Source organism: Chenopodium quinoa, unplaced genomic scaffold, assembly GCF_001683475.1.
Source record: "Chenopodium quinoa cultivar QQ74 unplaced genomic scaffold, ASM168347v1, whole genome shotgun sequence".
NCBI classification, from domain to species: domain Eukaryota; kingdom Viridiplantae; phylum Streptophyta; class Magnoliopsida; order Caryophyllales; family Amaranthaceae; genus Chenopodium; species Chenopodium quinoa.
Genome location: NW_018744582.1, coordinates 2,936,183 through 3,008,271, shown reverse-complemented (window position 1 = coordinate 3,008,271; position 72,089 = coordinate 2,936,183). Strand labels below are relative to the sequence as shown.

Genomic DNA, 72,089 nt, shown 5'->3' with positions numbered 1-72,089 from the left:
TGTTGCTCATATTGTGAATTTGGTTGTGTCTGATGGCTTGAAAATTGTTAATGAGTCTATTACTCGTGTGAGACAAGCTGTAAGATTCATCAAACAATCCCCTTCTAGGTTGGTAAGGTTTAAAAAATGTGTTGTGGAAGAAAAAATCAACTCTAAAAAGTTGTTGTGCCTTGATGTGCCTACTAGGTGGAATTCCACCTTTTTAATGTTGGATGCTGCTTTGGTGTTTGAGTATGCTTTTGAGAGGTACTCTGAGGAGGACCCTCATTATGTGATTGAGTTAAATGAGAGGGAGGGGAAGGGCTGCCCTACTTCTGAGGATTGGGAAACAGTCAGAAGGTTTTCTGAATTTTTACAAGTCTTTTATGATCTTACGTTGCGTGTCTCTGGGTCTTTGCATGTGACTTCCAATTTATTTTTCCATGAATTGGTGAGTGTTGCTGTCCTTTTGAAAGATTTGATGACAAATGATGATGTGGAGATGTGTCTTATGGCTACTAAAATGAAGGAGAAATATGACAAATATTGGGGTGATCCGGAGAAAATAAACATGCTGATTTTTATTGCTGTTGTGCTTGATCCTCGTTATAAGTTAGATTATGTTGAGTGGATGTTAATTGAAATTTATGATTCTAAGCATGCATTTGTTTTGGTGAATAATTTGAAAGAGTCTTTGAATGCATTGTATGAGGAGTATCGTGGTTCTTCTGGTGATGTGATTAGGGAGGAAGTGTCCTCAAGTATGGACAGTTCCCAATTTTCTCCCAAACAAAAGAAGCTTCAGGTATTGAAAAGTAAGTATAAGAAACATAAGTGTGAGAAAGATGGAGAAGCAAAAATTGAGTTAGACAAATATTTAGAAGAGGAAACGGAGGAGGAATGTGAAAATTTTGATATTTTGGGGTGGTGGAAGTTTAATAGTGCTAGGTTTCCAACAATTGGAAGAATGGCCCGTGATATACTTGCTGTCTCTATCTCAACAGTAGCCTCTGAGAGTGCATTCAGCACTGGTGGTAGGGTTCTAGACCCATTTAGGAGCTCCTTAACTCCAAGGGTCGTTGAAGGACTTGTTTGTGCTCAAAATTGGCTACGTTCTTCTCCCTTTCCTAATATAGAAGAGTGTTTACAAGAAGTTGAAGATCTTGAAGAAGGTAACATAAAACAACAATTATCATGTTATTTTTTTTCATTATTTCATATATATTATGTAACTTGTTTATTTTTTTTTAATGTTATTAGACTTGAGGAATATGACAATTGGTGGTCAAAACCCGGACTTGGTTGAGCTTGATTGAGAGTTAGCTGCCAAGAATGAAGCTGCCCTATTGATTGAAGACTTGAAGTTTCTGCCAAGAGCCTAAGAATGAAGCTGCCCTGTTGGTTGAACTAGTTCATTTGTGGACTGTTTGTCTGTTTTATTATCAATTCATCATGTGGACTGTTTTGATAGTTTTAAGACTTGTTAAGTTCTTATGTCTCAATGTGGACAATGTGTAAGTGTATTTAATTACTATGGTCTATGGCAGTATGGCTGGACAATTTAGTTACTATGGCAGTATGGCATATGGTTGTGACTTGTGAAAGTTGTATGTTAAAATTTATGCTTTAATTTTGTTCAGGAACAGGTACAAAATTTAGGCCTTAAAAGGCCCAAAATTATATGCCCAATAAAAAGCCCAGATTTTAAGGCCTAATACAGCAGCCCATAAAAATTCGGTTTGGATTGGATTTAATTCTCAAAACCGAATTATTTCGGTTTGGATTGGATTTAATTCTCAAAACCGAATTATTTCGGTTTGGATTGGATTGGATTGAATCCAAATTCGGTTTGGATTCGGTTTCAAAAATCCGAAACCGAAATAATTCGGTTTGGATTCGGTTTGGGGTGTAATCCAAACCGAATACCGAACTTTCACCCCTAGCCACTTCACATATAAGGCAATTAAATAACTAATAGTGGGTTACGGTGATGAGCAAATAAGGCTACCTTAACGTACGTGGGTTACTTAAATGAAAAAAAGGGGTTACTCTCTTACATAAGTGAAATCATTCTTTCTATTTTTAATACAAAAAATAGAAGTTACTTGAATGAACAAATGAGGTTACCTATTTATAAATTAGTTGATATTATTCATATAATGAATTGGAGTTACTTTAATGGACAAAATAAAGTTACTCTTATGAATAAATAGAATTACTCATATATATAAATAAAGATTATTCTAATAAATTAATGTAGCCGCACCGTATGGCTAGCCACATACAATACTTACTCATCTTTTATGCTATCTTTCAAAAGTATGAAAAAAATGATTAGGAAGACAAGGACTGATTACTAGAAATAAGGAAGACAAGAAGCTGATAAGGAGCATAGAAGAGCTCAACATGAAGAAGCATGTGATCCATGTACACTTGTTCCTTAATATTCGCATTATCATACGGTGGATTAGATTAAGATTACTTAAAGAGTCATCAATTGAAACCAAATAAATCAGGCCATCAAATTAATTAATTAATTAATGGTTACTAGATAAACTAAAGAAAATACTTGACAAATTTTAGCTAATTGAATAGTTAATTATAATTATTTTTCGAATTTTTGGATCCGCTACTGTCCCTTTCTCTCCCTCTTGTTGGTTCTCACTTCTTAGTTTCAATTCTTTGGTTGTTTCAGAGTAAATTAGACTAATATAGACTTTTTTATATAAAATAAATTGATTCATTAACAAAAAAAATAAATTATATCACATTTACAAAATGATTTTCTACCCTCCTTGTTGGTTAATCTAGTTTTTAAAAGTTTGAATTCAACAAATTAAATTTAAGTATAAAATGAGTGTACTTTGTTATTGTACGTCTCTATTTTTTTTTTGAAGTTGTTCGTTATTAGTAGTCCATCATCCCTAGGAGGATTATCATGATATGTTTTGTTAATAAAAAACTATACGAAATAACAGTACAACTACATTCAATTTAGTGAAATGATATTCGAAAATGTTGTATATTCCTATAATATGTGCTACTAATTTGCTACAATGATCTATTCAGCTATGCATGTGTAGTAGTTTTGAATCTTTTGATCATTGTGTACTGTAAATGATTAGATTTAATTGTTACGTATTAGTTGGATGCTTGGATCCAAATTTCTTTTGTATATATTGTATGACGTTTTATTAATTAATTAAATTTACAATCTATACCGAGCTCAAACCAATTATATGCGGGTGTACATTATATAATCAACGTGTAAACAAAGATAATGCTTTCCAAAACTAATGCAAGGAAATTATTTGGCCAACATGACTTAATTAATGTAGTTTTGTAGGTGAAATTTGCCAATTGTTAACATCAATCCCCGTACAATAATTTAGTAGGTAAAGTTCGCAAATTGCACATTTCATTCCCTTTTGATCCGCGCACTCGCACAACCTTCCACGTATTGAAGTTCGTGAGTTATAGTGGTGGCATAAATAGTAGCTTCGTACAATTATTGTTGAGACTAATGTACTAACCTAGCAATCATATTGGTACTTGGTACGACTATATGATTGAAGAAGAAACTATGCGTGTGGCTCTTTGGAGGGTTCAAATTTTGTTCTTGTTAATGGTATCGTATTGATGATGATACCGTGTTACTAATTTATGGTGATTTAAATTAAACGATATTATGTTTGTAGGATATATAAGAGTGATGTGAACATATTCAATAGTCCTAAAATGATTGAATGATATATAATAATCTTGTTGTAATTTCTTTTTCATTTATCGGTCGTAGAAAAACATTTTTTTTCAAAAATTCTCTTCAATCAAATGTTGAAGTGTTTGTGAAAAGTAAAAACAACGGACAATCGTAAAAACTAAAATGAAAGTTTAAAAATCTAATCATCCAAATACCATACAAATTTTAACGTGAAAGTACTTGAAATTATATAGCAATTGAAATTGAGGCTTCTATAATTTTCTACGTGTATCAATTAGTACTAATTATTGAATACACTGAAAGTTATGATGATTGAATAGAGATTTATAATTGGTATTTGAGGACAGATTTGCGTGTTTTTGATGGAAATAAAGAACATTAATGCAAAATGAGATATTCAGAGTTGAATTAATTATGGATTAGAATAAAAGATCAAGGAAAAGAAAAAAAATTGTTTCGTTAGTGAGTTTTTAGATTCGATCTTAGTTGTAATACAGAGTCTTTGTTGATTGTTCATAACCACACCAACGTCCAACAGAATAAATTTACTCATGCAATATTTATTATTGAAAATAATATCAGGGTCCTATAGTGACTAGTGAGGACATACATAATGCTTAATGCTACGGAGTACATATAATTAGTTTTTGAGTATTTAGCACTTGGTATATGTCATGCATTTGGAAATTATAAGTATTATCTATTTAATGAAATTATACAAGAATATTTATTGGATACATTAAATGTGATAATAACTTATACGTCATTGTTTTAATTATTTTGAAATATAAAGGCCATAAATATGCGATACATAGTATGGTGCTAAACACATTATTTTCTTTAATTTTAATGATTCTCAAGGATTAGACGAAGGATATTGTACAATTGACAATTGATGCCTGAGGAGTGAAGATATATATAAGTTAGGTTGTACACCGGTCTAAAACTGGACCATTATATATGTAGTTATATAATATAACTACATATATAATTGTAAATTGTTAGGTTTCAATGCCACATTTAATCATCTAATTAAATAGACGTTCTTTTTAAATTTGTTCATTGGTCCATTTTATCTTGGATCGGTATTGTCTAATCTAATTTGGATGAATATTTTTTTTAAGGAAATTATGCGCTGCTCAACCTATAGCATAATCAAATTTGTTTCCACCTTTGTGACTAAGCTATTACATGAAAGTATTCAACATGCATATTATAATAACTTGTGGAAAGTACTATTCTTGTAAGCTATCTCATCCTCCCAAAAAACAAATATTGCTGTTTGACATACAATAGGGTCTAACCATACAAAAAAAAAAAAAAAAAAAAAAAAAAAAAAAAAATGTTAGTTGAAATACAATATGGTCTAACCATATAATAAATTAATGAATTGAAAGTGATTTTTTAAAGGGGAAAACGTTACACCATCTTTTTCCAAAACTTATTATGCCCTAAAATAAATTACATGTACGTACAAATATGGTGAACAGTGGCTATCAATTGGATTAATTTTTGTAGGCCCAGAAACTTCAACTGAGGTCCATAATCCATTGAGATTGGTGAGGTTGTTGGACATTATTATTATTCATAGCCTCATGAACTGCATGCAAACTTGATTTTGGTAAGTTTAATTAAATAAACCAGATTTTTTTGTTACAATTATTTTATTTTGTCTTAGTTTAAAATTGTTGTTGTTGTCGTTGTTTATTGACGCCTGCAGTCGTACGTACTTAAAAATTTAAATGCATAGGTGCCGTGAGAGCGTTTTTCCTTAAGGAACACATTCATGATTCAAGACAAGAGACTTTGAAAATGGCAGTTTATTTGCTATTAACTGAGCTTAAGAAACACTCTCCTAAGCAACTCACTGAGGAAAGTCAAGATAATTTGTTATTCTATTGCAATCATCCATATGATCTACCTAAGTTGCGTTAGCTAGGGACTGCTCGTATTGTATTGTATAGGGGTGACGCGTCACACTTTCAGCTTACAACCAATATGGGATTAAACTTGCATAAATTGATACAAATGTGATAACGGAAAATGCTTATATCAAATTACCAATGAGAAACGAATTGGCCATTTGAATGCAATAACAAATTAAGTTTTGTTTGATTCAGCTAATTTTATCCGAAATTAAATTATCTAAATTTATCTAAACTTTTATTATTATCTACACTCATACTACTTATATTAACAAAAGACCGGTTGTTATTATTTCTGTTTGATAATAAGAAGATGTATAATTTAATAAACCCGTCATCATTAGGTCTAATATAGCAAAATTTAGAAACTCGAATTATCAAATTGGACACACAAACTCGATCGCATCACGAATACATCACGACATTACAACCGAAAATGCAAGAATTAAATAGCAGTGAATTTCAGGTTAAACTATGATCATAAAACTTGTACAAAAAACCATAAAATAGATCCATAAGAAAAGGAAAACGGATGAGAATAGTTGCCGAAATCTGCAAAAAACTGCATACATGCATGTGGGAACTATACAACTGCAGACCGTTTATAGATTAGTTTATGCATCATCAAATGCTTTTATGCCTAGCTACTTTAGTACGTACTTGTATAAATATTTTGTGATCCAACAATTTTTATATTGTTTTTTTTGTCATTTATTGTAACCACAATATCAACAACCATTAACCGCATAGCCCCATCTTCTCACCATTACACCTTCATCAATTTAGTTCGGATAACCCCCACTCATTTGTTTTGGTACCTTCGTTCAACATAACTAATTTTGTGCTAGACGTGCTACCTTCCTATGTTGTCACTATGGCCGCGTTGTTAGTCGAGTTGAATTCAACAAGTATTAAGTGAGACGGACATGAGATATTGTTCTTATAAATTTATGAATGTAACAAACTAACACCAACGGGACTAAACTACAATTGTGATGTTAACTAAGGCTAATTAGAAATTTAGTGTTGTGATCGACTGATGCAAATGGTGATGCTCCGTAATGATAGTTGAATCACAAATTCTATAGTACTAATGCGATAAAATGGACTTGTACATTGTTTGTTCATTAAACTATACAAATTCTCATTTACATGTACCTAAAACATTTTTTGGAGCCACGTGCACAGTATAATACTACCCAAAATTCGTGATACACACACATCACTCCTAGTTTAACCTTGTACAAATAACTGAAAATATGATTCATAATAAGATATAATAAAATCTAATAACGTATTATAATTAGCAACTAAAAATTTTATTATTCATCAAAAATTCCAAATAATTTTTTATTACTCCTATAAGCAATACATCCAAAACTTTTTTAAAAAAAAAATCATCACAGGAATTATTTAAAATATAGAGATCTCACTATATATCTAAAATTAAATTCGGACCAAAAAAATATATACACATATCTAAAATTAAAGGATTTTATTAAATGCATAAATGGATCAGTGCCTATTTATTCCGAGCCAAATAATTAATGCAATAAACCCTCACATACATTTATTAATATATTATTTTTATATATATAAACCTACTTCCATGTGTTAGGCCCTTGAAGGTAGGCTCCCCTCTTCTATTTAAAACCTTTCAAAAATAAATATTTCTCCACTATTTCATTCAAAACCAAGATTCAGATCTAGAGAGAGAAAGATAGTAGAGAGAGAAAGCTCAAGAATTCCTAAAAATGGAGCCATTTCCTATGGCAAGGGTATTTTCGTCCAAAGAAAATAAGCAAAGTTTAGAAACAGGTGAAACTTCTTTTAGGGTATATTATGGTGCAACAGGTGCAACTATACCTTTTATGTGGGAATCACAACCAGGTACCCCTAAACATCCTATTTTTAGCAAAAATGACAATATTGTCCCTCCCCTAACACCCCCACCTTCGTACTCGTTACGAGGATCGTCTTGTAATAAAAAAAGCACGAAATATAACAAAATATTTCGTGCTTTTATTTCCTCGTTTAGTCGTAGTAGTAGGAGTCGCTCCTCTCATGTTACTCCTACATCATCGTTGTCTTTATCATTATCGTCCTGTAACTCTTACTCGAGCCCCTTATCGTGGTCTACCTCATCTACGAGCTCATCGTCCCCACGATCATCGCCTCGAGGGAAGTGTAACAAGTCTCATAGGAGAAGCTTCTCATTTGGCAACCCTAGAGAAAAGTCTCCATTTTTTGGTGAAGAAGAGGAGGAACGAAATGTGGGAGGTCTTGGTTCAATTATGTGCTTTGGGTTTAAGAAGCAACAAGCTAATAAGGGTGTTACTTTATGCAATAAATTTATGGTTTAATTAAGGGGTTTATTTGGGAGATGAAATATAATATTTGTACATCATAATATTGAGTGTTTTTAATTAATTACTCCCAATTTAGCTTTGATTAATAGCTTAGCTTGTTTTTTGGCTGAGTTTTTAATTTAGTAAAGGGTTTGTTCGGGTAGTTTTCTTGCTACCGTATACCCTTTTTTACTTGAGATTATGGAATGTATTACTCTTTATGGTGCTCATTAAACCCTTACAAGTAATGTGTTAATGAATGTTTATACTCCTTTAATTAATTTCCCTCTTTTTTTTTTTTCCCCCTTCTCATATACTATTCTTGTGTGTAGTCAAAGTATAAAAATTCTAATTGCATTTTGTAGTTTGTATGCTATATGAGAAATAAATTATATCATGTGTGATTTTATCCAATTGTTTCAAGTATATTTATAAAAAAAATTCATAATCAGCAAATATATTAATGGTCAAAGACGTGAAATAGATCAAAGACCATAAAAAGCACTTCTTTAATTTTATTTCTTCACCCTAGTTTTGAGGTATGCTAATTAATGAATTAGTCTAATATCTACTATCCAGTCCTTAAGACTATAATCATCAACTTAAGAAACTTCCGATGTATTGGATCTAGATATTTGCATAGTAAAACTGAATCTAGAAAAGAAAAAGGAAAGACAACTTCTTGTCAAGTTGTCATGAAAGTCATATTTTACTGTTTAAGTGTTTCTTTTAAGAATTTTTTATGCTCGTTAAGTCAAGTATCTATATATCCTTTAGTTCAACAGCAAGTAGAATAGTTGCTCTGTTTCTGTACTCGCACCACAATCTCATGACATATAATTTGAGAAAGAGATTAGATAATTATGTAAATAGATGAAATATCCAAATAATAATATACACAATTACACACTACATAATCTTTTCCTATTCCCGGCGTAACCTTTTTTAATAAAGTTCTTATCTGTCTCCTATAACCATCTCTTATAATACTTAATAGAGGAAGCAATTTTTATTATATTGTTGAATCATATATATGTGAATTGTTAAGCAACTAGTACCTACTACTACTAAAGATTGGTGTAATTGGTTCAAATCTCACTTCATAACATTGATGTTGTGAGGTCGAATTCTCTTGACTTAAGGTTCTTAAGGTTGAGGATTTCTTAATTTTTATCCTCGCTTTTAAATGCACGGTCCACAAAATTTGACTTAAAGAATAGCAGAAGAGTTGGTCTCCTCCATAATGTTATTTTAAAAAAAAAGTTATTAAACTTCATATGAGCTATAAAAACCAACGTTACATTAGTTGGATGGACGCTACCTCCTTAATCACTGCTAAGCATAACATAGAAATTTTAGAAATAGAAATAGAAAATCTATTTTCATTTAACACCTCAATATAGAAAAATATGAAATTTCAGAATTAAGACAAAGATTAAGAAATTTAAAAAAATATGCAAGAGACCATTATGCTAAAATTAGTACAAATTTAAGGCAACTTAAATTTGAACATGAATGAAGTGCCGTGCAAGGTTGTTTGAGTAAAATTAATTGGTACTGAACTTCAAAGCATATTAATATGTGTAGTTGGACCATTATAAAATTATGATAGTTTTTGATTATTATTGAGAAATTACTTCTTGTGCCTGGGGTGCTAGTACAAAAACAGATTCCGAGTTGGTGTACGCATAAATTGCATATCTTTTTATCAATCTTCTTCAACTACTCATTCACTAAGGAGTTGTGCATTGAAGAATATGAAGATAGGAATGGTTTCTTCACTAAACTATATAAAATATGAGTATTAATAATTGCTACAACGCGAAAAAAATGTGTATATGATGAATTGCTATAAGTAATACAAGTACAAAGTAGTTAATCATTTTAAAGCGTTGGTATATGTTAGATCATATCAATATCATTCACTCGTATAATCTACGTATTTTCCCTCATTAAATGATGTCAACAACTAAAGTTGTAACATAAGGTCAAATCAAAAGAGCTCCCGACATGGCTAAATATGTGTGTGTTAGCCACCCTAGTCTTCTAAACATTTACATATAACCACTAAACTTATTGAACAAAGAACTTTGAACATCAATATAAATAGACACCTAACCAATGCTGAAAATGCTTTTTTCATCTTATTCAATTAAGTAGCTCGAACTCTATGAGTGAGATAAGGTCATCAAAAATAATATGATAGGTGTATTTATACACTTGATTGTACATAGAGTCAAGTTAATACCGCATTACCTCTTGTTTCAAGATTTTGTCAGGCACTTTAGTTTCATCCTGATCTTGGGGGAGCATAAAAAATACTAGTATGTGGTATTCCATATAATATTAAGGCACAGAATTACAAGAAGTATTTACAGAAAAATTAAATACTGCATGCCCAATTAAATACTGGTGTAATTAGCCAGTTAGGCGAGAGAGTTACTTAGCTTGTTTCTTTACAAGAAGGTTTTTTTTTTTTTGGGTGAGAACCAAATTTTAATACTTCGTAGGTTCATTCTTTAGAACACACGTTCAAATCCTGATTTACTTGAATTGGGCATGAGGCTTAATAAGGCTTCAAGACCGTTCAAACTCTTTAAGCCCAGTTTACATTAACTGGGCTATATCGCAAAGTGTTTGGAGATTGGGCTATATTGATGGATTGGCCCAAATATAGGCTTGTAGTTGAAGCAAGCTTAGGGACATGAGGTCCAATAGTAGGCCCATAATGAAGATTACGCATAGTTCAAAGCCCAATCTGAATCTAAATGCATGCTAATTGCAAATTTCATATACCAGGGTTTGAAATACTTGTCTACTTCAAATTTGCATTTATCACAGAAGTTAGCTAACAATTGGCAACATTTTATTGATTGAACATACAATATAACAAATAAACAGTAAACACAATGATTATGAAGTAATTAAAACTTGTAACAAGAAAAGGCGACTAACACAAAATACAAGATATTATAATCAATACTTTAGGACTGGAATGATTTGAAGAGGCTTAGTCTTTTGTAAAGCAATCCCAAATTTCTCATCCATGTCCAAATCTTTTGGATCCACACCTTCTTCAAGCTTCCAATTGAAAAATTGAAGTAGAGTCGCTAACATCAAAGTTAACATTCTAATAGCCAGATTCATTCCGGGGCATATCCTCCTTCCAGCTCCAAAAGGTATCAGTCCAAAATCTCTTCCTTTAACATCAATTTCAGATCCCATAAACCTCTCCGGTGAAAATATGTCGGGATTTTCCCATGCTTGAGGATCTCTTCCGATAGCCCATAAATTAACAAGTATTTGTGCATCCTTTGGCACAACATAGCCAAATAGTTCAACATCACAATTAGCTTTACGAGGCAAGAGAAATACGGTTGGTGGGTGTAGTCGCAATGTTTCTTTGATAATGGCTTGTAAGTAAGGTAGCTTAATAATGTCTGATTCTTGAATTTGTCTATCCTTGCCCAAGACTTGCTCAATTTCTTCTTGAGCTTTGTCCATCATTTTAGGATTCCGAATTAACTTTGCCATTGCCCATTCAAAAGTACTTGATGTAGTGTCAGTTTCGGCATCAAATATATCTTGTCATTCAAAAAATTATACTTAAGCAAAAAACCAAAACAAGTTGGCAATTAATTTAACAGCTTTATAATAATCTTAACCTAATCAATGAATTTTATTTAATTAATTTCTTTGTAGATATTTGTGGGGTCTAATCATTTGCACCCTTCATTTTTGTAGAATATGTGAGGTCTAACACTCTCTTAATCACAGATATCGCTTTTTTAAGTTATTATATTTGTATTTGCCACTTTTAGCTAGAATGTATTTTGTATATATTAACAATGTATACTTTCTTTATCTTATAAAATAATGTTCTTATCAATCATTTAACTGTTCTTAACGGAATTTTCTTGTTTTATTGTGCATGCACCGGTTGCGTTCTAAATTCTCTTATTATTTTGTTTTTTTCATTTAACTACATCAAAATCTTACTCTCACAATTGTATTAATGTTCTCATACTACTTTTTCTCTTCTTTATACCTTCAATTTTCTTTATTAAAATTTAACATGCAAACTTGAAAGTGACTAATTTTTACTGTTTCCTGTTTTTGTTGCAAAGCATTGTATAGTAAGACAATTATTTGAGATGGAAAGAGTAAAAAGTGTAGTTTAAAATTTGATCTATTGTGATTTGTGTCATGGTCCAATAAATAAATGTGGTATATATATTTGTCACATATCCAACCAATGAATCGTTATAATGTAATTTTGTGTTTCTTGAAAAATCACGTTATGCCATGCACAAGCTCATTTTTATTAGATTTAAAAATATTTCGAATTAGTAGATGCTTGATAATTGTAGTAATTAGCTTAATTTGTTAAAATATTTGATGTGAATCTAAGAGCTGGTCTAATATGATATTCTATCTACATTAATATCTCGAATCTCCCCCTAGGCCCCTACACAAACAAAACGTATATTATATATTCAATTATTGCTTGTAAAAAATTATTTATAACATATTGCACCGTAATTGATGGATAAATAAAATTAACTTGCGACTAGAAGATGGTTAATCTCGCCCATGCTAAGCTCCTTCTGTTTGTAGAGGTCGAGAAGAACGTCAAGCACATCATCAGTCTTTGTTGTTGCTGTACTTGAAGCTTCACTACCAAGCCTTTGAGTGATTATACTTTGAAAAACAGCAATTAACTTGTCAAAACTAGAAGCTAACCGCCGTCGAATACCCGAAGGATCGACACATCCTAAGATTGGAAAATAATCAGCATAATTAGGCTTGCCAATATCTTCCATAATATTCCATATAAGTTCTTTGAATTGTTGAGATGTTTGGGATTTATGGTGGGCTAATTCGACCGAAAAGAATAGTTTTGATAACAAATTGAGGGAAGTAGTAAATGCAGCCTTGCCAATATCAACGGCTTGCCCTTTTTGTGCACATTCTTGTACATATTGAAAAAGTTGTTGTACCTTGGCATGCCTAAGGCTTTGGCAAGTATCAAGTCTTTGAGGAGAAAGTAAATGAACAGCCGTGATCTTTCTAAAATTCCGCCACTTAGGGGAGACAGGCAACCATGACATGGTGAGTTTGTGGTGGTCACCAGCAGTGACAGAATTAGGAACAGTACGATTAGAAAGAGGGTAGTCTTTTTTTAAGAATATTTCTTTGGCTATTTCAGCCGATGACACAACAATAGTTGTGACACTGCCTAGACGTAGGGATATTAGAGGGCCGTGAATCTTGGCGAGATTAGCAAATGACTGGTGAGGTTTGTCACCAACTTCAAGAATGTTGCCGATTATTGGAAGTGGTTTAGGACCTGGAGGAAGAAGTTTGGAAGTTTGGCTAGTAAATAATATTTTAATGAAATGAAAAGCAATGAACCAAATTGTAAGTACCATTGCTAGGGTAGTGTTATCCATGATTTGTTCTCCTCCAAAAGAAGTATTAAAAAAATATTGTAATAGAAGTTGGTTAGTTTTTGCTATGTTCATTGTGCATACTTACGTTATGTTTAGCATGTTCTATTTATAATGATTGTATCAGTACATCCGTGAAGAAAGGAATCACATACTATGAAAAGTATAAACAAAATTTCAGATTTTTAACAAGGTAATTTAGCTTTTTTTTTTTTCCCTTATTTTAACAAAAACAAAAAATTATAAAATCGAAAATTTTACTTATTTCATTAGTGTTTGGGTTTTTCATTAATTGGATGGACCGAATTGGGGTTTGGCAAATCCAATAAATCTTTCTAGTTTGAAATATCATGGTTTTGAATACTTGAAACAATTAAACTTAATAATCTACTTATCAATATTTCAAAAAGATATATGTAGGTTAGAAATACTATATCGAAGACATGTATGTAACTTAAGCCAATTAAAGAATTTTCCACCCTTAATAAAGACAATGAACTCAATTAAATTATTACTGTCGTATTAATAATGATTTGACAAATAGCTGTAAGAAATAGCATAGATACTCATAAATCTAAATTTTTCGTTCATGCATTAGAGTATTTTTCTTACTTTGTACTATGTAATATTTTTCCACCAATGTCAAATTTCATAAGTTGGAATTTAAAATTATGAAAGTCATATATGTTCACGTGATTTTGATTTATAGTTCATTTGAACGTATCTAATTTAGTACTCCGTAGAATTTATTTTTTCTAATTTATTTTATCCAAACTTATTAACTCTTATCTGATTTTTCCCCTAAATTAAGTGAAGATAATGTACACATACATGATAGAGCCTTGTAATTCAGAGACTTTATATACCCTTCAAATTAAAACACAGGATTGATGTATAGACTTTGGAATCTAAAATTATTAAATCCCATTTTAATCCAAAAAAATATGAGTACTTCCAATCTGAATCGAATCTACAAGCCAATTCTTTCCACTGAAATGTAGACATTTTTCCCAATCCATATATACCATGTACGGAGTATGTATTCTTTCCCTTAAAAAATAATATTCATTGGAAATCAATTTTAGTTAATAAAATATAACTTTATGGACTAAATAAAAAAATTACAAATAATGCAATGATGTAATTTTAGTTTATAATGATTTTCTTTTGTAAAAATATCTAATTCGATAATAAATTGGGAAATTTGAACAAAAAAGTTTTATTATTACGATATTTTTTTTTTTTAGTTTTGGGTAAAACAGCTTCATTTACTTAAAGTGGAAGAAAAATAATTAGAAGAGTGTACATTGAAAAGGTATAAGGAAAGAAGAATAGGAGAAGGGTTGTAATTTTTATATCTAATGGAAAAAGAAAAATAGGGAACATAAAGGGAACACATGACATCATAATATGCAACCATCCATTAATAATTAATCATTAAAATCAATTAATAACTTTAAAATAAAAAATAACATATGAAATTAGTGGATTATAAAAATAAATTTTGATCAATAAATATTAATTCTATAAATTATAAATAGTTTTTATCGTAAAATAATTACTCAACGAATTCTTTGTATTTTAATAATGTGCACATGCAAATGGGGTATCAAACTAAAACCGGATCTTTAAAAATAGAGACACATTTGTGTGTTGACGTGTTGTTGTTAGGGCAGAAGAGGGCATGTCCCAATCTAACATTTAGGCCTAAAATATAATTACAATGTACGATAAACCCTAGCTAGAAAGGGATGGGTGGATGAAAGATGAAACTATACGAAAGTGATGAAGTAGTTATGAAACCCAATTGGCAATTATTCTGTTACTTCTTTTATTTTATTTTATTTATTTATTTCTTGGAAAAACTTTGGCATTGACTCTAACAAGACAATTATTTATTACCCAATGGGATACTCGGTCCAACATTTTATTTTTGAGTGAGCATATATTGCCTCAATTTTGGGGCCCTCCAATTGATGAAAGTTGAATAAAAAGGAGCGGTTAAATTATATAAACAAAATAAATATTCAGTGTAAAAGCAACATGATGTAATATTTTTAAGGAAAATATTCATAGCTTAGTTTAATATAGACATCGGAGAAATTGAGATAAAGTCATTTTATAAGGTAGAAGGATTTTTTTTACAGTAACTAATTGATTTTAATATGCAACACCCTTTGCTTGTATGTGGATCTATCGAACACTTATCTACATTAGGTTGCTTAAACTCTTTTCTAGCTTCTCTAGACTCAAAATAAATAAATGGGAATTTTAGCATTAAATATTAGCCGTTATTTAGAATTTAATTTACATATTTATTTTCTCTAAAATTAAACTAAATTTAAGATTTTCTTAGCATTGAATATTAGTCGTTATTTAAAATTAAATATACTATTTATTTTAGGTTTTCACAAATTCTTATATGTGGTTGACCACATCATGAGTGTTACTTCGTGAGTGTTATAGGGGTTACTCGGTCAGTGTTACAAGATTTACTTCGTCAGTTTTATAAGGGTCACTCAGTCATTGTTATAGGGGTTACTTGATATATATTACAGGGATTACCCGGTTAGTGTTATAAGGGTTACTTTATTCTTTTACAAGCGATCACATAGTGTGGTCAGCCACACGTAAAACACAATGTTAAGTTTTATATTTTACCAACAAGAAATACAAAATCAGATTAGATTGGTACAAGAAATCATCATTTATCTAAAGAGGCTAAAAATAGTTTGGCAAAGTTGACAAGAAATCAACAAAAGATAGAGTTGCATTGCTGCCTCGTATCAGAGTTTAGAGCCCGTGACAAGTTGATAGTGATAATGATTTACTATTATTTGTTTTTATTAAAGAAAGCTCATGCTACCTAGCTTAATTTTTTACAAGACATTATTTTTGCCTTGTTACAAAAGCCTTAGGGTTTTTTTGAAAAAGAAATTAGTTAATTATTCAATAATTTGCAGTAAAATCTAATTAAAGTTAGGGTTTTTAAAAAAAAAGAAATTAATTTATTATTCAATAGAAAGCGACACAACATTTGCAGTACAATCTAATTAAAGTTAGGGTTTTGTTCTAGTATATATTCAAAAAAAATGTTAGGAAAGTTAGACCTATATATTTTTGGAAAAATTGATTCTAATAATCCCACCTTTAGCCGGTTCGCTGTTAATAATCCCACATTTGGATTATTATTTAATAATCCCACCTTTATAGGGGAACTTCTTCTATTGGTCCCTAACTTGTTGGTAACCGGTTTTGATAGGTTAAAATGCCACATGTCATTTTGTAATTTGTTGAAAAAAAAAATTAAAAACCAAAAAAAAAAAAAAAAAACCAACAAAACCCCATCAGCCACCCCTCCACCCACCATGAAACCCTAACCCTTACCCTAGCCCCACCGAAAACCGGCCGGCCTCCACCATAAACACCCAAAAACGGTCGGTGGGAATAAAAAACCACCCCACCGATCAAATCCACCACAGAAATCAACCCCTGACTCAAACCCACACTCGAAACCACCACAACTAGCACAACTTAATACCCCTGAAACTCCGTCGAAAACCGCCATAAACCCCCAATACTCCACCGAAAACCCCTATACACCCTAGAAACTCCACCGAAAACCCCTATACTCCCCCGAAACTCCACCGAAAACCCCCTCTAACTGCTCTTGAAAGTTTTTTTTTTCTTTTTTTACTTTTTTTTATTGAAAATCGGGGTGGTTTTAGGGGGAGCTGGGTCGGTTGCTGCTGGGAGGGGGTGGAAATGGGTGTTCCTGTGGTAGAAATGGGAGTTCCGGCGGTGGGGATGGGGGTCCAGGGGTGGGGATGGGGGTTCCAGCGGTGGGGATGGGGAGGAGCCGAGGAGGGGCTGCCGGAGGTTGGGGGGTTAGGTGATCGTTGGGGATAAAAAAAAATTAGGTTTTTTTTTTTTTACCAAAATTTGTTATAAGTTTTTTTTTATTTTAAAATTTTTGACCAATTATCTAGTGCCACGTGTCACGTAAATTAAAAAAAAAAATTTACCAATGTACAGGTTACCGGTCAGAAGGACCAATAGATGAAAATCCCCTATAAAGGTGGGATTATTAGCAGCGAACCGACTAAAGGTGGGATTATTAGAATAAATTTTCCTATATTTTTTTAAGGCTACCACGTAAAAGAAATTTAGATGTTGTTTCGTCAATTGAATACAAGATATTATTTAGTTACTTAATTTATTGCATATAGTATAGGTAAAACAATACATAAAATCTTAGAGGTCATGGGTTTAAAGGTCTTTTTATTTTATTGTTGTTTGAAAAGATTTTTGCTTAGTTTAATTATTATGAGTAGTTAGTTGATAATTCTAAACATATTACGGAGTACAAATTAATAATGAGTCTTATTATACTCGTATTTTTTACTCATAGTTTATTAAGAATCATCTATACCATTAGCATATCCTAAACTCGTGCGTACTTGTATCTATTACAGTAGCACACTTATGCTGTCGTGCTTTCAATAGGTACGCAATTCATACAAAGTATAATTAAATACGTTGATATTCATGATTTCATTTCATGAATTTTAATATCACAACATTGGACAATCTTTAATAATTTGAAAACAGACAATTAACACATACATATCGGATATAACAAGATCATACCTGATATGATATGAGTGATATTTTATATATATTATTATTAGAAGAAGATCAATTATGGTGCAATACAACAGTAATCGCTGGGGGTGGGTACCCATGCAGCAAGTGATCTTCAGTTTGCCACGTTTTTTTTTTTTTAAGAAAAAATTTTTACACAGTGAAATTTCCACCAACCATGTTAGACTATCACTTGCAAATGATTAACATTAACAACATGATTGACAAGTTTTGCCAAAAATAAACAAGATCGAAAGTTCCAAAGGTAAAGACAAATGCACATTTTTACATCATCAAATCATCATCCAACTTGTTGTTAAGAAAATAATGCAAATTTTCTATTTAATCAAATTTGAGGGAGAAATAAATTACATAAACAAAATGTCTATTTATACCAAAGTGCAAAAAACACAACCCCTCTTTTCTCTGAGTTATTTTTCTTCTCTCAGATTTTCTCTTGAAATTATTACGTACAAATGAAGGAAATGCTCAATTTATAGTTTTCCTAAAACAACCTAAGCCATTTAAAATTTAGCCTGCAATATTATTACCATTAGTTATTTTTCCCTATATTTGGAAACACCTTTAATTTTCAATGGTAATGCATGGTTATTTAATAACCATTTATTTTTTTTTCTTTATGTTTCTTAATTATCTGCCAACAATCTCCCACTTGAAGACTGATTTCAATCTGTTTTCACACCAAGGAGTAGAACCTCAACTAGTCTTCTGTCATTTTAAGACCAATTGATGTTGAGCACAATTTCAACTTGTCAATCGTCACTGTTTTCGTTAACATGTCTGCTGGATTCTTACTGCCAAGAATCTTTTTAAGAGTTAACACTTCATCTTCTAGAAGAGACCTGATAAAGTGATAACGAATACCGATGTGCTTTGTTCTTGAGTGAAACGCCGAATTCTTTGCTAAATGTATAGCACTCTGACTATCGCTATACAAAATATTATTCACTTGTTTGAACCCCAGCTCATCTAACAAACCTTGAAGCCATATCATCTCTTTACTAGCTTCGGTCACTGCCACATACTCAGCTTCTGTAGTGGATAAAGCAACAATCTTTTGTAGTTGGGACATCCAACTTACGGCTGTATTTCCAACTGTAAATACATAACCCGTTGTGCTCTTTCTATTATCGACTTCACCGCCAAAGTCTGCATCAACGTAACCTTTTATTTTCAATTCACCTTTACCAAAGTACAAACACTTATTAATTGTACCTCGTAAATACCTCAAAATCCATTTAACAGCTTCCCAATGGACTTTTCCTGGATTGGACATAAACCTGCTTACAACTCCCACTGCATGTCCAATATCTGGTCTTGTACAAACCATTACATACATCAAACTTCCAATAGCCGAGGCATAAGGAACCTTGGCCATATATTCTTTATCTTCATCTGTCTGAGGGGACTTATCCTTTGATAGACGAAAATGACTCGCCAACGGTGTACTAACAGGCTTAGCATCACCCATATTAAATCTCTGAAGAACACGTTTGATGTACTCTGATTGTGATAACTGCAAAGTGCCTCTCTGCTTATCTCTTGTGATTTGCATTCCTAAAATCTTCTTTGCTGGACCCAAGTCCTTCATGTCAAATTCCTTTGACAATTGATGCTTCAACTTTATAATATCATTCATATCAGAACCTGCTATTAACATATCATCAACATAAAGTAATAGGATGATATAACTGGATTGATATCTCTTGAAGTAGCAACAGTGGTCAGCGTTGCACTTCTGGAAATCTTCCTTGTGCATGAAGTTATCAAACTTTTTGTACCATTGTCTTGGGGCTTGTTTTAGCCCGTATAAACTTTTCTTAAGTTTGCATACCATCTGCTCTTTCCCACTTTTTATAAAACCTTCTGGCTGGTGCATGTATATTTCTTCATCAAGATCTCCATGAAGAAATGCAATCTTCACATCTAACTGCTCGAGATAAAGATCTTCAATTGCAACAATACTCAACACTGTTCTAATGGTATTGAGTTTCACAACAGGAGCGAATATCTCATTATAATCAACTCCCTCTTTCTGTTGAAAACCTTTGACAACTAGTCGAGCCTTATACCTCTTGGAATCATCGTGCTCCTTTTTTGCTCGATATATCCATTTGTTATGAAGGGCCTTCTTACCTATGGGTAACTCAGTTAGTTCCCATGTCTGGTTTGAAATCAGGGGTTGAATTTCATCTTTCATTGCAAGCCCCCACTTGCTAGCATCTCTGGTCTGGGATGCTTCATAATAATCTTCTGGTTCCCCATCATCAGTTAATAACAAATAATTCATATATTTTCTATTAGGAACATGTGGTCGAGTACTCCTTCTTAGTGTAGGAGTTGGACAAGAAGGTTGTTGTATGTCATTTGATTGCGATGTACTGCCCTGTACAGTCTGTTCTTCTTGTTGCAGAGTACTTATGATAGTGTACTCTTGCATCGTACTGTATGGGACATAATCTTCATCAATGAATGTAGATTCTTTTTGATTTGTTTCATAACTCTCAATTTTATGCCTATCTTTGTACATGACTCTCTCATTGAAAATTACATCTCTTGAACGAATAATCTTTTTGCTTTCATCATCCCAAATACGGTATCCGAACTCATCTTTGCCATAACCGATAAAAGTGCAAAGTTTTGATTTAGGATCAAGCTTATTTCTGCCTTGATCACTAATGTGCACATAAGCTACACAACCAAATACCTTTAAGTGCGACAATTTGATCTCTTTGCCGCTCCATACCTCCTCTGGTAATTTGTACTCCAATGGGGTTGATGGTCCTCGATTGATCAAGTAAGCTGTTGTATTGACTGCTTCTGCCCAGAATTGTTTTGGTAGACCTGACTGTATACAAATGCTTCTGGCTCTTTCTGTCAATGTTCGGTTCATCCGCTCAGCTATGCCATTATGCTGAGGCGTACCTGGCTCAGTTTTTTCCATCTTAATACCATGCTCGTAGAAAAACTTCTTGAATTTGGTGTCCTCATATTCTCCGCCATTGTCGAACCTGAATCTTTTGATCTTCAGACCTGTTTCATTTTCAACCCTAGCTTTCCATATCCTGAAAACTTCAAACACTTTGGACTTGTATTTTAGAAAGTAAACCCATACTTTCCTAGAGTGATCATCAATAAAAGTCACAAAGTACTGTTTTCCACCTATAGACTGGGTGGTTGTTGGTCCCCACACATTAGAATGAACAAACTCCAATTTTTCTTTCATTGGAGTTCTTCCATATGTCTGAAAGCTTACCCTCTTCTGCTTTCCAAGTATGCATTCTTCACACATGTCTAAATTCACAGATTTTAGACTAGGAAGTTTTCCAATTGAATGCATGATCTTCATTCCTTTCTCACTCATGTGACCAAGTCTTTGGTGCCATAACTTGGAATTTTCATTCTCTGTTGCAACTGCAATCGAATAACACGCTCCAGCTGTCAAATAGAGAGTACCGTTCTTTTTACCATGAGCAACTATCATTGCTCCCTTTGAAATTTTCAAATTATCACCTTGAAAGATTATAGTGTAACCTTCACGAGCCAACTGCCCAACTGAGATCAAGTTCTTTCTTAGGTCGGGAACATGTTTGACATCCTTCAGCTCCCAAGCTGACCCATGTAACTTAATTTTGACATTACCTTGACCAACAATATCACAAGGTTGGTCATCACCAAGGTATACCTGTCCAAGGTTTCTATAGACATACTTCTCAAAAAAGTTTTTATCAGAAGTAGCATGGAACGATGCTCCAGAGTCTAATACCCAAGACTCTTCTTTGCTCTCCAATGAGCATATCAACGCATCATCACCTTCTCCAGTAGAAGTGACATTTGCCTCTGCCTTCACTTCTTTGCCTTTTGGTGTTCCCTTGCACTGATTTTTATAGTGCCCAATCTTTCCACAATTCCAACACTCCACAGTCTTTGAGTTTTAGAAATTATTTGGATTCCTGGATTTTGACCTCCTATCTCTGGATTGTCCTCGATAGTTTGATCTTCCGCGTTCATTCCTTCTGATTAAATTTCTTCCTCTTGACTCTGTATGCAATACTGAAGAGGATGAAGATTCACCTGATTCTCTTCGTCGAATCTCCTCACTAAGAACCAGATCACGAACGTCATCAAACTTCAACTTGTTATTTCCCGATGAGCTACTCACAGCTGTGACTGTAGCATTCCAACTATCTGGCAGGGAAGATAAAAGTATTAACGCTAATACTTCATCATCAAATTTGATTTCAACAGAACTCAATTGGGTTGTGACAGAATTGAGTTCATTAAGGTGTTGAGCTACCGATCCACCTTCCGACATCCTCAAACTAAACAACCACCTCATCAAATGAACTTTATTGGAGGCTGATGGCTTCTCATACATATTAGAGAGAGCTTTCATGAGACCTGCCGTTGTGGTTTCCTTTGCAATGTTAAACGCCACATTACGTGATAACGTCAATCGAATAACTCCGAGTGCTTGTCTATCTAAAAGCTTCCATTCTGCTTCTTGCATGCCATCTGGCTTTTTCTCTTCCAGAGGTTGATAGAGTTTTTTCTGGTATAAATAATCTTCAATCTGCATTTTCCAAAATCCGAAATCTTTACCATCGAATTTTTCAAGTTTAACTTCTCCTTTGTCTGCAGCCATTTCTCCCACTCAAATTTGACTTTTCCTTTTAGGATCATTTTTATTTTTATCGTAATGTGGACTAATTGTCAACCAAGCTCTTGATACCAATTGTTAAGAAAATAATGCAAATTTTCTATTTAATCAAATTTGAGGGAGAAATAAATTACATAAACAAAATGTCTATTTATACCAAAGTGCAAAAAACACAACCCCTCTTTTCTCTGAGTTATTTTTCTTCTCTCAGATTTTCTCTTGAAATTATTACGTACAATTGAAGGAAATGCTCAATTTATAGTTTTCCTAAAACAACCTAAGCCATTTAAAATTTAGCCTGCAATATTTATTACCATTAGTTATTTTTCCCTATATTTGAAAACACCTTTAATTTTCAATGGTAATGCATGGTTATTTAATAACCATTTATTTTTTTTCTTTATGTTTCTTAATTATCTGCCAACACTTGTAACTTAGAGACACACACTGTATACCTATAGTGACTAGTAGCCTCTATTACGCACGTAACATTCCAATTTAAATCTCAATATACTCCCTCTATCCTGTAATTTTTGCCCCAATTTCCTTTTTAGTCTGTCTTTTTAATTTTGCCCCATTCTATTTTTGGACATATGGGTCCACATTTCTACTCTCATAACCATCCCATTAACCCCACTACTTTTCTCTCTCATTATTTTTTTCCAACCAAAACTTAATAAAGTAACATTACACTATGGGGCAAAATATAAGGAACGGAGGGAGTATTTCACATTCTCTTGGTCTTTACATGTCAATCATTACTATTCAAAAAAAAAAAAGTCAATCAATAGTTCTGTATAATTGGACCATAAGCAACTAGATACAATGGACAAAAAAAAAAGATTAATGAGATTTAATTAAAGGAGTTGCTAGCTACCACATCGACACTAAAGGGCAGGCAACTAGTAGAATTGAAGTAAACCATGCATCTTTCACCTCCTCTAATTAAAAAAACATGATCCAAAATCGAACACAAACAGGAAGAAGATAATGTATAACACGATGAAAATAAATGGAAATGTTGTTTTTGTCTAAAAAAGATCCGAAATGTCGATTTGAAATTAATAAAGAAGATAATAACTTGATATGATTTAGTGTTTGCTAAACATTATGATGGACTAATGGTGAGCGAGATAGAGTGATTTTTTTTGGCAACAACTGTGAGTTTGTTGTCAAGGGCAAAGTCTATTGGGAGACCACAATAATTAATTTTCTTAAATGTGTACACGATACGATGAAGACAATAAAGATGAATAAAGACTCTCTTGGTTATTTACAATCGTAGCAATACGTGGTTTAATCATTTGACTTGAACAACACTGAAATAAATATTAAATACTCGTAGGTGAAAATGTGTATGATAACACATAGTAAGAATTTCATCTCTTTTAAAGAGAGCTGAAAGTTAATGCGGAGTAATCTTATCCAATTTCACTAAAACCACTCAAAATAATATATCATGCATTTGTATACGTATACTCTAGTTTTTACAGATATAAATTAAGTACATAGTAAAAAAAAATCCTTATCAACCCTAAATCGACTAAGACCACAATGTACAAGGACCTTATTGTATGAGTAGATTACAGAACATATAGCTAGCGAATATTAATTTTCACTCAAATTATATTGTGTACTTGAGAGCATCAAGCACTACGGTGCTCCGAGCTCTTTGATGCTCTAAGCTAGCCAACTTCTGAATATAGTAGCTCACATAGTCATGCATGTCACTCTTTCACCCATGAATAATATCACACATCGAACTTATGATGATACATTGATACATGCACGAAATCTGTGCCAAGCATCAAGAACGCGATACATATGTTTGTCCTTTGTTATTTTTCAACAACAGTATAAGTGTCGTAATTTTGCGTAACATGTACATCCGTGGACTAGCTTATCATTTGTATCATCATTTGAACCCAAAAATATTACATTGTCAATCATTTGGAAATTATCCATGAAAAGGATTTCAATGAAATTCCGATTGGGAATTATCCACGTCTTCTAAATTTAACCATTGATGATTGGCATCAATTACGACATGACAACTGTTTGGGTCCAATTTAGTCCAATTGGGCTTAGGCATTAAATGATCCAATTAAAAGCCCAAGGTCAAGGTTCATCTCTCCAATTGTGCTAAAGTCAAAGATCAGTCCTCAAGGCAAGCCAATTGGGCTAAGGCCCAACTTCTCCATGCATGAAGAGGTATAAAAGCCATCAATATTACATTTATACATTCATTCAAGCAAAGCCTCAAGCAACTAATTCTCTTGCATAGTCTTCTCTTTCAACACACTGTACTGACTTTAGCATCGGAGGGGTCTTCCTCGGCAACACCCCCGAGGCTAGTTTACGTGTGTTTACTGTGCAGGAAACCTTCGGCCCAACATTACTTGGATCGAATCTAGTCTTCTCCGTTTCATCGGACCTTCGGCAAGGTCCCATTGTTTTCACCCGAAACAATTTGGCGCCGTCTGTGGGGAAGACTTTCAAAAATCTTTAAGCCAAATTTCTAACCAAGATCACCTTGCAATTATCTTAGTAGCAATGGCTAAGAACCGCAAGAGCAAAGGCCTCCGTCAAGGAGCGGGCGAAAAGCCTAAAACCCCTACACCATCACCCTCGCCGGACCAGAACTCTCCCAAGGGTGCCAGCTCGGGGGGGGATCATACAGGGAGGATTCCCTTTCTCCCGTAATTCATGAATCTCATCATAGGCCGAGTCACTCTCGGTCTAGCAGGGGTGAGTCCGATCATAGGACACATTCAGTGCCCCAAAGCCAACCATCGACTGTGCGCCCTCATTCCCATACTCGGCCGAGGACCCCTTTGACGGGGCCCAGCTCGGAGGAGGTGGCAAGAGCGCTGGCAGTGCTCATGGAGGCGATGAGGGCACAAAATATGCCACCACCTCGTGATCGAACTCCTCCGCATACCCGGCATCAGCGGAGGAAGCTAGACCATGATGGTGGGAAGCTTCCTTCCTTCCGGGAACTGGAAGAGTGGGAAGAGGATACCTGGAAAAATGAAAAAGAGAGGAAAAAGAACCCTCAATTTTTAAAAGGATCCTCATCCTCCCGACCAGAAACGCATAAGAGCAGCAGCTCAGCTTCTCGGCCAGAATCTACTCACCGAGAACCTGAGACTGTTCGCCGAAGCGTCCTCGACCGACTCGGCGGCAAGGAACCGAGCGTGCGCAGTCGCCTCTCGTTCCCTGCGGCCGAGGCCCAAACTTCCCAGCCAGGGACGAAAACCACTCCTACCTCTCTAAGAGGGCGGAGCGCGGTCCCTTCGGCCAGGAACAAGCGCAAGGCCGTTATGCTACCCGCCAGTTCGCCATTCGAGCAATGGATACTGGAAGAGCACGTGCCCACGGTTAAAATACCGTCGCACATCACATATGACGGGACCTCGGATCCGAAGGACCACGTGGCCTCGTATGAGACTCATATGCATCTTTGCCCCAGATCCGAAGCGACTTGGTGCTAATATTTCCCAACCACTCTCAAGGGGGTCGCGCAAGCGTGGATCTCCAAGGGAGTAAAGCAAGGCTCCATAACAGGGTGGGATGATCTGTCCTCCAAATTTAGGAGCAAGTTTTCCACGGCAAACCGCCGAGAGAAGACTACTGCAGAACTCATGAGTCTGCAACAGGGGGAAACCGAAAGCCTCCGAGACTATCTGACCCGTTTCAGTAACGAGTCATCCAGCGTCTCTCAGCTGGACCAGGGGCTAGCCGTTTTTGCAATGTAGAATGGCCTTCAGCCCGGGAAGTTCCTAGACTTCATGGTCATGCATACCCCGCAGACCTTGGAGGAAGCTCTGAATGCCTCGGATAAGTTCATCCGAGCCGAAGAATGGAACAAAGAGAAAACCCAACCTCAATTCGGGGGAGGGAAACAAAGACAAATACCCTTGTCTGAAGGCCAAGGCCATAAGGCAAAGGGAAAGTCAAAGGCCTCGGAGCAATCTTCGGCCAGCGACCCAAAGAAGGAAAAATTTGCCTCATACACAGGCAGATACGAGTCCTACACTCCGCTCTCTCTTCCACGCGCCAAAATTTACAGCGTGACGAAGGAGGAGCAGAGTTACCGAAAGCCGAGACCACTCCCAGAGTGGTATCAACGAAAAAATAAAAATCAGTGGTGCGAGTTCCACGAGTCTCCGGGACAAAAAACTGAGGAGTGTATCCAACTGAAGGACCAGATAGAGGACATGGTCCGGAAGGGATACTTGAAAAAATACATCGCGGATCACCGCGAGAAAAAAGAGTCCGAGAAGTCAGCAAAGGACTCTCGGCAAGACCTCGAATTCCCCCGGAAGAACAGTAAAAAGCCGGAGGGGAAATTCTCTCCGATCAATGTTATCTCGGGAGGAATATACTCTCGGAGGGAGCACAAGCGACACCTTAGAGCTTTGACTCACCAGGTGAACAACGCTGACATTCAGTCTCCCCAATCGCCGGTGCCGAACATGACGTTCACAGCCGCCGACTGCCGGGGGATAACGTTCCCTCACGAGGATCCGTTGGTGATCATCGCCACGGTGGCCAACCACGACGTCAGTAAGGTCCTTGTTGACGGTGGCAGCGGAGCAAACATTCTGTTCCGAAAGGCCTACAATCAAATCAAGCTGAAGCCCAAGCACCTTAAGCCGGTACCCTACCCGGTATCCGGGTTCAACGGGGCTTCAACTTATCCAGATGGGAAGGTGACACTTCCTATCACCATCGGCTGCGATGAGGCAGCCAGGAACGTCATGATTGAATTTTTGGTCATTGACGCTCCTTCAGTGTACAACGTGATTTTGGGGAGACCCATAATTCATGAGATCCAAGGGGTCGTCTCAACTTATCATCAGCTGATGATTTACGTCTCAGACGCTGGCTTCCCCGAAAGGATACAGGGCAACCAAAAGGACGCCCGAAGGTGCAACTACCTCAAGCCATCCAGTAGTCGCCCAGATGACGACAAGGATGAGGAGGAGAAAGAAAAAGAAAGAGAGCCAAGCACAAAAAAGCCGAAAGGCCTAAGTGCTTCGGCCCAAGGATCTGAACCCAGAGGTAAAGGGCCCGAAAGGGAAAGGCTAGCTCTTCAGCTGAACAGCAAGACTCAGAGAGCCAGCCGAAGAACAAAAAGACTGGGACACCTGCTGACATAGGCAGCAGGCCAGATTATGAAGAGTCCAGTCCATCAGCAATGGACATGGACCGACAGACTGAAACAGTTGAGTTGGCCGAAGGAGACGTTGAGAAATGTGTAACAATCGGGATGGACCTTGATCCGAACACCCGTTGTGAACTTATTCAGCTCCTTCGGGACAACAGAGATGTGTTTGCTTTCTCGGCAACTGATATGCCCGGGATAAGTCCAGACCTCATCTCCCATAAGCTTAATGTTGACCCAACGTGTCGACCAATTAAGCAAAAGAAGCGGAATTACTCCGCTATTAAGAACCGAGACATCGCAGCCGAGGTCAAAAAATTGCTGGAGGCAGGCTTCATCGAACCTTGCCAATATCCAGAATGGCTGGCAAATGTGGTGATGGTTCAAAAGGCCAATGGTACCTGGAGGATGTGCGTTGACTTCACGGACCTAAATAAGGCTTGTCCGAAGGATTTCTATCCCTTGCCGAGGATCGATCAGCTAGTCGATTCGACAAGTGGCCATGCCTTGCTTAGTTTCATGGACGCATTCTCGGGGTATCATCAGATCTTCATGCACCCCGACGATCGAGCAAAGACAGCATTCGTCACGAACGCTGGGGTGTACAATTACAAAATGATGCCCTTCGGATTGAAAAATGCGGGGGCAACCTATCAAAGGCTGGTGGATCAAGTTTTTGCCGATCAAAAGGGCCGAAACATGGAAGTCTATGTCGACGATTCGATCGTCAAAAGCAAAAAACCTGAGGACCATGTTAAGGACCTGGCTGAAACTTTCGCCACCTTAAGAAATCATCAAATGAAGCTGAATCCGAAGAAGTGTATCTTCGGCGTGAAGTCAGGGAAATTCCTTGGGTTCATAGTCAGCAAAAGGGGGATTGATGCCAATCCCTCTAAAGTCAAAGCAGCGCTCGACCTTCATGAGCCGAAAACAAAGCGGGATGTTCAGCGGTTCACCGGAAGAATGGCAGCCCTCTCGAGGTTCATTTCCAGAGCTTCGGATAAGGGGTTACCTTTCTTCAAAGCCCTGAAACTCCCGAAAACAAAAGAGCTCGTTTGGGAGGAAGAGAAAAAAGACGCCTTTAAACAGCTTCGGGAGCATCTGGCTCAACTCCCAACGCTGGCTAGCCCAGCAGAAGGAGAAACTTTGTACCTGTATGTGGCCGTTAGCCCAGCCACCATCAGCGCAGTACTGCTAAAGGAAGAAAGTAAAAGTCAGCAACCGATCTACTTTGTCAGTCATACACTGACGGATGCCGAGACTAGGGGTGAAACAAATTTGGGTTAAAACCGAACCAAACCAAAAACCGAACCGAATAAGAAATATGGTTCGGTTTTTTTTCGAAAGTGGTTCGGTTTGGTTTTGAAAAAAAAAATATTTCGGTTTTCGGTTTGGTTTCGGTTTTAGAAATTGAAAAACCGAAAAACCGAACAAAACCGAACAGAACCGAAATTTCAGGCCCAAAAGCCCCCTAGCCCAACACTTTTACCCTAAGTATATAAAGGAAAAAAAAAACCCTAATCCCTCACTTCCTCATCAAACTCTCAGTCTCTCACCTCTCCTTTCCTCTTCTTCTCCTGATCTCACCTCTCCGCCCTTTCTCTCTTCTCTTCTCAGAATCTTAGTTCTTCCTCTCTCTCCTTTCCTCTTCTTAACTCCGTCCTTTCTTTCTCCTCTTTGATCTCTTCTCCATCACTCTGTTCACCTCTTTTCCCCACCAGCCCACAGCGAACAAGTTTATTTACAACGTTATTAAGCCATCAACTGAGTAGCTAAGGTTTTTCATGTCAAATTCATCCATGAAAACACTAGATCTAGTGTTTTCATGGTCGAACTTGACCTTTAAAACCCAAATTCGAGGTTTTTCGGTGGAATGTAAGGTATGTCCTCTTTTTCTTAATTTTAATTTGATTTGAATTTTTTTTCCTACTTTATTTTTATGGTGGCGTAGCCGTGTAGATTGAATTGCGGTGGTGATAGGTAGTTGTGGGTCGATCTAGGGTTAGTGTTTGGGTGGAAAGGATGAAGGGTGGTGAAATAAGGTGGGTTGTGGTGGGTGCGGATCTGGGTTAGGGGTGGTGATAAGGTGGTTTTTGGTGGTTGTTGTGGGTGGTAGTGGTGATAGTTTCTATGGGTGGTTAGTGGTGGTTAGTGGGCATTGTGTGGGTGGTTAGTGGTGGTAGTTTCGGTGGGTGGTAGGTGGGTTTTAGGTGGGATGTTTGTATGGTTTGGTTTGGTTCAATTTTAATTGGTGTGGTTTGGTTCGGTTTTTTTGCAAAATGTGATGTTTAGGATTCTTGAGAGGAAAATTCGGTGCGGTTTGGTTTTTTTTAGGAAAACCGAAATTTAGGTGGTTTGGTTTGGTTCGGTTTCAAAGCTAAAGTGGTGCGGTGTGGTTTGCAAAATCAAGAAACCGAAATTTGGTGGTTTGGTTTCGGTTTGGGCAAAAAACCAAACCGAAAACCGAACTTTCACCCCTAGCCGAGACTCGCTACCCTCTACTCGAGAAAGTCGCTTTCGCGGTAGTAGTAGCTGCTCGGAAGCTGAGGCCCTATTTTGATTGCCATCAGATAGTGGTCTTAACTGATCAGCCGTTGGAAAAAGTTCTCGGCAAGGTTGAAAAATCTGGTAGGCTAGCCAAGTGGGCTTTTGAGCTCACCGAATTCAGCATCAGCTACCGTCCGAGGGCTGCCATTAAGGCTCAAGCTCTAGCGGATTTCTTGGCCGAATGCTCATACCAAGAAGCGCTAGACAATGAAAAGAAAGTCTGGACCGTGTTTACAGATGGATCTTCCACCGAAAACGGTTCGGGGGCAGGAGTAGTGATAACTTCTCCCGAAGGCAAATCCTTTGAGTATGCACTAAAATTTTCTTTTAAGGCCTCGAACAACGAAGCCGAATATGAGGCAGCAATCGCCGGCCTAGAATTGTGCATCTCCCTGGAAGCCGATCATGTCTGCCTGAAAACAGACTCTCAGCTAGTTGCATATCAGATTAGCGGCAGCTACGAGGCCAAAGAGCCCTCCATGATAGCTTATCTTGCCAAGACCAAGTCAGTCATTGCAGAGCTGAAAACTTTTGAGGTTCAGCTGATCCCAAGGGGTCAGAATAATCAAGCCGATGCACTCTCCAAACTTGCCAGTTCATCTCTTACCAAGCTGAACAGATCTGTATATGTAGAAGTGCGCCGAGAGAGAAGTGTCGACGAAGCACCTGAAGTGTGCTGCGCTGACCTAGAGCCTAGTTGGATGGACCCCATCCTAGCTTTCAAGCTTCGGGGAGAAACTCCCGAAGATAAAGCTTTGGCCTCCAAGATGAAGAGAACCAGCTCAAGGTTCATTGTCTTCAGGGGGGAACTTCTGAAAAAAGTCCTTCTCAGCCCCATTGCTGAAATGCGTGGGACCAACAGATGCAGATTATATCCTACGGGAGATTCACCTCGGCATCTGTGGGAACCACATTGGGGGAAGGACCTTAGCCCACAAGGCATTGAGGGATGGATATTACTGGCCCACCATGATCGCAGATGCTAAGGAGCTGGTCCGGAAATGCGAAAAATGTCAAAAATACGCTCCAGTTATCCACCAGCCAGCAAGGGATCTTCAGCCGATCCTTAATCCACTCCCGTTTGCCCAATGGGGACTGGATATACTAGGACCATTTCCAGAGGCTGTGTACCAGAAAAAATGGATGATAGTTGGTGTTGACTACTTCAGTAAATGGATCGAGGCCGAAGCAGCCTCGAACATTACAGAGCAAACTGTCAGAAAATTTATCTGGCAGAATATCATCACTCGTTTTGGCATCCCGAGAGTATTTGTCTTCGATCATGGGAGGCAATTTGATAACTTACCGTTGAAGCGGTATACAGATCAGTTCGGCATCAAACTGGCATATTCAGCGGTATGCCACCCGCAAAGTAACGGACAAGCCGAAGCTGAAAATAAACAGATCCTAAATGCCCTCAAGAAGAGGGTGGAAGATCAAAAGTCCAAGTGGCTGGAGGAGCTCCCAGGAACCCTTTGGTCCCTTCGGACAACTGAAAAAGAGGCAACGGGCTATTCACCTTTTGAATTGGTGTATGGTGCCGAAGCCGTTCTTCCAGTGGAAATTGGCTCTGAGAGCCTACGAGTGCACCACTTCTCGGCTGAGAATGAGCGACTGATGAGGGAATCTCTCGATTTCCTCGACGAAGTAAGAGACTCAGCCCGAGACAGAATGGCCGCTTATAAGCAGAGAATCAACAAATTTTATAACCGAAGGGTCCATGCAAGGCCTCTTAAAATTGGAGACCTTGTCCTTCGGAATACTGCTGCAGTTCAGAAAGGCCGAATCCATGGGAAACTCTCAGCTGCATGGGAAGGACCTTATGAAATCTGTGATGAGCTTCAGCCGGGGACATACCGACTTCGGCAGTTGGATGGAACTGAGTTGAAAAATCACTGGAACGCTGATGTATTGAAAAAATATCATGTGTAAACCCTTCGGGGCAGAACAATATTTGTAAGTACATTTTGAACTAATGAAAGGCCTTGGAGCCGCCATTTATATAAATGTTTACAACTTTTTATCCTTTCAAAGTTTTCTCGGTTCTATCTACTCTTTAAGGGTTTTTTATTCAGCCTCGTCTGAAACCTTCGCCTTCGGGTAACTGGGTTTCAGATTGCTGACAAAACTCGTCTTTTTAAAGAACACTGGTCTTTCAGCTGAAGTCAAGCTTCAGTAAGATTTGTTCTCCAAAGACATGAGTCCATGGACAATTCTGGGATATTGCCTTAACTGAGCCTTGTATCCCAGAAAGCCATTATCCGAAACATTGCCTTCAGTTGGCCCTGTGTTTCGGATATCCATTTTTTAAAGAACTCTAGTCTTTCAGCTGAAGTCAAGCTTCAATAAGATTTGTTCTCCAAAGGCGTGAGTCCATGGACAATTCTGGGATATTGCCTATCCCAGAAAGCCATTATCCGAAGCATTGCCTTCAGTTGGCCCTGTGTTTCGAATACCCATTTTTAAGAAATAAAGAAATTGTTTATTCAGCTGAAGCCATACTTCAATTTCTGGGGGGGCAAGACGCACTACCAGTGCAAGTTTATGTTCAGCAGAATTGAAGAAACAGTAAAGCACTCAAAAACAAAGCATCTGAAGAAAAGAACATCAAATTAATAATTTATGCTCAGAAATTGAGCTACAAGTTCAAATAAACTGTATCGGCAGCCGCCCACAAGCGGAAAATAACAGCTGCCGAAATACGTACAGAAGCAAAAAAATAAACTGTTTTGTACGACAAGGCAAGCTGAAGCAAAAAACAAACAAGGCAAAAAAATTCAGAAAGCGGCAAGTCTAAAGTTGAGCGCATGATGAACCGCAAGACTCTGAAGATGACTGCCCGAGTTCCTATGCTTCAGCCTGAGGATCAGACTGGTCAGCATTGTTGAGCCCCATGGTGGTCTCAGCCCCAGCAGCAGAAGAAGCAGTCTTTGCACTCTGCCGAGCCTCCCTTTCCCTCTGTTCAGCCTCCAACTCCATTCTCTCAGCTTCTTCTTCGGCTTCCTCAGCCTTAAGGATTTCAGCTTCGGCTGGAGTTGCATACTTCATATGAGGGTCTTCGGGATTCTGGACCCATTCAGCACATCTGGACCAGTCCAGCTTCGGCTCAGCATGAAGGCAGACTCTTCGGCACACTCTGAACCCGTTTTTGAAACCCATTTCATATTCTTCCTGGGTATAGACACGGACTTTGAGTAGAGCCTCAGCATCAGCCAACTTCTTCTGGGTCTCCTCCAAGTCTTCCTTGGATTTCTTCAGCTCATCGGCGATCTTGGAGGAGGAACCTTTCAGCTCATTCAGCTCCTGCTGAACTTGGGAAGCCTCTGTCTGAGCCTGGGCCACTTCTTCCTTTTTGGCCATCAGCTGATCCTCAGCTTCTTGGAGCTTAGCTCTCTGAGCTTCAGCAGCAGCAGCAGCCTCTGAGAGTTGGACATCCCTGGCTTGGAGCATCTCTTCAGCAGCCATTCTGCTGGCTTCAAGAGCTTATAGCCGTTGCTGCACTTCAGCTTGTGCAGCAGCTCCTTCCTGGATTCGGCTCACAATGGTAGCCTTGAATTTGGAGATGTCCACTCCCATGTGCTCTTGGAGGAATTTTTCCCCTTCCATCAGTGGGGGAAAACTTCCTTCTCCATAGCGTCGCAGAAGGTTTTGAAGGCTTCAGCAGCTTTTTTCTCGTATTCCTCACCCTTCTGCTGCTTGTCTTCAACTGCTGCTTGCTTCAGCTTAGCAAGCTTTAACTCCTCTTCGGCTACCTTTTTGTCGTGCTCGGCAGCGTCTACCCTATCTTGTAGGGTATCTATCAGCTCTACAGTGAGAGTCTGATTGTGCACGAACTGAAAACAGGAGCACAAGTTAAAATAAAAAATAGAGCTGAATTTTAGAGGAGATAAAGGCAAGGAAAATCACCTGCATCATCAGCAGTTGGTTAGACCTGGCTGGGTTAGGAACTGATCTGCTGGATTCGCCCATCCCAGCAGTGGCCTTCAGCGACCAGATTCTTGCCCTATCTACTTCGGACGTGCCAGCAAAATCGCCGAAGTAGGCTGCAGCACCTTCTCGGTTCTGACCCCATATGAGGTCCCAGATGTGATCTGGGATTGGAATTCGGGGGGCCGAGAAACCCATTTCTCCAGATTGTAGAGTCTGGAAGGAAGGAAAGGATGATGACGGAGCTTCTTTAACTTTGGATGGCTCAGCATCCTCCTTCTCAGAAGAGTCAATTATTATGACCTCTTCTTCTTCAGGGGTGAGGACGAAAGCCTCAACCTCTCTTGCAATGTCTGCCGTGAAACCCTCAGCACTGGGCATCGCGGCATCCTCATTCTTGTGCTCAGCAGCACTCTCCTGAACTTCTTCTTGGACCCCTCCCTTAGATTCGGGAGTTTTCTGATCCACCTCCATCTCAGGAGGAGGCGGAGGGGTCTTTGGAGGTGATTGAGGTGGTGGCCGGGGAACCCTCGGCGGTCCATTGCCTTCCTCGGGTTCCCTTATTTCAACGCCGATGGTCATCGGCCTCCGCTGAAAGTCATGCGGGCCGATGATGGCCATTCTTCGGCGCCTTTTCTGAAGCGGCTGCTCGTCCATGTCTGAGTCTGAAGACTCTTCTTGTATCTGGTCTTCGGGACGAACAGGAGCTTTCCCTTCTCTGTGTCTATTACTCTCTTCAGACTGTAAAAGACAGGGGGGAGGAAGAATGTGAGTACAAAAAAAAAAACAGAAACAGACAAAGTTAAGTCTGAAAGCTCACCGAGGTCTTCAGCAAAGTCTCGTCTTCTTCAGCTGCCCTAGCTGCAGCTTCTTCTTCAGCAGCCCTGGAGGACCCTTCTCCTCCTTCACAAGCTTCAATAACCCGTGCAACCTCTTCGGCCGTACGGGCAGCTTCAGCTTCTTCGTCCAGCAGCTGAAACCAGGGATCTCTCTTCTTCCACCAAGGCTTCTGCCTCTGATACAGAGCAACAACCTCAATTTGGAAGTGGGAAGAGTCTAGATGAACTTCCCTATGCCTCGGTTCAGTGATAGAGGGGGCCCGATCAGTTACAACTCGTTCTCGGTTGACGCCAAGACGAGCGTAGTTAATGCCGACGTTGGTCTCGTCCCGCTCTGAAAAAGAAAAAGGGAAAGGTCAGTTCAGTTAGGTTGGCACAGCATAAAAAAGCGAAGTGAGAGGAGAAAAAGAGATAATTAAAAAGCCTCGGCCCCAGCCGAAGAAGCTTACCATCCTTAAACTTTCGGCTGAGGCCGACAACTGCTAGCATGTTCTCTTGGAAAACATAATGCGTATCGGGGAGCCAAGTCTCCGGGATATGCTGCATTCGGCCGCTGCCCCCCCGGTTCGGCAGCTTGCCGAAGATATTCTGTTGATTAAGGTTTGGATCTGGGCCGTTATCTGCGGGGGGACCTAGACTTCCCATGTCGGGATCAGGCTCAGCAAGGTACCGGGGAGCGCTGAAGACGCAAGGGTGGCCCGGGTCCGTGGGTGCCCTAACCCAAATCCATTGACCTCTCCAGTCCTTGTCTGAAGAGTCGTTCGGCCACATGGTTAGGTACTGGGGCCGAGACTCAATCCGGTACCACCCGGAACCATGACTTCCGTGCCCACTTTGAATATTTGGCACTAGCCGATGAAGCTTTTTGAAGCAGTGCAGGTTCGGCACATACTTGAAGAACTTGCAGACCCATAAGTATGTCATCACCCTTCGGATGCTAGTAGGAGTTAGCTGACATAGGGAAATATTGTAATGGATCAGCAAGTCTCGGACGAATACGTCCAAAGGGAACCTCAGCCCATACTGAAGTTGTATTGTGTACACCCCCACATACCCCGGGGGTGGACGATGGATTCTATCGGATGCCACGGGCATTCGGCACCAATACCCATCAGCTTCAAGGATGCCGTAATGCAACTCAATTTGTTCGGCAAACCGATACTGTTCGGCATTCTCCACCCACCATGAGTAGGGGCGGTTCTTTATCATGGCCGAAGCTACTTCGGCATCCTCCCACTCTGAAAACCCGGGGAGGATATCCCAAAGGACAGCGGGAACTTCATCGTCCCGCCCAGAAGCGCTCGGCCCCTCCATTCTCTGAGGAGGAGTCGAGGAAATTGGAGTCGCCCTAATCCCTTCAGCAGGGTCAGACTCTGCTCTTTGTCCATTCCAGGTCCCAATCCTGTTCCTAGGATCGGGAATTGGCCTTGCTCTTCTTGGAGCACGGGCTCTACCCCTAACTCCTCTTGCCATTGATAATTTTGAAGAAAAAAGTCGAAAAAAAGAGGGAAGGAGTTCGAATTCGAAGAAAAATAGACTAAAATCAAAGGAATTTACCTTAATCTGAAGCGAAAGTTGCCGATTTACGAATTGGTAGTGGCAAGTCTCAGTTTCTAAGCTTAATGCTCGGGGAATTTGCGAAGTTTTGATGCGGGTTCTTGGGTTCTCTCGAGAATTCTGGGTTTGTGTTGGTGAATAAGTGAGGAGAGATGACGCGCCTCTGATTATATCTCCAGAAATGGGAATACGGGGAGTCCGCGTTTCAATTTCTCTTAAATACCCCACTAAGTAACCGTTAAACACACGACCTTGCGATTAAACTGCCCATTATCCGTCCAACTTCCGCAATCATCCGCCTTAACCGTTGTTATCTCATTAATTACGGTTTAAATTCAAATTTTTGGATTAATTAAATCATTCACTTCCCTCCTTTTCTGATTAAATCAAACCCGACCCGTCATCCTTTCAAATCGGGTCTGGGGGGCAAGTTGTTTGGGTCCAATTTAGTCCAATTGGGCTTAGGCATTAAATGATCCAATTAAAAGCCCAAGGTCAAGGTTCATCTCTCCAATTGTGCTAAAGTCAAAGATCAGTCCTCAAGGCAAGCCAATTGGGCTAAGGCCCAACTTCTCCATGCATGAAGAGGTATAAAAGCCATCAATATTACATTTGTACATTCATTCAAGCAAAGCCTCAAGCAACTAATTCTCTTGCATAGTGTTCTCTTTCAACACACTGTACTGACTTTAGCATCGGAGGGGCCTTCTTCGGCAACACCCCCGAGGCTAATTTACGTGTGTTTACTGTGCAGGAAACCTTCGGCCCAACATTACTTGGATCGAATCTAGTCTTCTCCGCTTCATCGGGCAAGGTCCCATTGTTTTCACCCGAAACAACAACTATTAACGTTAATTGGATGTTGTGATTGCTTGAGTAGTTTCGAATGAAAATTCTAATATACTGTTAAAATTGACGAAAATTCATAATATACTGTTAGTGCCGTATTTCTCACAATGACTTTTGATTATCGTTGTTTCTATTTGGCCACGTTATTTGATCTTGAAAACTTAATTACATTACAAAAATGAATGGACACAATTGATAGTATAGTAGCTCTCAATTTTAAGGAAAGCTGGACGTATGTAGAACCAGTATTATTGACACGTAATGTGGCCGCCTTTTGTCTCAAACGAACTGTCGGTTTCACAGTCTAGCACACTTATATCATTACACTACGTAGTTAATATGAAATTAAGGTGTGAAAAGGATAACTTATCTGTAAGTTGGAGAAGGAAAGCTAGATAATTAACTTTTATTTCTAATGAACAAGTTTAATTCACTTATTATTATCAATTGATTTTAGTATGAAAGTACTATATAATTAGACTGTCAACTAATAGGAATGTGTTTTTTGAATACCCTTTTATCCTTTTAATCTAATTTTGAGATAGTTTAGTAGTTTCCGACAATTTAAGTTAGTTAATAATACATTGCGTAGCAAATATTTCCTCTTTATTAATTAGTAATTTCGAGAATATATTTATAAAATATTAAAGTTATTGTTGTAATCAAAATGCTATCTTGAAAAATATGGAAAAATGAATAGGACAACTATATATTTTTTTCTTAGATAGCGATCTTATAATTCTTCAAAAACAAAAATAAATAAATAGAGCAAGCTATGTTATAAAGGTGGCAGAGAAATTGAGGTGGACCGTATCAATTTTGTTATAGTGAAGCACAGTCAATTTTGTTGAAAAATCTTTAAGAAAGGGACGTGTCATTGGTGGATACAACTCTTGCATGGAATCTAACGATAATCCGCTTACCACGTCTTATTGTGTTAGCATATTAAGTTATTAACCAAGCTAATGATCATCCGTTTACCACGTCCTAACATCCGAATCTTAGGATGTGTATAATTAATTCATTTAACTTTTACTAATCCAAACTTAGAAATTATGTAATACTCCGTATTTTATAAATATATTATAAGAAGTTATAATTAGAGATATAAGTGATAGAAACTACGTATTGACAAATGCGAAATGAAAAACATTGCAATTACTTTCTCCGTATTTTATTACTTGCTTTATTTTTTTATGTGCAAAGTTTTAGAAGGAATAGTAGAAAGTAATAAAATATAAAGAGGGGTTGATTAAAGAATTAAAAAAAAAAATCTAAAAAAGCAAAAGTGAGTATAAGTGGGGAGAAGAGAGAATATGAAAAATATTAAAATGTGATATGAGGGGATCATTAGAGGAGAAGAAAATAGTAAAATATTATTAAAGGTTTTCAAAAAAGGAAATGGAACAAGTAATTAATATACAGCCGTAAATGAAAAGTGGAACAAATAATAAAATACGAAGGGAGTAATAAATATTACTACCTCTATTTCATATTTTTTGCAACTTTGAAACATTTTATATCTCACAAATAATACCCCAAACTTGCAAAAAATATGAAACGGAGGTAGTAAATAGTATTACGTAATTAAGTAAAGGAAGTGTATGATGAGAATAAGTACGGGCCTTGTTCACTTCACCTTACAAAAATAATATTCAGTAAAATTAATTTTAGTTCAGTAAAAATAATTTCATTTTAGTAAAAATAAGTTCATTTCATCAAAAATAATTTTAGTTCAGTAAAAATAAGGCCCTGTTCACTTCACCTTAAAAAAATAATATAAAGTAAAAATAATTTCAGTTCAGTAAAAATAATTTCAGTTGAGTAAAATAAGCTCAGCTCAATAAAACTCGGTAACTATAAAGAAGAAATATAATAGAAAATCAGTAAAAATAATTTAAATTTAGCAAAAATAATTTCAGTTCAGTAAAAATAATTTCAGTTCAGCAAAAAAAAAGGTGAAGTGAATGGGACCTAACTTCAGATCAGTAAAATTCAGTAACTATAAAGAAGAAATATATTAGAGAATCAGTAAAAATAATTTCAGTTCAGCAAAAATAATTTTAGTTCAGTAAAAATAATTTCAATTCAGTAAAACTAATTTCAGTTCAACAAAAATAATTTCAGTTCAGTAATAATAATTTCAGTTCAGCAAAAATAAGGTGAAGTGAACAAGGCCTTATATGGATTATCTAGTTTTACTCTTCTCTGTGTATAGTTTTTAGATGTTAATTTATTTTAATAATTTTTATAATAATCATTTAAAGTTATTTATAATTAATAAGTTTTGATATTGAATAGAATTCTGATAAAGCGTAAAAAATTAGTTTGTGTATTACTAACACGTAAGGACTTTTGTTGTCTAGTATGTACATGCATAAAATATATCTACAAGCATATAGAATGATAGGAACTCGTTAGACTAAAGAGTTTTACACAAAGTAACATGATCTTTTTTTATGAAAGAAATAATAAATGTGAATTGTTGATATTTGAGTGTTGTGTTTTGTAAGAAATTACGTTACATAAATAATAATTTCAATAAAAGACACACAAATAATTGACACAATATTTTTGGTGCTAATAGTTAATTAATCAGAAAATACAAAAATTACTAGCGCTACTTGTATATACAAAAATAATGATTTGTGACTTTAATAATCACTCCTACTCCAAAATTAATGGCCTAACGTGGGGGGTTAGCTTGTAATTAGATTAAATATCTTTTCAAATTTTGTCTTGAATTGATTTACAAATTAGGGTTACCTTAGGAGATAAGTACCGTGTTCATAATGATGTGTAGCGTAATCTAGCTATATGGGTGCGCAACAGTTGTGGGTTCGAATCTTGCTACAGTATGCAACTTATTGTTCAAGTATGTACTAGATTAAGGAATAAGGAGTAACAGTTATAGCGTTTCCCAGCTAATTAATTAGACTACTTAGAAGCAGTAGCCTATAGGAGGTTATATTCTTAAGTCTGTCTTAGTAGTGTTTTGATAGGTGGTGTCTTAATCTTAGAGTAGGTAAATAGAGTTTTAGTTTGATTAAGTTTCTTAATTGTCTTGATTAGCTTGCATCTTCCGACACTTTTTTTAACCTACTGTTATTTACGTAGTATGTCTTTGTCGCCTTGTTGAGCAATGTATACTGGACCTCGATCATTCTAGCTACTTGACTACATTTATATTATTTTATATGGACAATTAGACGAAGTACATAAAACAATAGTCATAAGAATACTTTTGTCACGAGTTACGTAGCACTTTCTCTTTTTTCTATGTATACTATTGTCACATTCGGAGTACAAATAATAATACAATCATTTTTTTAAATTACATTATCTAATAAATTGAGGTCAGGGTGATGGAATAATTGCATCAGCCCGAATGTCGTATATATGAAGTCCAAGAATTAAATTCTTGGAAATCATCAGAAAAATTAAATCTACAAATAATAATCATTTACTACCATGAAGTAATTTATTTCTTTAAATTATCAAAAACACAAGAACACTTTATTTTTAACCACAAATATATTTGTATATAGTTTATCTATGGACCGCTGGATTTTTGGTTGGCCTCACTTAATTATGCTACATGCTTAAAATCTTGCATAGATTTTGTGTGTTTGATATTATACATTATAACTGTTGGCATTTAGCAAAAATGATACATACTAACGTACTTTAGAAAATGACCGTAAAATTTATTTACCTCTCTTCATCCATGTACAAATATACAAAAAGTTACTAATGTATAATAATTTTAAAAAATAACAAATAATCAAGTCTTTTCAAATGTATATGTAGACGGAATTTCACCGTAAATCAATCATGTGTTTCACCCTTAATACTTTAACCAATATGATGAACATAACTTATCTAACATTTATATGTATGCCGACTACTTTTGCAATACTACAAATTTAATTAAGTCTAAAAGTTGAATTCGTGGTACTAGTATACAATACGTAAGTAGTAGCCTCCCGCCCCCCCTCTCTTCTTCCTTGATTCCTCCAGTGTTATAATACTCTCGAAACCAGAATTGTTTCAAAATCATAGAATTAGATAAAATTTCTTCATCAACTCCAAATAACTAAAAAAAAAAATGAAAATGAGTGGAGAAGATAATAGCATGATCAAAGAAACTTTCTTCATAACCCATGGAAACCCGATTTTGACCGTAGAAGACACACATCCCTTAAGGCCATTCTTTGAAACATGGAGAGAAAAAATCTTTACGATGAAGCCGAAGGCGATACTTGTGATCTCTGGTCACTGGGAAACTGATCATCCTGCTGTTAATGCTGTTCATATCAATGATACTATCTACGATTTCGATGACTATCCTCAAGCCATGTACAAGGTAATAATATTTTCCTATTTTTGGACCGTGCCTTATTTTTTACGGAGTACTTATATTTAATAATGTTTATGATAATTTATTTTTCGTAATTGTATCTATACTTTTCTTTATATTTCAATCATATGTGTTCGTGATACAATAATATATATGAAGTAATGTCACACGTCAAGTTAGCTAGGCGTGAAATCTTTTATTTTCTAAATGAGTTTAGCATTATTGTTACAGAATTATATAATACTTTCTCTGTTACTTGACCCACTTTGACTTTTACACTACTCACCTCCCCTCCTTTGACCGTCTTTTTTGAATAATATGTAAGGAAAAACATATTCTTTTGGGATCTTTTTGAATTCGTCTCAATAGATACTATCATAATATATAACTTTTATAATTTTTACTTATAGAAAATTAAAGTTATTGATCGTTAAAGTTTTACATTGACAAACGTGATAAAAGAAACAGGTCAAGTAAAAAAGAACAAAGGAGGTACAAAATATTATATTATTATACACTTGATAATTTGACTCAAATTACAAATAAATTTTTTGGTTTGGTTAATTGTGGATCAGTTGAAGTATCCAGCTCCAGGATCACCAGACTTGGCTAGCAGAGTAGAAGAAATTATGAAAAAATCCGGGTTCGACACAGTGCACATTGACAAAAAACGTGGGCTTGATCATGGTGCATGGGTGCCTCTTATGTACATGTATCCGGAGGCTGACATACCGGTATGTCAGCTCTCCGTCCAGCCGAAGTTGGACGGAACGTACCACTACAACTTGGGACGAGCATTAGCGCCTCTAAGAGACGAAGGTGTACTCATTATTGGTTCCGGAAGTGCAACACACCCTTTGGACGAAACCCCTCATTATCATGGTGGTGTTGCTCCTTGGGCTGCTGACTTTGACTCATGGCTTGACGTAGCTCTCACTAAAGGAAGGTAATTAAGACATTTTTAGCTAGCCTTCTAATGTGAAGTACAAAATTTAGGGATGACAATGGGTCAGATCTTGTCCACGACTAATTTGGGATGAATCTATATCCATTTTCTAAATGTGGCTTCGAATTCGAATTCTAATCTGTTGATCTAGTTAAGAATCCTAAATCCGTAGATATAAAATTTATATGGAAACCTTGTACTCTTATTTAAAAAATAGGAAAAATTGTCATAAATAATACAATATTTGTACGGTTGAATTTAAATAAGACAACCTTTTCATTATTTCTTAATATTGCAACTTTTGGGGAATCAAAATTTTAAGCAGATCAAAAAACTTGTAACTGGTTTTAACAGGTTACACATGACATGTGTCATTGTATAATTGGTCTAAATTATTAAAATTTGATTTTCTTTTTTGTAAAAATTTTGATGAAAAAATATTTTACAAAAATCCCAGGTCTCCCCCTCCCACTTCCAGGCCAACCACCTCCTCCCCCGCTAGCGCCAGTGGCCATCCCACCTCCCCTTGACCAACCCGAATCTTGCTTTCCCCCACCACGACCACGACCCCGACCTAATTTGGAGGGTTTCGATAATGGTGGATAGTGGGGTAGGGTTTTGGGCTTGTGGAGGGGTGGGGAGATCGAAGCTTGTGACGGTTGGGGCAGGTTGGCGATGGCCGGGAAAGGGAAGGGTGGTTTTCGGGGCTAGGTTTCGAGAAGAGGGGCGGGGTTGTTGAAGGATGGGGTGGGCAGGCAGAGATGGTGCATTTTCCGGTGGTTGGGGATGGGAAGCAGGGTTGCCGGAGGTGGAGCATTGGTAGTGTTAGAGGAGATGAGAAAGAAAGGAATATTTTTTTTTTAAGCCAGTCATAGAACAACACATGGCATATTTAACCTGTTAAACAGGTAGCAATCGATTTCGACCTGTTTAAAATTGGGACCCCCAAAGGTTGTAATAATAATAAATAATTAAAAGGTTGTTTTATTTTCTAACGCTAAAAAAATGTATTATTAAAAAAAATATTATTTTTTTAAATCTATAAAAATTTGTTAAAAAAAATGCTTTAAGTTCATTTATGTGGCTTAAACAGTTATCCTAATAAATTTTATACACTATTCATTGGTTAACTTTTGTAATATTTATCCTAAAATACCAAAGTAAATAAAAATAGATTCATTGATCTCAAAAACATAATCCAATTCCATATTCGATTCTTCAATTCGAAAAACTTGAATTATAAGGCCTTAATTTTAAGACCGGTCTTTATCTAGGGATGGTAACAGACTAGCAGGTCGGATTTGACCGAATCCAAATCCAAATTTCGATCCGCATCTGTGGATTTGAATTTCCAAATCCAAATTTCGTAGATCTATCGTTTCAATAGATCCACTTCTAGGTATAATTGTTTTTCACTTTCAAAAAATTACTATATTATTTTTAAGTTTTTGAAAGGGAAAAAAAAAATCCAACTGAATTTATTTTAAGTTCAATTTTTCAATTTGAAGTATTATAATACCATCGATCCTTTTTTCAAAGTAACAAAAGCTAAAGTTTTAGAGCACAAAAAAAAAAAAAAAAAAGTTAAAGTAAACGAGTAAATTAAAAATACTTTTAAAGAAAGAAATTTATGTACCTTATAAAGTTATATTGTACAGTAATTCGTAGTGATTTTCTACAATTTTTCCAAATTGAGATAACTCTCAAGTCTCATGTAACAGTAATAAACAGTTTCAGCAGATTTTTCTCATTTATTTGATAGTGGTAGCTTGGTAGGTAGAAAATTTTCATTTAAAAGTTGGACCACGATGTAATAGCCCTAGCTTTTTGGTAAACATATGAATTGTGTAGGCAATGTGGATCTTGCTGCAGGTAGTGCAAGTATTAGTAAGACTATACTCATTTAACTAATAGGTAGTACTCCTTCCATCCCGTAATATAGTTGCTATTGTGGTTTTTTCACGGTATTTAAGAAATGGGAGGAGAAGTGGAAAAAGTACATTAAAAGTGGAAAAAAGTTAGACAAAAGTACAAGACAAGTGGATAATTTAAGGGGAAAAAAAGCGAAAAGTACACTTATAGACAAAAGTCAAAGAGAGAAAGTGGAAAAAAGTAAAATACAAGTGGATAAATTAAGGGTAACTTAGGAAATTTAATTAATAAAGTAAAAAAAAATGATGGTATAATGGTCTTTACATACTAACCAAAAATAAATACAGAAACAACATTTTCGGTCTCCAAAATAGGAAAACAGAAATTATATTGTGGGATGGAGGGAGTATAAATATAACTCTGATTGATTTCTCTTGTGGTATTCAGATTTGAAGAAGTGAATACATATGAAACCAAAGCACCAAACTGGGAATTGGCACATCCATTCCCGGAGCATTTTTATCCATTGCATGTCGTGGTTGGGGCGGCTGGTGAAAAGTGGAAGGCTGAGCTTATTCATACTAGTTGGGACCATGGTACCTTATGTCATGGCTCCTACAAGTTTACTTCCACCTAAGTTATTTCATCTGGTAATTTAGCACACGCGTTATTGTTGTGGTTGTCATATTGTGTCATCCTTTTAGTTCATGTATCCATTACTATTATCTTTGACGATTGCTTTGGTTAAATTGAAAAGTTCAGCAAATAAAGAAGTCTGTAAAGTCAGTGCATAAGTGCTGGAATCATTGTTATCATACTGTGCTATCTTAAGTTTGCATATGAATACAAATTTGCTCAACAAAATATTATTAAAAAAATTTAATTTCCCCTTACAACAAGTCTGATAAATAGGCTCGTCACAGTGTCACACTCAATATTTAATTTAAAAAATTTAAGCTTTTAGATTGAACGAATTATGGATACTAATTAATTACTCTCTTTAATCCCACACTCTTTTAATCTTTTATTTGAATATGTTGAGTACATTTGTGAATACAGTTTTTAATCATCAAGATAAGATTTTCTGTTATCTTGTTAATTAATAAAAACAGTATTTAAAAAAAAGTACCAATCTCAACTTTATAGTTTAAATTTCAATTAAATCAATATTCATTATATTGCAATAATTCCTTTGGTTTAAGAGAAAGAATTAATGCGCAAGCTGATGAGAGTGTCATGTCATATATATTTGGTTAAACTCTTAACCGAAACAATCATACACTTTTATGTGGAATGTGACACAAACTACAATAGTACAAACCAATTTGATATGAAGTACTCGCATATTTGACATATTGTTGATTAGTTGCCGATATGCTGGTCCTGGATGGTATTATTATTACTGGTCCTCAATGCAATCATGCAAATTGAAGCACTTCCCTTTCTCTCTTTCGTAAACAATTAACCATTAAAACACGATTAAATAGACGTTTTAAATTTCCCTTTAGAAAATAATATATATAGATACAACGTATAACTTTAGTGATACTAGCTTAATTATTTGGAGCCCAAACAAACATTTATACGGTACCACTAATTTAACTAACGTATGCGTTTTAAAATTAGTATCACAATAAAAAATGGTTCTTGGTAAAAAATGAGTCATTAATCTATACTGTACAAGTAATAGTATTACCATACAAAACAACTTCGTCCATAGTTGCATATACAGATATAAGATTGTGTGATGGGATGATACTAGTAAGAGACTATCCATCCACTTCGTATATATTTTTCTTTTTAATCACAAATTAATGTTGCGAGTGTGAATTGGGTATGAGATTAATTATAAACTTAAGAATCATATTTATCTATCATATTCGGATTCGTTGGGTTAGTAAGAAGTTAATTACTTCAAGTTCGTTGGGTTCGTTGGGTTATAAACTTAAGAAGTTAATTACTTCAAGTTCAAATCTTTTTTGTCGAAGATTTGTTTATGTAGCCACGGTATTAGTATTAGGACCATCCTTCTTTCCTATTTTTGCGTTGTATTAGAAGTCCCATAATAAGTAACTAGTACGGAGATCTAATCCTAGCCACATCCATATTTAACGGATCGATGTTGCCTTGTTGGGGCGTTAGAGGACCCAAAAATGATATGATACGAACAAGTACTAAATAGAAAAGTTACCCAATGATCTATTGCCAATCGAAATGGAAATTAAATAGTGATAGATAGTCAAGATAGATGATATTCCGCGTACCACGTCTTCCAAATTTGGCATGGGCTTCTCCCACTTGTTAACATCCTTTTCTATGACGACGACATTTTAACACATCTGTACTCTTATTTCAACCCGTGTTATGTTGCAAATATACGTATGAAGTAAACCTATATACGTATGAAGTAAACCTATGCAAAGTAATTTTTCGTAGTTTATGCTGTTTTATTTAGATCAGAGTGAGTGCATTTCAGCGCATGGTTGCTATGTGTTTACAATGCATATAGGATGGCAGAAATGTAAATTTGGCAAGCTTTAGAATTAAAACTGAAAAAAGTTGATTCTACAGTAGTACATTACAATGTATCATTATGCATGTATAATGTACCATTAAAGTATAAGTTGTCTTAATAATACTTTTTGTATACTATTATCCATGTAGTGGTACTTTTTGTCATCATATAGGTTAAACATTTTTTCCCAAAATACTTACCACATGTTACCTATTATGCATGTAATGGTACATTTTTCCATCCTATTTGTTTGCTAAAAAATAGCAGCTATGCGCTAAGGGTTAACCGATCGGAATAAATAAGAGCTTATATTTGTATTCACCTATGTGATTAGTATACTTCCCACTTAAAGCCTCTCAGCATTTAATGTACCTTTCCTAAGTTTGAATTTTTTTGGAGGGTTTTTCATTAATAAATACCTTTCCTAAGTTTGATTTTTTTTTGGAGGGTTTTTCATTAATAAATTTCGATGCCATCCATAGGGCGACTACAAAATGCTGATTTTTTTACGGACAATTTCTGGCCCAAAAATAACATGTACTGTGTTGTTAGACAAAGATTGTAAACATCACTCATTATAGGGTTTTAGACTTTTAGTGTTTGTTTTTAAGTGGAATTCTAATTGTTCACAAACGCTACCCTAATAGTTGTGCAATGATTTTATCAAAAATATCACGGAGTAATAATTGAGTTATGATTGACTACATAATATGCCAAATGAGGTCAACTGACTTGATGGAGCTTTTTCTTATTGTATTGGACCAGTACGTTGAAGTTTAATTCCTCTCAGTAACATTGAGTCAAGTCACAATTATGTTGTAGCTTGTAGTGTCGAGAGATTGAAATCTCCATCTCAACAATTTCCTTTGAACTTAGTAAAAAAAAAAAAAAAAAAAAAAAAGGAGCTGAGAAGTTTGATTACTAGCTTGTTACGAAGACCTAATTTAATTAAATAGCATGTACTATGAACAGTAAAAACAACTGAAATCATTAAAAAAAATCGTCTAACAATTGACAAACTTTTACGAACAAGTTATGCGTAAACATAGATTACAAAAAATAGCATATAAGCTAACGTACATAAACTTGATCTCTAGTACCACCTTAAAATTGCATTGAATGCAAGATTCAAACAAACATGACCATTTGGAGAAAACTTAAACAATTACAAAATGAATGAATTTACTAACGAAAACGTATAAATATGCAAGCATTTGACAATGATCAATACCTAAGAACTGGAATAATCTGAAGAGGTTTAGTCTTTTGTAAAGCAATCCCAAATTTCTCATCCATGTCCAGATCTTCTGGTTTTATACCTTCTTCAAGCTTCCAATTGAAAAATTGAAGAAGCGTAGCTAACATCAAAGTTAACATTCTAATAGCCAAATTCATCCCAGGGCATATTCTCCTTCCAGCTCCAAAAGGTAAGAGTCCAAAATCTCTCCCTTTTACATCAATTTCGGATCACCCATGCTTGAGGATCTCTTCCAATGGCCCATAAATTAACAAGTATTTGTGCATCTTTCGGCACAACATAGCCATATAATTCAACATCACTGTCAGCTTTACGAGGCAAGAGAAATACAGTTGGTGGGTGTAACCGCAATGTTTCTTTGATAATGGCTTGTAAGTAAGGTAGCTTAATAATGTTTGATTCTTGAATTTGTCTATCCTTGCCCAAGACTAGCTCAATTTCTTCTTGAGCTTTTTCCATCATCTTAGGATTCCGAATTAACTCTGCCATTACCCATTCAAAAGTACTCGATGTAGTGTCAGTCCCAGCATCAAAAATGTCCTGTTGATATTGTAATTAGTTTATGCAACTATATCAATATTATATACTCTCATATTTCATTATAATCGAGTATTAATCACATCTATTACTTAGAATAAGTACCAAATTGATTACAAGTGCATTTTAATAGAGTTGCTTGTTAAATTGTGAAGCATCTATTCTACAAATAATTAGTCAAATCAGCCACTAAAACCAACTGATAGCCAACCACTAACAGGCCGTTGTCAAATAAGACCATCTGACATAAAATTATCTGTTTTATCCCTAATTCCTTATCAAGATTCTTTGAACCTTATGCCAAAGCCTAGACACAAAAATTAATGCTTCGTATTAAATGACATTGGTAGTAACATTAAGATTAGTTAAGAATTATGATGAATATCATGATATGCCAATAATAGAAGTGAAGATTACGTAGGGACCAGATTTTCAAAGTTGTCGCTTGGAATTACTACATTGTAGACTAGTGACAACTCAATTTATGTTTGTAGAGATGGAGACATAATTGTTGGTATGCTACGTAAAAGATGAAGTTTCCACTTCACCACCTTCGTTTGTTAGTTACCAACTTACCACATAACATGTACAATTAACTATATCTTGATTTCGGCTGTACTTTCCCCTTATTATGGGCTATATAAATGATTGTCAAGTCCTTGGCAGTACTTAGTTAATAAGTGGAATTCTGTCTACGTCACATTTTAATCATCTTAAATCCGTAGAAAATATGAGTATAGTTATTCAACAATAATTTACGGAGTATATGACAATATCTATTGTTTATACGTTAGTAAAAAAAATGATTAAGTTTTATAGACTAGTTTAAAATCTTGTAAACCCTTGTTTTCTTTTATTTATCCAACATTTGGAATATTGAGGGAGTCACACGTAAAATGAATCATATCCTTAAACGACTCGTCTATATATCATAGCTAAGATCTCTGAAAAACGTGTCACAATAAAAAAAAAAAATTTAAAAAAAGCCTTATAGATTTGAAAGAGTATAATTAATGAATTTTGTAAAAAAAATAAAATAAAAAAAAATAGTAATATTTTTAACCAATTAATTATTTAAAGATATAAATGCCAAAATAAACATTACAAAATTCCTTCCCCATCCCTACCCCTCATACGTAAAAATAAAATAAATAAATTACAATAATAAATTAAAAAGGTCCCCGTCATGCAGCCCTACATAACTCGTGCAATTTCTCCATGAAAATTGCTTCAATTAATACGCACAAGCTACACGATATAATTATTATTCATTAAAAATTTGCTATTAGTTTTTTTTATAATTGTACGTTTTATAGGTTTACTTCTTCTAATTAATATATCGGCAACAACTTCAAACTATGACTTACCACGAGCAGATGATTTATCTCGCCCATACTGAGCTCTTTTTGTTTGTGGAGGTCAAGAAGAATGTCTAGCACATCATCGGTCGTCTTCGTCGTCGAAGCAGAATCCTGGCCATTGCCAATCCTTTGACAGATTATGCTTTGAAAAACTGCAATCAACTTGTCAAAATTAGACGCCAATCGACGTCGAATACCTGATGGGTCTAAACATCCTAAGATTGGAAAATAATCAGCATAGTTAGGTTTGCCAATATCTTCCATAATATTCCATATAAGTTCTTTGAATTGTTGAGATGTATGGGATTTATGGTGGGCTAATGATAACAAATTAAGGGAGGTTGTAAATGCTGCCTTTCCAATATCAACAGCTTGTCCTTTTTGTGCACATTCTTGTACATATTGAAAAAGTTGTTGCACTTTGGCATGTCTTAGGGTTTGGCAAGCATCAAGTCTTTGAGGAGAAAGTAAATGAACGGCGGTGATTTTTCTAAAATTCCGCCACTTTGGGGAAACAGGCAACCAAGACATAGTCAGCTTATGGTGATCCCCTGCAGTGACGGAATTAGGAACAGTACGATTAGAAAGTGGGTGGTCTTGTTTTAAAAACATTTCTTTGGCTACTTCAGCCGAGGATACAACAATAGTTGTGACACTTCCTAGACATAATGATATCAGTGGACCATGAATCTTAGCAAGATTAGCAAATGACTGGTGAGGTTTCTCACCAACTTCAAGAATATTGCCGATTAGTGGCAGTGGTTTAGGACCGGGAGGAAGAAGTTTCGTAGTTTGGCTAGTGAATAACATTTTAATGAAATGAAAAACAACAAACCAAATAGCAAGTATCATTGCTAGTGTTGCATGATCCATGATAAAAATATAACAAAGCTTATAAAAATATTTTGGTATGAAATGAAAAAAAATATCGTTGAATGAGTTTGTGTGTGTTTTTGATACGTAAAATGTATAGTAATTTATACTGCATGTGTGAGTAAATTTAATAAAAATGGTATTAAATATTTGTACAAAGACAGTACTGTTTCAAATATGTGAAAGATTCCAAAAAAAAAAACAATAAAATCTGTGGAAAAAAGTGTGATAATATTGGGCCCGAGAATTATGGGGCCCAAATTTGGGCCAAGGAAATTTATTACCCAATAAACTTGGAGAAAACCCAATAAAAGGATAATATGATAATTTAAAATTTCAAGTTGGAAAAATCTAATGAGCTTGGACATGCCACGTAGTTAAATGTGGTTGTTGGAAGTTGGCACAAACCCCAATTTGGTAATAACCACAAAACCGGGTGAATTGACAAGTTAATGACCCAAAGTGGAAAGAACTAGATAGAAGATGTTGGAGGTGATGGCTGGCTTGGATGAATCTGCTTTCAGTCTGCCACTCAATTTAGCATTTTGGTTTTGTTAGATTGTTTTTATCCATCATATTCTTTATAGGGTAGTGTTTGTGTACATGCTTAAACTTAGACCGATTGGAACCCGAACTGAAATCGGTTAGAATAAAATATTGAAATTTCTAAATAAGTAGAGCGGCATGTGCAACCGTGTAAGATCCCTAAAAAATAAGGGGTCAAATTATAGCATTAATCTATGATGTATACTATTTCGTAGATTTAAAGGAAAAATTATATGGATTGTTGGTATAAGTGATTATTAAATCACATTTTCCCTCTTCTATTCTTAAATCCTTCATTCAACAGATTCTAAGTCTTTGTTTTATTCACCTTAATTTTACTTATTTCAAGTCTAATAAGCTCAAATGAAATCATTTTGTATAAGTAATTTCAAAAATTGAAGCCCTTTTATAATAGTTTCATTTAAGGGCCCTGTGCGATCGACCACCCTGCACATGCTCAGAATCACCATTGATTAGCGTCCTTAGCGACAAATTGTTAATATAATGTTCAATTCGATTATTTTATAGGGACACAAGGAGTATATATGCACACGACACCAAACATACTATTGTCCATGAGTACTTAATACTTCGATCTATCTTAGATTTAATTAGAATGAACTCGTTCTAACCAAATTTATACCTAGACTGATGTTGTAGGGTTCCACGGAAATGAGAAGTGAGATACAAAACACGGTGCTGCGCTAGAGAAACCATGGAACATATATATTTTCAAGAAGAGAAAATACCAAGTAAAAGTAATTTTGGTTCAATTAGCTAGGAGATTTGGTGTCCAAAAAAATCGAATGGAAAAATTTATTTTTCAACTTTATTCAAAGTAGCTCCTAAATAAGTAACCCCTAAATATGTAACCCCGGCCACACGATGTGGTCAACCACATAGAAAAAGCACCGCAAAATCTTTTTCTCCAAGCCTTAAAAAAATATCAGAGTTTCCGTGTACTATAAGCGCCAGCGGTATATAAATTAATGCTTATCACACATGTAGAAACACAAACTTATTTGGATTGCTGCACCAAACTAGTTGCGAATATTTGAATATATGAATATTAACGATACCCATGATAAATAGGAATCAAGGGATCATATTCAGGATTTCTTGGCCACACCAATACATTAGAACTTAGTTACTCGGTGGCCTATTCATGTAATGTGGTAGTTGCCAGTTAATAATCGCAATAGTCAAGTTCGCATAATCGCATTAAAAATAAAAGAGACTAAAGAGCCGACATACTACTATACGTAAAGGTTATGGCGCTAGGCATTGATGAATGATGGGTGGAGTGCTCGAAAATTTAAGCATATTGCCATTCTCTATACTTTCTGTTTTGTTTTTCTCGTATAAATAACAATATTTGGGTGTTTGGCAAATGAATTTTAGCCCTCATTTTCATTGTCCCTGGCCAAACAACCAAAAAATGTGTTGAGTGACATGTAACTTTCTTTTTTTTTTTTTTTTTGAAGGGAAGTGACATGCAACCTTTTTTATTGGCTGAAAAGCTGACTTTTTCGAAAAAAAATTAAATAAATATCTAGAGCCTTACTAGCTTATTGGTGTTGCCTTATACGGAGTACTACATATCTTTTTTCTATTAAATATTTTTATATCATTACTTTTCACTAATTAATTGATAGTTAATAGTTAATATTCCTAGATAACATTTAATAAATAACGGTTATAGTGAATAATCACTGATTAAATATAAACTAAAAATTAATTCAATAAACAAGTTGAAATCAATACTAATAAGCTAAAATAATAATAGGTCATGTGTAAAAAAAGGTGTGTAACTCACCTGATTTTCACTTATCTAAACTAATTCTAATTATATGAAATTATCCAAAGAACAAGAGACAAATTAAATTCAAATAAGACTAATGAGATTCATTTAAAGACAACGAACCTCATCTTAAACATTAAAAACCATTTTCTACATCACAAGTATACAAGAATGTTTCAATTTTAAACTAAAACCTAGCTAGCTTTTATCATTAAAAAAAAAAACATTATATGTTCAGCTTCTCAACAAAAATCAGGTGAACAGAATAAAGCATATCGACATAATTTAAAACTCGTCCCACTACAATTATCCATGCCATAATATCAACTAGACATATACTAAATGTGATATTATTAACGACCCCAACTATAATTTCAACCTGAAATTGATTTGTTTCACAACATTTCGGGAATTTTTATATGATATTCCCACCAAAATCTAAGGTGCATCAACTTGATAAAATTAGGTGTTCAAAATTAAATGAATAATGACAAATCTATTTAATATAAAGAAAATATTAGGTGATGAAATCCTATGATTAGGAGTGTACAAAAATTGGCCCGGACCTGAAACCGGACCTGAACCGACCTGAACCGGACCGGACCTGACCCGGACCTGTTGATTCAGGTCCGGTCCCGGTTCTTAAAAATCCAGGTTCCCGGTCCCGGTCCGGACCCGGTCCAAACCCGGGGTTTTCAGGTCCGGACCTGAAACCCGGGAAAATCGTAATTAAAAAAAAAAAAAAGAAAAGAAAATATCTGATTCTCTCAGCCTCCCTCAATCTCTTTCATATTTTTAAGTTCTAACCCTAACTCCCTAAGCCCAAACTGATTCTCTCAGCCTCCCTCAATCTCAACTTCTCAACGCGGCTGTCCCAACTCGCTCCGGCCACCGCCCACTGCCGACACCTCCCTCATTCTCTCAGGCGATGCACACCGATAATATCTGGTAAGTATTTGCTTATAATTTTGGTATTTTTAATTCGAAATAATAAATTTAAGTGTGAGAATTTATATGTTTATTCTTGTTTCAAATTTTCAATTGCTTTTAATGATTGTTTGATGTTTGCATGTTGAATTTCTTATTTTTAGTTCATCTCTTTCGAATTTCTGTTTTTTTTTTTTGGTTTTTTTGAGTTTAGGGTTCATAAGAATTAAGAAGTTTAGGGTTTAGGGTTCAAGTGCGAAATTTAGTTCGAAATTTTGTGTTTATTATGATTATTAAGATTAATTTAGTGCGAAAATTTGTGTTTATTCCTAAAGTATAAGTTATTCAAGGTAATATATGTCTCCACTTGAATTATGGGTTGGGGTGGTAGGGTGGGTTGGGGTGGGGTTATGGTGGGGTTACGGTGGTACGGTTCTGGTGTGTGGGGGTTAAGGGGTGGCAGTGGGGTGGGGTGGGGTGGGGTGGGTTGGGGTGGTGAGCAGGGGTGTGGCCGTGTGGGCAGTGGTGGATCTGGGTAGGGTAAGGGTTAGGGATGGGGCTGTTTTTTATTTATTTATTTATTTTTAACCAACCTGCAAATTGATCCAACATAATGCGGCACAACTTAGTAACTTACTACTTCGTAATAAATTTTGATCGTTGAGAAATTTTTTGGATGAGTAGTGAACTAGTGATTCATTATATTAATCATTGTTTGATTTTCTAATGAATAATGAATGGACTTGCACTTATTAAACTAACTCATACTCCGTATCATATACGCTATTTACCTGGTATTGATATTTCTAATGTGTATATATGGACACTTTTTAAGCTAACTTATACTTTAAAATTTGTGTTTATTCCTGCTAGGCTGCTAAAAGTATGGACTCAGATTATTAAGATTAAATAAGTTGGCTAACCTGTGTGTAGTTCAGGGGTTCTTATTTTTGTTTTTATTCTTGCAGGGAGTGAAGGAAGTCAAGGAACCACGGATTCTTATTCTTGCAATGTAAGTTGCTCTTAAATTTTTTTATAAAATGGTATGTGTATATAATTGTTACTTTAAAATTACTTATATTGTATATAATTATATTGTAGATGGAGAGCTCTCAATCCAAACGGTCTGCTTCTTTTTCTGAACAAACGTCACAACCACTTTCTGAAAAGGATATGGAAGAATTGCAATCTACTTTGCCTCCTGATAAGAAGCTAAAAGAGGGGCGGGAATATATATGGAACAGAAAAAGTAAGAGGAAAGCTGAGTATTGGAAATATTACTTAGAGTACGTCGAGAATGGAAAACTACGAGCTGAATGTAAGTTCTGTCCTAAAACTTTTGCTGCTGATGGTAATCTTAATGGTTCAAAAAATGTTAAAAACCATGCAGAATCATGTCTCGGTAATCCTATTAATATAGAAAAAGAAAAGGGCAAAGAAAAGCAAACTAAATTGTATTTTGATCAAGAACATGAGAGTAGTGAATTAAAGTGTGGGAGTAGGATTATTAACTTGAATGATGTTAGAGAGGCATTGATTCACATGATTATTGTTGATGAGTTACCATTTAAGCATGTGGAAAAACCCGGTTTTAGGCACTTTGTGCAAGTTGCATGTCCACAATTTCACATTCCATCTCGTGTTACCATTGCTCGTGATTGTTTAAAGTTGTATTATAGTGAAAAAGAGAAATTGAGAGAAATGTTTAAGACATGTCAAAGAATTTCTGTGACCACTGATACTTGGACTTCAATACAAAGAATTAATTATATGTGTCTTACAGCTCATTTCATTGATAATGACTGGAAATTGAATAAAAAGATCATAAATTTTTGTCCAATTTCTAGTCATAAAGGAGAGGCTATTGGAAAAGCAGTTGAGGCATGTTTAGAGTATTGGGGTATTGATGATAAACTTTTTACTGTCACTGTTGATAATGCTTCTTCAAATGATGTTGCTTGTGCACACTTGAGTAGAATGGTTAGAAGAACAGGATGTATAAATGATGGAAAAAATCTTCATGTTAGATGCATTGCTCATATCATTAATTTAATTGTGTGGGATGGTATTAGAGAACATGGTGTGTGCATTGATAGAGTTAGAAATGCTGTGAAATATGTTAAGAATTCCCCTGCAAGAATACTTAGATTCAAAGATCTTGTGCAAAAAGCAAACATAGATTCAAAATCTTCTTTATCCTTTGATGTCCCCACTCGTTGGAACTCCACATACATAATGTTGGAAACGGCTTTGAAGTTTCGACGTGTTTTTAGTGGGTTATCTCTTCCTGATGGAGAGGATTTGAATGACAATGAAAGGCCTCCCGAACCCGAAGATTGGGAAAAAGTGGAGAGGTTGGTTTTGTTTCTAGAGGGGTTTTATCTGTTAACTAAACGAATTTCTGGTTCCCATTATGTGACAGCTAATAAAGGTTTAAGAGAAATTGCTTCTATGTATGATATGTTGAATAATTGGGAACAAAGTGAGGACTTGAATTTTCAAGCTATGGCCATTGCAATGAAAAAAAAGTTTGATAAGTATTGGGGTGATGTGGATAAGATGAATAAGTTCATTTATGTTGCTCTTCTTCTCGACCCTCACTCTAAGATGATCATTGTTGAATTGACACTAACGGATATGCATGGACCGGAAAAGGGTACAAAACTTGCTAATGATGTGAAGGAGTTCGCTTACTCTTTATTTTTAGGAATATAGAAAAATGTATGCTACTTCTAATATTCCAGATTGTGGAGATAATATGTCAATGAATATTGATAATAGTAAAGGAGTGGGTTCCGATTATGTGAGGAAACTAAAAGAAAGAGCAAAACGATTGAAGGGGACAAGTGGGTATGCGATAAGTGAGTTGGATAGGTACTTAAATGATCAATTAGGGCCGGAGGAGGAAGAACAAGATGCATTGACATGGTGGGGTAAGAATGGTCAGCGTTATGTGATTCTTAATCGCATGGCACGTGACATACTAGCCATCCCATTGTCGACCGTTGCATCGGAATCTGCTTTTAGTACGGGAGGTCGTACTCTAGATCCATTTCGGAGTTCTTTAACTCCTAAGGTAATGCATCGTTATCTTTTTATTTTATCAATCAAGTTTGTTTATATCTTAATATGACTTTGTTTATACATATTTGTGTAATATTTTTGTATTGAAGATGGTTCAAGCGTTACTTTGCACACAAGATTGGCTTAGAGCTAAGGAAGTGCCAATTGTTGATGTGGAAGAAAATTTGAAAGAGTTAGAGGAAATAGAGAAAGGTAGTAATAATTTTATGTATTTGAAATTTTGTTACACCAAATTTATTATTTCATTGTTATCAATCATTAATATATTCTATATTGTATTTTATTTAGAGGTGCAACGTGGTGAATCTAACGATGTAGACGATGAAGTTGTTTTCGTGGACTCATTAGTGTGAATCACGCGATCAAAGGGAAAACAACTCGTTGGAGAATTTATGTATTTCTAGTACTTGAGAGTTGAGACTTAAGAGAATTTATGTAATTTTATGAGTTTTCGTGGACTTATTTGTATTTTCGGTGGACTCATTTGTATTTTTGGTGTTTGAGAATCGGGACTTTATAGACTTTATGTAGTTTTGTAATTGATAATTTTGGTTTGTATGTAATTATTAAATTATGCAACAGGTCTAAAAATCACAAAACAGGTCCATATGCAGGTCCAACAGGTTTTGTATTAAAAAAAAAACGAAAAAGACACAAAACAGGTCCATTCAGGTCCAAACCCGGACCGGACCTGATTTTTCAGGTCCGGTCCCCGGTCCTCATAATTACCCAATTCAGGTCCCCGGTCCAAACAGGTCCGGTCCAGGTCCGGTCCGATTTTGGACCGGTGTACACCCCTACCTATGATAAGTAATAATCTTTAGATCGTATTTTGTCACATCCATATAATTGCATTGATACATTATTGTATTTTTTGCCACTAGAAAAAATAAATCATCATTAAAATTAGAAAATAACCAATCAAAAAATATTAGCTGGATGAAACCCATCTTACGAACAACCACTTGCCACGTTTTATTAATGTGGTAGTTGAAGTTAAATATATCCCAAAAATGGGCATAGCCACAAATGCACGTGATAGATTATTCACACCTAATCAGGAAAGAACCAAACCCATTTTCAACGGGGGTAGTAAGTGGAGGGGTCGGGAATGAAATAATTAACCTAACTTTATAATTCTTTACTCACTTTTTTTTTTTTTTTTTTTCGCCATTCTTCTTGTCATCTTACTAATAATTGTTTCACTTTTTACTGGCCTCATTTTCCTCATTTGATGCGTTGTAAACAGGAAAATTAAAGTTGATTCAGGGGGGAAATAATGTAATAAACTATTTACTCTTTCCGTTTAATCGTACTTAATAATATGTAGTAATAATTATTTTAGGTGTATGAATGTACAACATTTAATATTTTGTAAACTTTATTATCAATGTTTTAAACCTGTTATGAATTTGTTTGATTTAAATTCATTAAACCTTTTATGAATTTAACTGTCTAGAAATATTTAAAGATATACCTAATAGAGCCTTAATAGTCAAAAAATTTCAATCTAATTAAAATGAAAGCCATATAGGTTTTAAACCCTTAATTTAATTGAGAAAAATATAAATTATAGAATTATTATTATTATTATTATTATTATTATTATTATTTATCTATTTATTTATTTTTTCTTTTGTTGTTGTTATTGTTAGATCTTATTATTATTGTCGTTTTTTTTGTTATTATTACTTGTATTATTGTCATCATTTTTGTTGTTGTTATTGTAAGACACGAGTACATGAAATGTAAATAATTTAGATTCGACAAAATTACTCATATCCGACCTGAAACTCTATCTATCATTGATTACTTGACTAGATCCGTTTACAATGTGATTAATTATTACATATAGTACATATTAATCATTGTAAGCGTATTGGTAATAAAACCAAATGACATAAAATTAAATCCGAACAATAATTCTTCAATAAGACATGACTTGAGTCCAATCCAAATAACCCAATTGCCACCAACATTATTAATGAAATGTTATGGAACATTAAGGAGGGAATATCAACTGTGCTAAAGATATTTCATGCCATATATAGCAACATTCAATGCCATGGCCCCGATAGGCCCCCCATTGATTCCGCCACTGGACTTTGCGGTAAGAAGCTCGTAGACACCATTGTTATAATACCCTCCTTCGTAGCCTAAAGAGTTCACCTGCAAATTCACAAGAAATCAGCAGAAGAAAAAAAAAAACCCTAGGGAATATTATTTCATTATTAACTTCTACTTAGAAAAAGATATGAAAATGATTATTGAAGAGGAAAAAAATAACGAAATGAATTTCAATGAAACCTTCTTCATAACCCATGGAAACCCGATTTTGACAGTAGAAGACACACATCCCTTAAGGCCATTCTTTGAAACATGGAAAGAAAAAGTATTTTCGAAGAAGCCGAAGGCGATACTTGTGATCTCTGGTCACTGGGAAACTGATCATCCTGCTGTTAATGCTGTTCATGTCAATGATACTATCTGCGATTTTGATGACTATCCTCAAGCCATGTACAAGGTAAAAATATTTTTTTTTTTTGTAAAATTATAATTATTACTCTTTTTATTATTTAATTTTGTGTTTATTGTAGTGGGTACATACATACTGTAATTTATGGTATGGAAAACTTAGCTTGAATAATTAGCAAATAATCGGAAACTTGAAGATGTGCCATAGAAAAAAATCATTAGGTTTTTCCATGCATTTTAAGTAATCTTAATAATAAGATGATATTTACTAATATAAATTATCATACTATCCAAGTTTTTTTCTTTTTCTTTTTTTTTTTCCTGATGGAATATCATTATTATTTCTAGGGGTGAGCAAGACCGGGTACCCGGTCATATTTGTAATACCCGGATCCGGAACCGGTTATAACCGGGTCCCAAGAATTGGAACTGGTCCCGGAACCGGTTAATACCGGATCCAAATTTTTTGGAACTGGTCCCGGACCCGGTAGGAACCGGTTCCAAAACCGGGTACCCGGTATTATTCAACGCAGCAGATCAACACAGCAGTAGCAGCACAGAGCAATCACTCAAGTATTTCGACCACTTCATCAATTTTAGCATCACCAATTGCCATATTCTTCACAAATTAAAATGTAGCAAGTAAAATCGCAAGTTAAAATCGCAAATTAAAATCGCAATTCACAATTGAACATGCAGTAGCAACGATTAGTATTTAGTACTTTAGTAGGAGAAGACAGGAGAGAGCAAGTAAGTAGAGAAACGATTAAAATCGCAAATTGAATTCGCAAATTGCATATTTCATACCTTAATTAGTAGGAGAAGACAGGAGAGAGAGAAGCAGGTGGACCGTTGACGGTGGTCGCCTGGTGTCCTGGTGTACTGGACGGTGGTCGGAGACTCAGAGGAGACAGTCAGACAGGAGGGAGGACGAAAGAGTGGAGAAAGGCTGAGAGGATTAGAGGAATTAGGGTTTTTTTATTTTTTCATTATATACCTAGGGTATTTAGTTTTGGGCCAGGCAGGGGTTTTGTAGGATTGGGCTTATAATTCAGTTTGGTTCGGTTTTGTTCGGTTTTTCAATTTTCCGAACCGAAACCGAACCGAAAACCGAAATTTTTTTATTTTTGACACCGAAACCGAACCACCCTCCCAAAAAACCGAACCACATTCCTTATTCGGTTTGGTTTTTCGATTCGGTTCGGTTTTACACCGATTCACTTTCACCCCTATGCATCACCATCTACATCTTTCTCCACAACTACAAATTTCAGAAAAGACCAGCTCAATAAAACAAGAAATAGATCTGAAAATCTGAAAAAAACAAGGTAAACCAATATCATGATAACTAGATTAAAAAAAAAAAAAAAAAAAACACTATTGCAAAGATGCAAGGTGAATGTGATCAGAAGATGGGATTGTAGTGTAGTGTAGTATGATTTTTTTATTTAATCATTCAGTCAGGAAAAAAATTCAACAAAAAATTTTTGAACTTTGGGAAATATCTCCTCTAAAGAAATTTTTCCACTAATCCATCGCAAGTGGTAAAAGCCAAAAGATAGAACATTGAGTTATTGACTCTGTTTCTTCCAATGTTTTTAACTCTATCAGGGAGAATGCAAGCAGCAAACATAACATCATTAAAACGAAACCCCAGTGTACCCACCTCATGTACTGAGATCAACACCACAATGTTAACAGCCAAACAACAACTTCTATAAAAGCAATGACTGAACTAAACATGTACAGCAACTAAAAATGGTACCCACCAATTAATACTCAATAAGAATCTATTCAAACACCCAGAAATTGCAGAAAAAGACTATAAGTGCAGTCAATTTGTACCAATTCATTGATTTCAGCATATTAAACACTCGTAACACCCTCAGAAATTGAAGAAAATAAAAATTAAAATTAACATAAACACTCTAACTATCTCCAAAGAAAATGCAAGCAGTAATAAACAGTACCAGAGATCTACATATGCAAGATGAAACAAAAAGCAAACAAAGTGAGAAAAATACTTACGAAAGAGACAGTCGTTCGGTGGCTTGATGAGAACGAAAGAGAGGATGAGATTTTGAGTACCAAGAGAAAAATACTTACGAAAGAAGACCGAGAATCAGTGAATTGATGAGAACGAAAGAAGACAAGATGAGATTTTCAGAGGAGAACAGAGAAGATTGAGAATGAACAGAGAAGAACAAAACCCTAGCAAAAATGAATTCAATGAAATGAGGAGGCTTAGTGGCTGACAGAAACCCTAGCAGAAATGAGTTGGATGAAATGGGCCTAATGTTGTATTGGACTGTGGATTGTTGGGTTTTTTAAAAAAAAATAATTTTTTATAACTAAATCAGTACCGGTTCCGGGTACCCGGATTGTCTGGATCCGGGACCGGGTACCCGGAACTGGAATTGGTTTAAACCGGGTACCCAGTGGGTACCGGGTCCGAAATTTTAGGACCCGGTCCCGGAACCGGTTACAACCGGGTCCGACATTTTGGACCCGGTCCCGGAACCGGTGGGACCAGTTCCGGGTCCGGACCCGGCGGATCCTAACCGGTTCCGGGTCCGGTACCGGGTACCCTGGGTCTTTGCTCACCCCTAATTATTTCCATGCTTTTCTTTATTAATTTTTCCCTCTTCGGTTTCACCCTGTAGGGTTGCTATAAAAGGAATATGATCGATTTACCTTATCAAAAGTGGAAATATTAAGCTAAATAAAATACTTCGTGTTTTTTTTTTTCTCGTTTGATTTTACCATACATTTCTCAATAATAAAATAATATACGTAGAAATAGATTATTAGAGCTGCATCCATCACCATAGTTTAAATAACATGTTTGCTGATGTTAAAATTATGGGTAAGTCTTGCTTATTACTACTTCTCATCATTTTAATTTTTTACATTATTCATACATTAATTTTGAATTAAGCAGACTTTTATGGACACGTATTAAAAATCGTAAATGTTAAAAAAAAAAATATATTATTAGATTTGTCTCAAAATTTTTAAATAGATTTATTAATTTAATAATTGATATTTAACTATATTAATGATTCAACTTGTGCGTTGACAAAAATATCACAGAAATTACATTGGTGTGTAATGCTGCGTCTAAATTGACATTTTTTGTTGGCCTAATCATTAGGCAGGCAATTATTTAAGCATTGGCAGTTAATGAAGCATTAATTTGTGGTTGGAATAATGACATAATTTTTCATTTAGTAAATTTCCAGTTTAAGTATCCGGCTCCCGGGTATCTAGAATTGGCAAAAAGGGTGCAGCAACTACTCAATAAATCCAAGTTCGAAACCGTGCACATTGACCAAAAACGTGGGCTTGATCATGGTGCATGGGTGCCTCTTATGTACATGTATCCGGAGGCCGACATCCCGGTATGTCAGCTCTCCGTTCAGCCAAAACTGGACGGAACATACCACTACAACTTGGGACGAGCATTAGCGCCTCTAAGAGACGAAAGTGTACTCATCATTGGTTCCGGAAGTGCAACACACCCCTTAGACGAAACCCCTCATTATCATGGTGGTGTTGCTCCTTGGGCTGCCGAGTTTGATTCTTGGCTTGACACTGCTCTCACTAATGGAAGGTAAATAACTTTAACTTTTTTTAACCCCATTAATTATATTTACTTTACAGTAAAACTTGTATACGACGGTTGTAAAGTACGGCGTATATAAACAATAATAGTATGTTCCCTAATAAAGGAGTACGACAAACCTAACTAATAACATGTTAGATATTTCGTTATCATGTTTTTCGTTTGTTTGTTCAACCATAGCAACATGTCACGCAGTGTCATATTCAAGACTTGTGGCTTGGGAGATATCATTATCTGTATACTGTACTTAATTTTTTTGTGCACAATTTTGGTGTCAAAAAGAAGCCCATCGCCTATGTCGGCTATTCTCCCCAACGATTTGCTGTGTTGTGTTGGTAGGACATTGAATTGGGAACCCTTTGACATGATATTTGAGCTACTATGACCATGTTTAATAAATAAATGGTGGTGATTACAAAGATTTATTTTTATTACTAAAAAAACAAATAAAAGTGATTTATCTTTTTTTGGATTTTACTTACCTTACGTGATCAAGCTGTAAAAGAAAATTGAAAAAGTTGCTCCTGATTACGTGTCTTGCTAATAAATAATACTCCGTAGTAGACTAGTAGTAGTAATAATAATAATAATAATAATAATAATAATAATAATAATAATAATTTTTTTCATCTTTTATTATTGGACTGCTTTTTATTAAGAATAACTACCTACTACGTACTGTTGATTGATAAATATAAACTCTCTAGACTTTTGTTTATCTTAAACAATTATTATAACTATACAATTTGTTATCTGGTTTTTAGGATTGAAGAAGTGAATACATATGAAACCAAAGCTCCAAACTGGGAATTAGCACATCCATTCCCAGAACATTTTTATCCATTGCACGTTGTCGTCGGGGCAGCTGGTGAAAAGTGGAAGGCTGAGCTTATTCATACCAGTTGGGACCATGGTACCCTATGTCATGGCGCATACAAGTTCACTTCCAGTTAATTTTCACCTTGTACCAGTTGTACCTTGTACCAGTTGTACCTTGTACGTATGTAACACAATATTGATCGTATGTTACGTTGTCATTGTTGTCATCGTTTTTGTATCATTTTTAATCCCTTGCTATTCTTTCTAAAATACTTCGTATTGAAGTGAAATCCTACTTGTTCTCATATGTATCATGTATACGTAGTTATATTTTGTAATGTTGTGTAATCTCCTCAATTTTGTTGTATTTTAATGGCTTGGTATTATGGATTTATGGTATGTAAATTGACTCGTGTATTGTTTGAGAGTTGATTCAAGTATTGTCATTTAATTTGCATGCAAAAGTTGTAATTCTTTTTTTTTTTTTTTGTTTTTTTTTTGAAGGGTGTCTTTAAATACACTTTATTGTATAGCATGTGGAATATATATATTTTGAGAGGATTTACGTTGGACCAACGCATTATCGAAAATCATATTTTGTGGTGTTTGTTTGCTAACTCAAGATTTTCTCCTTATCCATAAATTAATAAATACCTTATAGCTTCTATAGCTCCATTAATTATTAGACTTGTGTTAAATGACCAACTCAACAAAAGCTTGAGCTGATGGTTAAAGCTCATGATTGGTTTATATACTCTATCACGCCCCCTCACATAAGAGCCCTTTTGGCTTGAAATTTAGATGCAACATGCAATGGGTCCTCTGCATACCCCCGTGACCTTTGTATCACGCACGTTGGATCTTGATACCATATTAAAGGACTAACTCAACCAAATTAAAACTTAAAATGATGGTTGAAACTCAGGATTGATTTATATACTGTATCAAATTGATAATTTTTATCTTGGTTCAGTTTCCATATATGACTATACTAGTACAATTGCAAACAATACTCACAACTTTATTTTTTAATTATTATTATTTGTATCTTTCTTTCTTACTTTTTTTTTTTTTTTTTTTTTTTGAGGGAATGTATCTTTCTTACTTCGTATTACATGAACGGGCTCAAAAAGTAAGTTAACGGACTCACCCAAATAACGTTGGGCTGAGTCAGAGTTAGAATTGGGCCGTATCAGGGTAATTTGGGTCTAAAAGTCCAATACACACCCGCTTTCTCCAAAGGTTAAGAACAAAGAAATAAAAGTGGCCCAATTGATGAAACGAGGCAGTAAATGAAGAGGAGTAAAGAGGGTTGATTTTCACAAGAGAAAAAAAAAAGAAAAAAAAAGAGTAAACATAGGCACAAAATACGGGTCAAACAAGAACTGATAGTTTAATTTCCTTAAAATGAAAGCAAAATAGTACTTCTCTATGATTTTTAGCTTATTTAATGCCAGTGCTAATATGGGTATAACTCGCTCTAACTATATACTGAGGACTACTATATCATATTTTAATTAGTTAGACATGATTCGCTTGGTAATACTCTTATTATTTTATATCTTAAAAATTTTGCATTCGAATCTTACACAGGATGTTTTGAGGAGAGGATACAAGTTCAAAAATTCACCATGTCAATTAGGTTATTAAAAGGTAAAGGCCATAAAGGTATAGTACATACAAAGCTATCAGCTACGCATTTGAGAAATTCCATCATTCCATGTATTCATAATTCATGCACCTATGCCATGTTCGCGCGTAGTTCATGTATCCAAATATAAATTTGTGTAATAATAGCAATATGTCTAATCTATTATGACTATCAAGGGAGTAACAAAATTATATTATGACGTATGTATAATGCTGAAGTTAAACCTAAACATTGAGCATTCATCAGTAATAAATCAAATATGTGAAGATTGCTAATTAGTGCAAGCTCAATAACTTTTTTTTTTTTTTTTATTTTTTTTTATTCAAAAGCTCAATAACTTATAATAGTACGTATAAAGTACTTGTATATAATTATATAGATATGTTAAGACATAACATTATTCTGCACTGTTATAAACTCATCTAATTAACAATTATTCTATGCATAGATTATACTAATCCGGAGTAGGTGTGTAAGGTTGAGAGTTTAGGTGCACTAAAAAACTTACGCACTCTATAAATTTATTTGGAAGTAAAATTCCTGATATTTGAAGGTGTTATAGTTCTTTCTAGCTAATTACTTGTATATCAATTTAATCCAGGTCGATCACTTTTTTAATTTGTTTATTGTCTATTATCACTACAAAAATTTATGCATGAATTATCAACCTATTTAGGCAATTTTGGCTAACTTCGATTGAATATTTATACGGAGTATATAACATCAAATACTGTCATACATTTGGATGTACACATATTAGATACACCATCTCACATGCTGATGCATAAAATGCACGCCGCAATGGTTGCACCCATGTACTATACTTTCAATACAATACAATGTGTAGAAAACAAATGACAAAAAGGTACACTAACGTAGGCGATTAGGTATACATAATCAGTAATTATATAGGGAGATTAATTAAGCTAGCCATATTTCAAAGTAAGGTGGCGGTATCTACACGGGGATGTTGATATTGAATTGATACAAATATATAAGAAGTACTAATTTCGTTTTCGGAACTAGATCCCAGATTGTGATGATTTTAATGAAGGTGGGTTCTTGATTTTGACAAGAAACTACTACTACTATTAATATTACGTGCCACGTATTCTCTTAGCAAAGTTACTAAATATGTAACTTTTTTTTATCACACGTATATTACTCCATTAATTGGGCATTCTCAAGAACAGTACGTAATAATAATGTACGAGTAAGGTCTTAAGTTGTTTGTGATATTCCGGTTTCCAATATTTCCGGGCTCTATAAACGGATGCTTCAAGTAGTACACTTGCTACTATCGCCCAAGCACGGTTAATTGTGAAGTATGTGTTAGTTTCGTAACTAAGTTATAATAAAAACATAACTAAGGGAACTACTTAAGTTTTTTAGTTTAATTTTTTGTGTTAAAAATTTTGAGATGTTCCTAATAAGATTATGTGAAAGTTTTGTTTTTGTTAGAATATAAAGATATGCCCTGAATCAATTAGCCACCCAGCTGAGCAAGGATCACGAGGGTCTTGCATGTTCGTGAATAAGCTATAAACTATCATTAGTAAACTATGTACAATTTGTATTATTCTTGTTTGTTGATTTTTTTTGGCACATTATAATACTTTCAAAATAAGAAATAACGTAACTACTTAATCTGCACATTAAAGATTTGTTTTATTCACTCAAATTTTACTTAATTAGAACTTATTTGTACTTATCGTAACTTGTTGAAATATGATTCATAATTAAAAGAGTCGTAGTAGATTTTCTAAAAAAAAAAAAGGTCGTAATAGAAACCCTGGGAGCTAGTGTCCCTCATTAACTCAATTTGTTATTATAAGCTTTCAAACAAATCAAATTGATTTTGATGTAATATCAATAATATGGTAATTAAGATTAATTATTGTTTGCTCACTAATCCTCGTACATCAATCAAAACAGTCAATTCACCAACAAACACAATTACAATACAAACAAAATTCATCTTAATAAAGCCAAGCTTCAAATAATATCCCTAGCTTATGTATAGTAATTAATTCGACTTATATTATATTAAGTTTGGTCCGCTAATATTATCCTTGTTCACTAATGTACTAACTTCAATTGTTAGTAACTTACCTTTTAAGCACTTGTTTCCCTTTCATTTTCCCCTTCAACACCAACTTTCTCTCTCTAAAACCCCACCCTCCATACCTTGAGCATGCCTGAATGTCCAGAGAAAGGTATACAACTAATATACTCACAAATTAATTTCATAATGTTATTAACTCATTTTTGTTACATGTACATATATAATGTACATGAAAACCATATAAATGTATATATACATGCATAAACATAAATAAATTTTGAAGAATGAGGCTATATTTATAATTAATTAGGGTGTTGCCCAAACTTTTGGCAGGGAGAGATTTGATGAGATAGGCAAGAAGATCAAGAGAGATAACGATGCGATTTCAAGAGGAGGAGGAGGAAGGCGGCATTTTCAATTAGGTCCTCCCGGAACACTTAATACGATCACCCCTTGCGCCGCGTGTAAGCTCTTGAGGAGAAGATGTGCTCAGGAATGCCCCTTTTCACCTTACTTCTCACCTCATGAACCTCAAAAATTTGCCTCAGTTCACAAAGTTTTTGGTGCTAGCAATGTTTCTAAGATGCTCATGGTAATATATTGTACAAACCCTAATTGATTTTTCCTCCTTAATTAAACTTTTGTATCATTGTATGTTAATAAATTAATTTTCTCATCACAAACCCACCTAGAAAAAGACAATAATTTTATTTTAGCTAGAAGTATATACCTTGTATAGGTTGGTAATGCCTTCCCAAATTTTTTTTCTTAATTTTTAGTCTAGTTTTTAGGTACATAATGCTAGGTATTTATTTTCATATAATTTATCAAGAATTTGGGGAAAGAAAAACCCTCTCAATTACAATATGATAATTATTATAAATTTAGCCTTGCAACTTACAACTAATAGTCTTTGATCTTTAATCAAAGTTCAATTGAATAATAGCCAAATCATTGCTTGTTTTTATGTCAAATTTTGTTTTTTCTATCCTTTAATATCTAGTTGTGTGCAATGTTTCCCTATAATTTGACATATTGGGTTTTATCGCTAGGGAAATGGGTCCTGACGGAGAAAGAAGAAAAAACAATCAACCTAAAAATTATTCATCGATATGTAATTTTGTGGGAGAACTAGCGATTGTGAGCTCTATCGATCTTGACCTAAGCGTTGCAAACTATTAACGATTATTTCGTCTATCATTCTCTATCTTTAAAGAACAAGGGAAAAAATTACTAGGGATTATATAATTAATTAATAAATAACACATCAAGAATCAAAGATAACCCAACAAGTTTATAAATTTATTTTCAAAAATTTTAAATGCTCAAAATTAAACCGGCCTTTAATTAATCTAAGGCATTACCAAGAAAATGTGATAATTTAATTAAGATTCAAAACTATATTATATATTGATATTTTTATGATGAATTCATATAGGAAGTACCAGAGAGTCAAAGAGCGGACGCAGCAAACAGTTTGGTGTACGAAGCAAATGTGAGACTTAGAGATCCAGTTTATGGTTGCATGGGTGCTATTTCAGCGTTACAACAACAAGTTCAGCTTTTACAAGCTGAACTTAATGCAGTAAGAGCTGAGATTCTTAAATACAAGTTTAGAGATACTAATAACAATCATAATCATAACAATAATAATATTAGTACTTCTACTAATAACATTAATAATAATCCTTCACCCTCTCCTCATGATCTTTCTTTCTTTTCTTCCGGTGCCCCGGTGTCGGTTTCTATAGCCGTGCCACCACCACTAACAACAGCTATTCCACCCCCTTCGCCGCCTCCTCTTCATAGTATTCCACCCGATTCTTCGATTTCTTCTTCCATGTATGCACACGAACCATCATCATCATCTAATCCTGATCATGATCATTTTAGCTCCATTTCTAATGAAAACATTTCCTACTTTGGTTAAACATAGATCTTAAGGTAACCAAGATTGATAATTTCATTATTATTAATTAATTATTAATTATAATGTAATAAGATGAGGATTATATAATCCAGATTCTAGCTTTAAGTTTCTTCATTGGAAATTGGAGCTTAATTTGTTTATTTAGAGTGGAATTGATGTAAAAAGCCCTTAGTGTGGTAAAATTATTCTTCCTCATAGAGATATTTATGGTTGAGGAATAATTATTTCTTTTTGCATAATTTGTATGTCAGAGATTGATACAAACATTAAATTTAATTATGAAAGTTCCACTCTTTTAATATTTGAGTGTATGTGCTATATTTGATTTTTGGGCATATAAAGTGCGTATAAGATAAATGTTCTATTTCAAATAGGTGATACTTTAATCCATTCAAATAGTTGACGTCTGTAATGTTTGGTTATATAGCTGCATATCAATTAAGTGTACGTGATCAATATAAAATTACATGAGACCTCGTTGACGTGTTTTTGTTTTATACATGTTAAGTGAGTAATTTTAGAAATGTTGGGACATGTCGTAAGAAAGAAAATGGATAGTGTAGCTATGTTTTGACCTGAGCCTGGTCAAATTAAAAGGATATTTGTATCAACCTTCAAAGGTATAAAATTCATTTTTATTTTTATTTTTTTTCATATGTATGTAGAACTCCGTTTATCTCTAATTGTGTAACTAATGTCAAAATTAGCAACCCTAACATTGAAAAGTAGCAAGAGTGATATAAATAAACTTTACTACTTAGTAGTGTATGTATAAATTAACAAGTGAGGTTGACTAGTCTAAATGCATACTTGTATTCATATATGTTAGTAACTTGTAATGTAGAGGCAGATTGAACTTACAGAGTTACATTTATTTCTAGCATTAGCTTAATGTAAAAATTTCATGAAATTAGGTACCAATGTCCAATGCATGCTATTGCCATAATGCCATGTTTGGAAATTGAAGTTTATGAATTAAACTTTCAGAAAAAAAAATAAAAATGTTACTTTTGCACGTGTGAGGGATCGCGGTTTGACCGTGGACTTCGTGCCATGATTGTTTGTGCACTTTTATTAAATCAATTTCCATTTAATTTTGTTCTGAATTTAGGAGGTCGGCTAAAGCTTTGCTTGTTATTTGGACAATGTTGCATTAACTTTCAACGTTGTCAACCCTCCAACTGTCAATACAAGGTTCTTACTTATTAATATGCCCAAAACAAAAGAAATTAAAATGTCAAAAAATATATATATATATATATATAATAATTTGTGTTATTGATAAATTAAAGGTACTTCTATATTATTATAACACCTAAAAAGAAAATATTTATAAAAGTTGCTTAATGAAGATGGTGGAAAACTCACATTGTAACTTTAAGGTAATACGTTGGTGCCCCGTGTTTGTCCATGTGCTTAGTAAGGAATTCTCTTAAACTCCCCGGCATTAATTTGTATAACCAAAGTGACTCACATCGATCTAAGTATAAGCTTAATGGACTATAGCATTACTAAACGCCTCGTGTCTTACTTAGACCAAATAAAAATCATCATTACACATTAGTAATGCAATAGGGTTAGGTCCGATGTCATGGTTGCTTGACATTGTGGTATTCTCATCTCGCTTTCGCGTTATCTTCGTTGAGTTTGCTTGTCTGTCTATAATATACTCTAAATCATGCAAGAAACTTTGTATTTCATTAATGAATTTAATTAAAAGGATTAATTTTTTTTGAGAAAAGCAAAAAAGGTATAATGTGAATAACTTACTAGACTTCCAGCCTCCTTCAATCCACTATACCGCTTC

At 35.3% G+C, this 72,089-nt stretch overlaps 5 protein-coding genes, 1 long non-coding RNA gene and 1 pseudogene across 6 annotated transcripts; 5 read left to right on the top strand and 2 right to left on the bottom strand.

The window, feature by feature from the left end:
• Window positions 1-7,260: 7,260 nt before the first annotated feature.
• On the top strand, window positions 7,261-8,208 carry LOC110699470. Its single transcript, XM_021876970.1, has one exon. It carries the CDS (start codon window positions 7,380-7,382, stop codon window positions 7,986-7,988), a length of 609 nt encoding a protein of 202 aa, XP_021732662.1. The 5' UTR covers window positions 7,261-7,379; the 3' UTR covers window positions 7,989-8,208.
• Window positions 8,209-10,898: 2,690 nt separating this feature from the next.
• On the bottom strand, window positions 10,899-13,441 carry LOC110699385 (cytochrome P450 76AD1-like). The gene is made up of 2 exons (XM_021876908.1): window positions 12,542-13,441; window positions 10,899-11,558 (listed from the first exon to the last, which is right to left on the bottom strand). The coding sequence occupies exons 1-2, from the start codon at window positions 13,424-13,426 to the stop codon at window positions 10,950-10,952; spliced, it is 1,494 nt and encodes a 497-aa protein (XP_021732600.1). The 5' UTR covers window positions 13,427-13,441; the 3' UTR covers window positions 10,899-10,949.
• Window positions 13,442-41,475: 28,034 nt separating this feature from the next.
• Window positions 41,476-45,705, top strand: LOC110699386 (4,5-DOPA dioxygenase extradiol 1-like). Its single transcript, XM_021876909.1, has 3 exons — window positions 41,476-42,003; window positions 42,573-42,943; window positions 45,263-45,705. Exons 1-3 carry the CDS (start codon window positions 41,746-41,748, stop codon window positions 45,450-45,452), a joined length of 819 nt encoding a protein of 272 aa, XP_021732601.1. The 5' UTR covers window positions 41,476-41,745; the 3' UTR covers window positions 45,453-45,705.
• A 2,519-nt stretch (window positions 45,706-48,224) lies between these two features.
• Window positions 48,225-51,419, bottom strand: LOC110699387 (annotated as a pseudogene).
• A 2,981-nt stretch (window positions 51,420-54,400) lies between these two features.
• On the top strand, window positions 54,401-55,851 carry LOC110699384. Its single transcript, XR_002506891.1, has 3 exons — window positions 54,401-54,654; window positions 55,602-55,645; window positions 55,735-55,851. It is a non-coding gene; the product is annotated as an uncharacterized LOC110699384 (long non-coding RNA).
• A 3,544-nt stretch (window positions 55,852-59,395) lies between these two features.
• LOC110699383 (4,5-DOPA dioxygenase extradiol 1-like) lies at window positions 59,396-65,651 on the top strand. The gene is made up of 3 exons (XM_021876907.1): window positions 59,396-60,241; window positions 63,435-63,805; window positions 64,582-65,651. Exons 1-3 carry the CDS (start codon window positions 59,972-59,974, stop codon window positions 64,769-64,771), a joined length of 831 nt encoding a protein of 276 aa, XP_021732599.1. The 5' UTR covers window positions 59,396-59,971; the 3' UTR covers window positions 64,772-65,651.
• A 2,449-nt stretch (window positions 65,652-68,100) lies between these two features.
• On the top strand, window positions 68,101-70,583 carry LOC110699382 (LOB domain-containing protein 15-like). Its single transcript, XM_021876906.1, has 3 exons — window positions 68,101-68,503; window positions 68,686-68,944; window positions 69,791-70,583. Exons 1-3 carry the CDS (start codon window positions 68,490-68,492, stop codon window positions 70,280-70,282), a joined length of 765 nt encoding a protein of 254 aa, XP_021732598.1. The 5' UTR covers window positions 68,101-68,489; the 3' UTR covers window positions 70,283-70,583.
• Window positions 70,584-72,089: the final 1,506 nt, after the last annotated feature.

Bases quoted from the DNA above. Each gene is read 5' to 3' on its own strand.
- LOC110699386 (XM_021876909.1), top strand. From the start codon at position 41,746: ATGAAAATGAGTGGAGAAGATAATAGCATGATCAAAGAAACTTTCTTC. The intron at 42,004-42,572 runs GTAATAATATTT...ATTGTGGATCAG, and splicing joins ATCCTCAAGCCATGTACAAG to TTGAAGTATCCAGCTCCAGG. The intron at 42,944-45,262 runs GTAATTAAGACA...TGTGGTATTCAG, and splicing joins GTAGCTCTCACTAAAGGAAG to ATTTGAAGAAGTGAATACAT.
- LOC110699470 (XM_021876970.1), top strand. From the start codon at position 7,380: ATGGAGCCATTTCCTATGGCAAGGGTATTTTCGTCCAAAGAAAATAAG.
- LOC110699385 (XM_021876908.1), bottom strand. From the start codon at position 13,426: ATGGATAACACTACCCTAGCAATGGTACTTACAATTTGGTTCATTGCT. The intron at 11,559-12,541 runs GCAAGTTAATTT...TTTGAATGACAA, and splicing joins AGATTAACCATCTTCTAGTC to GATATATTTGATGCCGAAAC.
- LOC110699382 (XM_021876906.1), top strand. The intron at 68,945-69,790 runs GTAATATATTGT...GAATTCATATAG, and splicing joins ATGTTTCTAAGATGCTCATG to GAAGTACCAGAGAGTCAAAG.
- LOC110699383 (XM_021876907.1), top strand. From the start codon at position 59,972: ATGAAAATGATTATTGAAGAGGAAAAAAATAACGAAATGAATTTCAAT. The intron at 60,242-63,434 runs GTAAAAATATTT...GTAAATTTCCAG, and splicing joins ATCCTCAAGCCATGTACAAG to TTTAAGTATCCGGCTCCCGG. The intron at 63,806-64,581 runs GTAAATAACTTT...TCTGGTTTTTAG, and splicing joins ACTGCTCTCACTAATGGAAG to GATTGAAGAAGTGAATACAT.